A 72089-nucleotide genomic window follows, 5' to 3' on the forward strand; every position below is an offset into this window, starting at 1 on the left:
TCTCCTATATACCGGTCTCCAGCAGGTAGTGTCCTGTAGAGGTAGCAGTATACAGTGCAGTGTGTGGTAGTGTCTCCTGTATACCGGTCTCCAGCAGGTAGTGTCCTGTAGAGGTAGCAGTATACAGTGCAGTGTGTGGTAGTGTCTCCTGTATACCGGTCTCCAGCAGGTAGTGTCCTGTAGAGGCAGCAGTATACAGTGCAGTGTGTGGTAGTGTCTCCTGTATACCGGTCTCCAGCAGGTAGTGTCCTGTAGAGGCAGCAGTATACAGTACAGTGTGTGGTAGTGTCTCCTGTATACCGGTCTCCAGCAGGTAGTGTCCTGTAGAGGCAGCAGTATACAGTGTAGTGTGTGGTAGTGTCTCCTGTATACCGGTCTCCAGCAGGTAGTGTCCTGTAGAGGCAGCAGTATACAGTGTAGTGTGTGGTAGTGTCTCCTGTATACCGGTCTCCAGCAGGTAGTGTCCTGTAGAGGCAGCAGTATACAGTGTAGTGTGGTGTAGTCTCTCCTGTATACCGGTCTCCAGCAGGTAGTGTCCTGTAGAGGTAGCAATATACAGTGTAGTGTGTGGTAGTGTCTCCTGTATACCGGTCTCCAGCAGGTAGTGTCCTGTAGAGGCAGCAGTATACAGTGCAGTGTGTGGTAGTGTCTCCTGTATACCGGTCTCCAGCAGGTAGTGTCCTGTAGAGGTAGCAGTATACAGTGCAGTGTGTGGTAGTGTCTCCTGTATACCGGTCTCCAGCAGGTAGTGTCCTGTAGAGGTAGCAGTATACAGTGCAGTGTGTGGTAGTGTCTCCTGTATACCGGTCTCCAGCAGGTAGTGTCCTGTAGAGGCAGCAGTATACAGTGTAGTGTGTGGTAGTGTCTCCTGTATACCGGTCTCCAGCAGGTAGTGTCCTGTAGAGGTAGCAGTATACAGTGCAGTGTGTGGTAGTGTCTCCTGTATACCGGTCTCCAGCAGGTAGTGTCCTGTAGAGGCAGCAGTATACAGTGCAGTGTGTGGTAGTGTCTCCTGTATACCGGTCTCCAGCAGGTAGTGTCCTGTAGAGGCAGCAGTATACAGTGCAGTGTGTGGTAGTGTCCTGTATACCGGTCTCCAGCAGGTAGTGTCCTGTAGAGGTAGCAGTATACAGTGCAGTGTGTGGTAGTGTCTCCTGTATACCGGTCTCCAGCAGGTAGTGTCCTGTAGAGGCAGCAGTATACAGTGCAGTGTGTGGTAGTGTCTCCTGTATACCGGTCTCCAGCAGGTAGTGTCCTGTAGAGGTAGCAGTATACAGTGCAGTGTGTGGTAGTGTCTCCTGTATACCGGTCTCCAGCAGGTAGTGTCCTGTAGAGGCAGCAGTATACAGTGCAGTGTGTGGTAGTGTCTCCTGTATACCGGTCTCCAGCAGGTAGTGTCCTGTAGAGGTAGCAGTATACAGTGTAGTGTGTGGTAGTCTCTCCTGTATACCGGTCTCCAGCAGGTAGTGTCCTGTAGAGGTAGCAGTATACAGTGCAGTGTGTGGTAGTGTCTCCTGTATACCGGTCTCCAGCAGGTAGTGTCCTGTAGAGGTAGCAGTATACAGTGCAGTGTGTGGTAGTGTCTCCTGTATACCGGTCTCCAGCAGGTAGTGTCCTGTAGAGGTAGCAGTATACAGTGTAGTGTGTGGTAGTGTCTCCTGTATACCGGTCTCCAGGGACGGGCTCTCCCGTGTATACTGCTCTATTACAGACTGGAGGATATATAGGGTACTGCAGCCACAACACTATTAATAATACGCTGTTCTCATTACCTCCGGCAGCAGACACCCGGCTGTCTGACGAGGAACTGGAAGCAGCAAGGACAATCCACCAGTCACGTGACTGCAGCCAATCAACAAAGGACCACAACAAAATGGCCGCCTCGCCGCTGGTACGTGCGTTATGTTCGGTATATAAGGTTATATGAAGTGGTCATTAAAATGGCATTATCCCTTTTTACTTACCCAGCAGAAATAAGGGACGGTGATGCGGCCTATTGAGCACGTGAACATCTTCTGAAGGACCACAACATAACGGACACAGGTGATTACGTGATTAATAGGATCTAGACGAGGCGTGGACCGCAAAACCGGAAGTACTAATTAACGGCTTCCGGGTGACAGGGTGGAGACATTGAAGAGATTGGCAGCAGATCGCGTCATGTGCTCGGTAGATCTTCCCTCTAGAATCAGTAATGTTGACTATTCAGTGTAGAGCAGGATAAGACGGAGAGGGTGGAGGGAGGAACTGCCTAGTGCATGGGTGAAACTACAACTCCCAGCATGCCCTGACAGCCAAAACCTTTATTATTCCAGTCAAAGGCCGTCAAGGCATGCTGGGAGTTGTAGTTTCACGACAGCTGGAGTGCCTCAGGTTACTGATCAGTGGTTTCGTGAAGGAGGGGGCGTGTCTCAGACTACCCGACCACCCCGTGTATAGAGCAGTGTGAGAAGTGGTAGGAATAGGACAAACTGCGGAGGAAACAATGGAAGGCGGGCACCGGGTTTATACTATATATAATATTTAACTATATATCCCGCATGTATATTGACGCCTTAAAGAAGCACTCTAGCGGTTATTTATTTTTCTCCCATTCGGAAACATGATGTGGAGGGGACATTAACCCCTTCAGGACACAGCCTGTTTTGGCCTTGTGGACACAGATGATTTTTTCAAATCTGACGTGTTACCCTTTATGTGGTAATAACTCCGGAACGCTTTTACCGATCCAACCCATTCTGAGATTGTTTTCTCGTGACACATTGTACTTTATGTTAGTGAAAAAATTTGGTCGATAAATTCAATATTTATTTGTGAAAAACGTCCAATTTTAGCAAAAATTTGCAAAAATTAGCATTTTTCTAAATTTAAATGTGTTTGCTTGTAAAACAGATGGTAATACCACACAAAATAGTCACTAGTTCCCATCCCCCGCACGTCTACTTTATATTTGCAGCGGTTTTTCATGTACTTTTATATTTCTTGGACGTTACGAGGCTCAGAACTTTACCAGCAATTTCTCACATTTTCAAGAAAATTTCAATAGGCCATTTTTTCAGGGACAGTTCAGTTCTGAAGTGGCTTTGAGGTCCTTATATATTAGAAAGTCCCCATAAATCACCCCATTTTGAAACCTGCACCCCTCAAAGTATTCAAAACAGCATTCAGAAAGTGTTTTAACCCTTTAGGCGTTTCACAGGAATTACGGCAAAGTAGAAGTGAAATGTACAAATTTCATTTTTTTGGCTGAAATTCTTTTGTAATTAAAAAAAATCTGTAACACGGAAGGTTTTACCCGAGAAATGCAACTGAATATTTATTGCCCAGGTTCTGCAGATTTTAGAAATACCCCACATGTGGCCGTAGCGTGATAATGGACTGAAGCCCCGGCCTCAGAAGTAAAGGAGCCGCTGGTGGGGCCTCCTTATTAGAATAGATTTTAGGCCCCATGTCCGGTTTGGAGACGTCTTGTGGGGCCAAAACAGTGGAAACCCCCCAAAAGTGACCCTGTTTTGGAATCTACACCCCTCAAGGCATTTTTCTAGGGGTACAGTGAGCATTTTGGCCCCACAGGATCTTTAGAGCGAAGGTGACCAAAAAACAGCGATTTTGGGGCTTTCAATTCTTTGTTTCTTCCGGCGTTCACCGTGCGCAATAAATGACGTTTTCCTTTATTCTGCCGGTCGATACGATTACGCCGATACCAGATGTCTATAGTTTTTTTACGTTTTGCAGCGTTTGCGCAATAAATGACGTTTCTATAAAATAATGTCTTTTTTGTGTCACCGTATTCTGAGCCGTAACTTTTTTATTTTTTCGTCAAAAAAGCTGTGGGAGGTCTTGTTTTTTGCGGGCCGGGTTGTAGTTTTTATTGGTACTATTTTGGGCTCAATGCGACTTTTTGATCACTTTTTATTCTATATCTTGGGGTCGGTGACCAAACAATAGCGATGCTGACATAGTTTTCCGTTTATTTTGTTTGCGGCGTTCACCGTGCGGAAAAATTAACATTATAGTTTCATAGTTTGGGTCGTTACGAACGCGGTGATACCAAATATGTGCACTTTTTTTTTTAACGGCTTTATTTTTTACTTATAATAAAAGACTTGTAGGAAAACAAAACTTTACTTTTACACTTTTATAAAACATTTTTATTTACTTTCTTTTACTTTTGACACTTTCTCTTTTTGACCTGCGGCTCCGATCGCTGCTACAATACCTCGGCAGTGTAACGTATTCCAGCTGTCGGTGTCACAGTCACTCTGACAGTTGGTCTACGAGGATCAGCCGAAAGTTGGTCCTGATAGGCTTCCATCCATGGCAGACACGGAGGCCATTGTTTGGCTTCCGTTTGCCATACTAACTATCGGCAAACCCCACGATTTCGGACCGGGGTCTGCCGATATGTTAGTAACCCCCAAAATTCGACAATTGCAACCAATCGCCGAATTTAAGGGGTTAATTCGCCAAAATCAGCGGCATAGGACCGCTGTTCGGCAAGAGTGGAGTGTCAGCTGTCGGCGACAGTGTGCACCGGGAAAAACTCAGTAACTGTACGTCCTCGTGCGGGTAGGGGTTAAACTTCTAGGTTATTTAGAGTTTTTTCTCTTGGAGTCGACACAAACCAGATAGAAAAATTGGTGTCATGTTTGATCAGGTGACGCATCATAGAGATGTTGTTTCTGAATATCGCGAACGTACGGAAGCTGAACATGCGCCATACAGCGGAACACGGAGTCCCTGCAGCGCCGTAGTTATTGCCACAGACGGAGCCTCATCTTTCATATCTGATGTGTCACTTTATGTGGTAATAACTTGGGAATGCTTCTACTTATCCAAGAGATTCTCAGATTGTGCTGGTGTGACACATTGTACTTTATGTTAGTGGTAAAATTTGGTTGACACTTTCAGTATTTTTGAAAAAAACAAAAACTTTCATAAGGCTGTTTTTTTTAGGGATGAATTCAGTTCTGACTTGTCTTTTAGGGCCTTTTATATTAGCAACCCCCATAAATCGCCCCATTAAAAAAATGGCAGGAAGTTGGTTGTTTTTTTTAAACCCTTTAGGCGTCACTGGGTGAATAGTAATGTTAGACTACAGCGGTCCCATCGTGAGACCACGTCGGTCCCATTGGGAGACCACGGCGGACCCATCGGGAGACCACGGCGGACCCATCGTGAGACCACGGCGGACCCATCGGGAGACCACGGCGGTCCCATCGTGAGACTACAGCGGACCCATCGTGAGACCGCCTCTTTATGATAAGAGCTCCCGGGACCTTCGACTAACGGATTCTTGTGTCGGGGGAAGTTGCTGCTACGAGGGAAATGTAGTGTTAGAAGCATCTAAAAAAAGAAATGACAACAATATAGACAGTCCGGGACTGGCAAAGTGAAGGTTAGATAGTCCCTGTTAGAGCATGCCCGACGTACGCCCCAAACATCTGCCTGAGCACAGTCAATAACGCCCCGGAATTCATATATATTAATAATAAATACAACAGAAAAGTATAAAGTTTAAGAATAAAAAAAAACCACGAAAATGAAAGGAATAAACATCATTATTTGAAAGGAAAAGTTTTTATAAAAGAAAATAATAAAGAATAAGAAAATACATGGATGATAAATTCCTTTAACCCTTCAGGGGACAATGAAAAAGCAAATACAGCGGCAAAATAAACATTTTTCTTTAAAAAAAATAGATTAATACAAATTTTTAAAAAAACATTCTAAATGCAAAAAAGCAAAAGCTCTCAGGCAGAATGTGGGGAGGCCAAAACGTGTCCTCAAGGGGTTAAAGTGCAAATAGTAACCACAACTTGTATCTGCACTGTGATGGGGGCACCGAGGAGGAAACGCCCCTGCGGTCAGGGATTTTTGTTTTTTCACGGTCCTCCTACAGGATAAGTAGAATCCGGAAATCTGCCGCGCAGCCATTGACGCACACTAATGCCATATAAAAGAAGAATATTAATAGTGGCCACCAAGTTAAGCAGATGGATCAGCCTGTAATTCGTGGCCGCCCTTATGTAGTTAATGTGAAGTAATCGGCTTCTGGCAGGGGGGGGGGGGGTCTTGCTCTGCGTCCTCAGTGCACTCGGAAGGTCTTCTGACCCTTCCACTCAGACCGGGCCGAAGGTTCACCCTCCAAGACCATGACCCTGAGCACACAGCTGAGACCACACAGGAGAGGCGGGGGGACAACACAGGAGAGGGACAATACGGCAGAGGCGGGGGGACAACACAGCAGAGGGACAACACGGCAGAGGCGGGGGGACAACACGGCAGAGGGACAACACGGCAGAGGCGGGGGGACAACACGGCAGAGGCGGGGGCACAACACAGCAGAGGGACAACACGGCAGAGGCGGGGGGACAACACAGCAGAGGCGGGGGGACAACATGGCAGAGGCGGGGGGACAAAACGGCAGAGGGACAACACGGCAGAGGCGGGGGCACAACACAGCAGAGGCGGGGGGACAACACGGCAGAGGCGGGGGGACAAAACGGCAGAGGCGGGGGGACAACACGGCAGAGGTGGGGTTGACAACACGGCAGTGGCGGGGGGACAACACAGGAGAGGGACAACACGGCAGAGGCGGGAGGACAACACGGCAGAGGCGGGGGGACAACACGGCAGAGGCGGGGGCACAACACGGCAGAGGGACAACACGGCAGAGGCGGGGGGACAACACAGCAGAGGCGGGGGGACAACATGGCAGAGGCGGGGGGACAAAACGGCAGAGGGACAACACGGCAGAGGCGGGGGCACAACACAGCAGAGGCGGGGGGACAACACGGCAGAGGCGGGGGGACAAAACGGCAGAGGCGGGGGGACAACACGGCAGAGGTGGGGTTGACAACACGGCAGTGGCGGGGGGACAACACAGGAGAGGGACAACACGGCAGAGGCGGGAGGACAACACGGCAGAGGCGGGGGGGACAACACAGGAGAGGGACAACAAAGCAGAAGCGGGGGGACAACTCTGTGAATGTCCTTGAAGGGCCCGGCCAGAGCCCTGACTTGTACCCAATGAAACATTTCTGGAGACCTGAAAATGTCCGTCCACCGACGTCACCATCGGACCTGACAGGGCTGAGGAGAACGACAGAAAATTCCCAAATCCAGGTGTAAACCTTGTGGTATCAAACCCAAGAAGACTGGAGGATGTTATCCCTGCGAAAGGGGCTTCAGCCGAGTCCTGAGTTAAGGGGCTGAAACGTTATTTTTTTATTTTAGCACAAAGCCTCAACATAACAAAATGTGAAAAAATGAAAAGGGTCTGAAGACTTTTCAAAGGCATTTTAAGTTCAGGAAAGGATAGATCAATTTTTTTACTCAAACTCAGTGTATCCTATGTGATGCAGCTTCACACTACACTCCCTGCCTCCTGCTTGTGATAGATCAGTAACGTAGTACTTCTGTACTCACAGTGGAGAATCTCAGTGTATTCCTATGTGATGCAGCTTCACACTGCGCCTCCTGCTTGTGATAGATAAGTAACGTAGTCCAGGGGCGTAGCTAAAGGCTCAAGGGCCCCGATGAAAAAGTTCTTATCGGGCCAACCCCCGCAAACTTCTCATGGCCGACGGTCCGCAGCTTTCAGCTGCATCGCTGGGTCTCCTAAGTGACCCAACAATGCAGCACTAGCAGCCAGGGGCGTCACTAAGGACTTAAAATGTCAGGGGAAATAGCCTCAATACATATGTGTCCGCCCCAAAAAAAAATTATGTGTGTATATGAGACAGCATTGCATATCTATAGCACTACGACCCTATCAACTATAGATAGGATTAGATACAGTGGCTCAGCAGACAGTATCACACATGATAGGATTAGATACACAGCTCAGCAGACAGTATCACACATGATAGGATTAGATACACAGCTCAGCAGACAGTATCACACATGATAGGATTAGATACTGTGGCTCAGCAGACAGTATCACACATGATAGGATTAGATACACAGCTCAGCAGAGAGTATCACACATGATAGGATTAGATACACAGCTCAGCAGACAATATCACACATGATAGGATTAGATACATATCTCAGCAGACAGTATCACACATGATAGGATTAGATACACAGCTCAGCAGACAGTATCACACATGATGGGATTAGATACAGCGGCTCAGCAGACAGTATCACACATGATAGGATTAGATACACAGCTCAGCAGACAGTATCACACATGACAGGATTAGATACACAGCTCAGCAGACAGTATCACACATGATGGGATTAGATACAGGGCTCAGCAGACAGTATCACACATGATAGGATTAGATACAGGGCTCAGCAGACAGTATCACACATGATAGGATTAGATACACAGCTCAGCAGACAGTATCACACATGATAGGATTAGATACACGGCTCAGCAGACAGTATCACACATGATAGGATTAGATACACAGCTCAGCAGACAGTATCACACATGATAGGATTAGATACACAGCTCAGCAGACAGTATCACACATGATAGGATTAGATACACAGCTCAGCATCACACATGGAATATGGGGGAGAGATCCTCCAGCTCACCTGACACGTAGCTTGTGTGTCGTAGACGTCGCTCGGATCCTCGTGTCGGTGCACGATAAATGGAAGGCAAGGGTTTGAATCCAGCGCTGTAGAGGTTAAAACGGAATGTCGTTCCAAGTTTATTGGTATAAGATTAAAAAGGTCCAAAGGTATGGAGACCTAATGTGCAGGAAGGAATGTCAGTCCAGTCGTGGAGCCTACGCGTTTCAGACGTGTTAGACGTCCTTAATCATGGCTGTTTGGTGTTTAGAAACTGGGGCCCTGGTTTTATGTGTATAGGTTCCGGTCTGGCAGCGGAGTTCTGATTGCGTTCCAGGCGGAGGTGAGTCACCCGGAACGCAAGGCAGACCGAGAAGTATTCGGCATCATTTTAGATCTGAAATTGCGATTTCTGTAGTAGGAAATGAGCGTCAGGAGGAAGAAACACGATCTTTAGGATGAGTTACTTTCATATATTGCTAACATTGATACTGGAGACAAGGTGATTTGGGATGCTTCTAGTTGGATGTGTCAAATGTTTTACTTGCGTTCCAGGCCTCGATATCTTGCTGGAACGCAGGACAAGCCAATCAGAGGGGCGGTGTCCAACACACCCCCGACTGTCAGCTGCTGCCGTGGTCCGCTAGAGCATGTGGTAAGTACGTAGAAGTTCTTTCTTAAACAAATATTTGGTTAGATTGCTCATGATTGAGGTTTGTCCCTTCATTCAGATAACGATATATAGAAGTGGAGTTGTATTTTATTACTAACGTGTGACCGCTTGGAGATGTGAAATAAATCAATGTTGGCGTTTGTGTTAGTTTTCTTTCTCCTCTTCTATTCTCTTCTCTCTCTGATGTCTTGTTTGTGTTCCAGGTCTCCTATCTTTATTGGGACGCGGGGAGAACATCTGGTCCAGGGACAGCATTCAGCTGGGGTCGGCTGTTCTATGCCGTAAGTAGGTTAGCTTTACATCCATTGTAGAACGCACCATATTTAATTGTTCATAACGGAGATTTGTTTATGTGGTATTATAGAATATATGTGGCTTGTTATTGGGAACGTAACCTAGATCACTGTTGTATTTACAATATTGTTAGTAATTGTTTGTGTGTTGAGATCTTTGTGGGCCTTCAGTTTCTATGTTCTGGATTGATAAAGTCTGGAGTGAAGGGAAAAAGAAAAATGGAATATCATGAGGAAGGTGGCTAAAAGAAGTCAATGTCGAATATTGTTTGCATAACAAAAAGCACATGTTATGTATGCAAAAGAATGTATGACTTCACATGCAAATGAGAAGACAAAAATTGTTGGTTCGAGATTTAGATTCAATTATGCGGAAGCAGAAAATTGATTGCTAACGTATGTATTGGTCAATACTGGAACAGAAGTTCTTTCTTTAGGTTGAGTCCAAGTGGGAACCTTGTTTTTAGTCTGTGGATCCAGAAGGCTTCTCTCAGGTGGGTTTTAGGTTTGAGGTCGCCTCCTCTTTTAGAGAGATGGATTTTCTCAATGGCGTAGCATCGAAAAGTTTTCGTTGTTCGATTGTGATGATGTATGAAATGTTTGGATGCGCTAGAGATATTTGTAATGTTTGGATTTCTCACGTAACTGAGGTGCTCAAGGATCCTGGTTTTACATTTTCGGTTCGTGCAGCCTATATATTTTAATAGGCATTCTGTACATTCTATGACATCGATGACGGACTCAGTTGATGTAATTTTGGATAGTAAATGTGTCTGACTGGGTAGAGTCGCAGAAGGTTTTTGTGGGATGAGCATGGAGGCATACCTTGTAGGGGTGCTGTCCGCACCTGTAGAACCCTTTGGTTTCCAACCACGTTGTTTTAGTTTCTTGTGATATGAAAAGAGATGGAGAGAGAATGCTGCCTATTGATGGGGCTTTTCTGGCTATTATTCTGCAGCCTCCCTTCAGGATGGACCGCAATCCATCGTCTTCCATGAGAATCGCTAAGTACTTATTTACTATTTGTTTTATTTCCAAGAATTGGTTGCTTTGTTGTAGAATTAATGTTGGTTGGTTAGAGTCTGACTGGTTGGTTTTCTTGTGTGGTTCCAGAAGTTGGGCTCGAGATTTTTTAGTTGTGATATCCACCGCTCTGTTTAAGGACCATTGTGGGTAACCTCTGCTTTTCAGCCTTGTGGTAATTTGTTCTATGTTGAAATGGTTGGCTGAGCTACAATTCCTCTTTGCTCGGTGTAATTCTCCAACTGGAATAGCTTTAATTGTATGTTTGGAATGGTTGCTTTTGGCATGCAATATGGAGTTTGCGGAGGTCGGTTTTCGATGCGTTTGTGTTGAAATGACTTGGCCTGCTTTTCCTTCTAGTTCTAAGTCTAGGAAGATGATGGTTGTCTTGTCGTGATTGTATGTAAACTTCAGGTTAGAAGGATTGTGGTTGAGAAAGTCTACGAAGTTAGAAATGGTATCAATTGGTCCCTTCCATATCAGCAGAAGATCATCGATGTATCTTCCGTACCACTCGATGTCCTTACCAAAAGGGTTGTTGCTGGAGAAAACATGTGATTCCTCCCACCACGCCATGACTAAGTTGGCTATTGATGGAGAGAATTTAGCTCCCATAGAGACGCCTTTTAATTGAAGATAATATTTGAAAGAAATTATGACTCATCAGGAACATCAGTACATTTAAGATGTAGGTTTGAAAATTTCTGTCATAGGTACTGTGTGTCATCAGATGGCTTTCTAAGGCGGTATAGGCTACATGGTGGGGAATAGATGTGTAAAGGGAGACAATATCACATGTGAGCCAGGTATATTCATCGTTCCAGACTTTGTTGTTTAAAGAGGTCAGGACATTTTTTGTGTCTTTTAGGAACCCTGGAGTTTGCTGAGCCAGAGGTTGTAAAAGGGTGTCGAGCCATTCAGATAGTTTTTCAAGTACCGATCCTATCCCTGAGACTATGGGTCTCATCGGTGGGGGGTTGATTAGTTTGTGAGTTTTCGGTAGTGCGTGGATAATGGGAGTGATGGGTTGTTCAATGTACATGTAGTTGAACTGTTTTTGATTGATGAAGCCCCCTTGGAGACATGATAGGATTAGATACAATGGCTCAGCAGACAGTATCACACATGATAGGATTAGATACAGTGGTTTAGCAGACAGTATCACACATGATAGGATTAGATACAGGGCCCCAGCAGACAGTATCACACATGATAGGATTAGATACACAGCTCAGCAGACAGTATCACACATGATAGGATTAGATACAGTGGTTTAGCAGACAGTATCACACATGATAGGATTAGATACAGGGCCCCAGCAGACAGTATCACACATGATAGGATTAGATACACAGCTCAGCAGACAGTATCACACATGATAGGATTAGATACAGAGGCTCAGCAGACCGTATCACACATGATGGGATTAGATACACGGCTCAGCAGAGAGTATCACACATGATGGGATTAGATACACGGCTCAGCAGACAGTATCACACATGATAGGATTAGATACACAGCTCAGCAGACAATATCACACATGATCGGCTTAGATACACAGCTCAGCAGACAGTATCACACATGATAGGATTAGATACAGAGGCTCAGCAGACCGTATCACACATGATGGGATTAGATACACGGTTCAGCAGAGAGTATCACACATGATGGGATTAGATACACGGCTCAGCAGACAGTATCACACATGATAGGATTAGATACAGTGGCTCAGCAGACAGTATCACACATGATAGTATTAGATACAGTGGCTGCATCTCTTTAGGACGTGCCATCATCTGCTGCTTTTTGAGACCTTCTCGACAGCTTCACATTGCCAGACAGGTTCTATTTCGGTGGTGTAAAGGATTTGCCAGACACAGCTTCTGTGTCGACGCCCGTGGGCAATCAGTCTGGACCTGCTCCTATGTCTGTGAGACTGACTCCATCTTCCACCACTCAGGATGGCAGGCTTAGGAGTGGGAGAGCCTATTACAGCCTGGCCAGACGGAGTTAGCTCCCGCCCTCTGTCTATTTATACCTGCCTTTCCTGTTCCTCCTTTGCCTGTGATTCTTCTATGCTTGTTTCCTGGCTTGCTGCTGCTGCTTGTACTACTGATCCTCTGCTTGTTATTGACCTTGGCTTTCTGACCACTCTCCTGCTCAGCGTTTGGTACCTCGTTCTCTCCTGGTTTGACTCGGCTCGTTCACTACTCTTGTTGCTCACGGTGTCTCCGTGGGCAGCTGCCCCGTTTTCCTTAGCTTCTGTGTACCGCTTGCCGAATTCGAGACACCAGCAATCGTCTCCAACACCACAACTATGAGATTGCGCTCTCTTGCTGTGTTATGGCGGCATACGCTCAGTCCCCCGCGTGAAGTCCATATTAAGTCATGATTTAGTCCTATTTCACACGACCGTGGTCAACAACGAGCTCCCGGACATAGAATTAGCTCTGATCAGGACATGAAAATGGCTTCTCGCTCACACGGAAGACGATACTTGACCTTCCTCAATCTGTTTGAAAATCTTTCCCCGCACCTTGGACATGTAAACGGCCACTCGCCACGTGAACCGCCTGATGTTCAGAAAGAGCCGATTTCCGCGTAAAACACTTCCCACACTCAGAACACGCATAGGGCTTCTTCCCCGTGTGGCTTCTTTGATGATGAACGAGAGAAGACTTGTGATTAAAACATTTCCCACATAGGGAACACGGAAAAGGCCTCTCCCCTCGGTGGATGCCTTGATGTTCAAAAAGAATTGATTTCCGCGTAAAGCACTTTCCACACTCTGGACATGGGAAAGGCTTCTCCCCCGTGTGTCTCCTCCGATGGTTAATGAGTACCGACTTCTGGCTGAAACATTTCCCACACTCCAGACACGAAAATGGCCTCTCACCCGTGTGGACCCGTCGATGATTCTCAAGCTGCGATCTCAACGTAAAATGTTTGCCGCAGTCCGCACACGGAAAAATGTTCTCCCCAGTGTGGAGTCTCTGGTGGTTGACTAGATGGGATTTCTGGGTAAAACATTTTCCGCATTCTAAGCAGGGAAAGGCCTTTTCTCCTGTGTGGCTTCTGTGATGTTTAATGAGGTGGGATTTCTGGGTAAAACATCTTCCACATTCCAAACACTTAAAAGCATCAACGCCCGCGTGGAAGAGTTGGTGGTTCAGAAAGGTCGCCTTCATCGAAAAACATTTCCCGCATTGAGAACAGGTGTATGGCTTCTCCCCTGAGTGGATATTCTGATGGTCAAGAAATTGCTCGTGTGCGGAGAAACATTTCCCACATTCATAGCAAGTGAAGATGTTAAAGCCTTTCTTAGCAGGGTACGGGGTGTGAGACGTTTCCCGGTGACTGTAGGGTTTAGATGATCGCGGTGAGGATTCTAAAGTAAAGAGTTTTTCAAGTGGACGGTCTCGTAGGACGTTCTCTTGAGTTTCACAGATTGGTGAAAAACTTAGATGTTCCCCGAAACCTTTTGCGCTTGTGGGTCCATCTGATGGGAATACAACCAAAACCGTCCGTAAATATTAATGTATATAAACCCAAGGTCAAGAACATTCATTGTACTTAGCAACTCCAGTCAAATATAAAACCTCGCCCCCATGTTTACCTCCATTCTCGACCATTGGAGATGGTATTTTAGTTGTCAGCCCCTTTAACCCCGCAAGGATCCGGTCTACTCTAGGGCTTAAGGATGCAGCAATTTTTTTTTATAATTTACGCATTTCGAAAAGCTATTCTGAAAGCGTCGCAGGGGCGCCGATGGGTATGGCGTACAGTAGGTACTAGAAAGAGACCTTATTGCTAGCCAAAAGGTTGTCAAGTCTTGTGCAGCTGTTGAGTACGGTCAAGTTTATTACCGAGAAGACCATCTGAGCCGGTCATTTGTGCAAGAGCGGGGATGCAACTAGCTGGGCCCCATAGAAAACTTTAGGAACCCAGACTCCGAAATCAAACCCCAGAGCAGATCCCAAAATGAATCGAACCCTAGATCAGACTGAAAAAAATATACAGATATTTATTTACCTCTCCTCGCTTGTCTTCAGGGCCCGGCACACAGGGTCAGGACCCGGCACACAGGGTCAGGACCCGGCACACAGGGTCAGGACCCGGCACACAGGGTCAGGACCCGGCACACAGGGTCAGGACGCCAGCCATGGTCAGGACCCAGCACACGGGGTCAGGACCCAGCACACGGGGTCAGGACCCAGCACACGGGGTCAGGACCCAGCACACGGGGTCAGGACCCAGCACACGGGGTCAGGACCCAGCACACGGGGTCAGGACCCAGCACACGGGGTCAGGACACAGCACACGGGGTCAGGACGCCAGCCAGGGTCAGGGCCCGTCACACAGGGACAGGACGCCAGCCAGGGTTAGGCACCGCTGCACACAACGTCCTGCATCAGGAACTTGTGTGCCAGGCCCTAAAGGGCAGAGGGGCCAGTGGCCACCCTGGACTAGTGTGAATGGTAGCAAATACGACCCCTATAGTTAGGCCACTGTGCAAGAGGCCTTATCATAAGATGGGGACCGCAGCATCTGTTCCCAATAATGAGACGTTGACAAGGTCATAAAAACTTCTTAGTGGGTGAGAAAATGACTGAATTGGACCGTTCCCCCCACCCCATAATGCCATGTTGGAGGACTGTCCTCGGAAACTGAAGATTTTTTTGTAGTATCTTTTTTAAATCGAATGATCCAGCATTAAAATAATCTATGGTCAGCGGAACATATCACTGGTGAAAAACTGATCTGATGGGATAAAGTTACCCCTGGTGAGGCCTTCGTCTTCTACGTGACTACAGGCCATTATTAGGGAGCATCTCCTACGTGGTCACTCTTGAGATCTTAGAAAAAACATTGCCGCCTTCGTCTAGAAACAGCGCCACACCTGTCCATAGTATAACCGGCAATACAGAATATCTATGGGTCATTACCTGCGGTAACATTGCTAGAAAAGTCCTGTTCTAGGAGATGTCGCTCATCATTCCCATATGCCTCATTTTCTTCCGCTAGAACTTCAACTTTAATATTATCGAGGTGTTCACCCTAAGAAAACAAAATGTGAAGAACAACTCTCCATATTGTGTAAGGTGACTTTACTTCTTGGAGAAACCTCCATCTACCTGATCATCCTGATGGCCACTGAGATCTTCTGGACAGTCCTGGGAATACGGAGGACGGGGACATCTCTCTGGTGCATTTCTCTCCCTAGATCCATCTGTAGGACACACAGTGACTGAATATATTGTTATATGTGATGATGGGAGGATCTGGGTGACCCTCAAACTGCTCTCCTGAAACTCTCCTCTTACCCGGAGGTGTGCGGTTTCGGTGGTCCTCCATCATGACGTCCTTGTACAGATCCTTCTTACCCGGTGATGTGCGGTTCCGGTGGTCCTCCAGCATGACCTCCTTGTACAGATCCTTCTTACCCGGTGATGTGCGGTTCCGGTGGTCCTCCATCATGACCTCCTTGTACAGATCCCTCTTACCAGGTGATGTGCGGTTCCAGTGGTCTTCCAGCATGACCTCCTTGTACAGATCCCCCTTACCCGGTGATGTGCGTTTCCGGTGGTCCTCCATCATAATGTCCTTGTACAGATCCCTCTTACCCGGTGGTGTGCGGGGCCGGCGGTCCTCCATCATGACCTCCTTGTATAGATCCCTCTTACACGGTGATGTGCGGTTCCGGTGGTCCTCCATCATGACCTCCTTGTACAGATCCCTCTTTCCCGGTGGTGTGCGGTTCCGGTGGTCCTCCAGCATGACCTCCTTGTACAGATCCCTCTTTCCCGGTGGTGTGCGGTTCCGGTGGTCCTCCATCATGATGTCCTTGTACATAGCCCTCTTACCCGGTGATGTGCGGTTCCGCGGGTCCTCCATCATGACCTCCTTGTACAGATCCCTCTTACCCGGTGATGTGTGGTTTCGGTGGTCCTCCATCATGACCTCCTTGTACAGATCCCTCTTACCCGGTGATGTGCGGTTCCGGTTGTCCTCCATGATGTTCTTGTACAGATCCCTCTTACCCGGAGGTGTGCGGTTCCGGTGGTCCTCCATGATGTTCTTGTACAGATCCCTCTTACTCGGAGGTGTGCGGTTCCGCGGGTCCTCCATCATGACCTCCTTGTACAGATCCTTGTGGTCTTTTATATACTCCCACTCCTCCATGGAGAAATAGACGGCGACATCCTGACATCTTATAGGAACCTGACACACGATGATACAGTCATCACCCAGACACATTATACCTTGTGTTATTATATAATGTCCCAGCCTTCCCGGCAGTGTCACCTCTCCAGTCAGCAGCTCGATGATCTTGTGGGTGAGGTCCAGGATCTTCTCGTTGTTCCTCTCATGGATCAGTGAGTGAGGTGGAGGCTCCGTGATGGGGGTCTGGGTCCTGCTCCGTCCTCCGGACACATAGATACCGCCGGCTGTCAGGAGTTCCCCAGTGATCTTCTTCACCACCGCACATTCCTACATGTAAAAACAAGAATGAACACCGCGCCGCGCCCCTTCCTCGCCCGTTGGCTTTGCTCGGCTTCGTTCAGGAGACAGAGACTGTAAATCATTATAATGTCACATCTTCATCTCAGGAGGGGGGGGGGGGTAACGCTGTGATGAGGATCAGAAGGGATCGGCCCAGAATCTCTCACCTCTCCTGACAGCAGGTAGATCATCCTGAGGATGAGGGTTAATATCTCCTCCGACAAGCGGCTCCGATCCTTCTCCATCATGACTTAGAGGTTTATATAGAAATGAAGAACGTTTACAAAGGAACCAGAGAGCAAAACATTATTTCATGACACACCACAGTCTACTCTACCTGTATTCTAATAACCAGACATAGACGGGACACCACAGTCTACTCTACCTGTATTCTAATAACCAGACATAGACGGGACACCACAGTCTACTCTACCTGTATTCTAATAACCAGACATAGACGGGACACCACAGTCTACTCTACCTGTATTCTAATAACCAGACATAGACGGGACACCACAGTCTACTCTACCTGTATTCTAATAACCAGACATAGACAGGACACCACAGTCTACTCTACCTGTATTCTAATAACCAGACATAGACGGGACACCACAGTCTACTCTACCTGTATTCTATTAACCAGACATAGACGGGACACCACAGTCTACTCTACCTGTATTCTAATAACCAGACATAGACGGGACACCACAGTCTACTCTACCTGTATTCTAATAACCAGACATAGACGGGACACCACAGTCTGCTCTACCTGTATTCTAATAACCAGACATAGACGGGACACCACAGTCTACTCTACCTGTATTCTAATAACCAGACATAGACGGGACACCACAGTCTACTCTACCTGTATTCTAATAACCAGACATAGACAGGACACCACAGCCTACTCTACCTGTATTCTAATAACCAGACATAGACGGGACACCACAGTCTACTCTACCTGTATTCTATTAACCAGACATAGACGGGACACCACAGTCTACTCTACCTGTATTCTAATAACCAGACATAGACGGGACACCACAGTCTACTCTACCTGTATTCTAATAACCGATAGGACACTAGCGTCTGCTCCTCCTGTATAACAGACAGGACACAAGGGTCTGCTCCTCCTGTATAACAGACAGGACAATAGAGTCTGCTCCTCCTGTATAACAGACAGGACACTAGAGTCTGCTCTTTTTCTAGAACAGACAGGACACTAAAGTCTGCTCCTCCTGTATAACAGACCGAACACTAGAGTCTGCTGCTCCTGTATAACAGACAATACACCAGGGTCTGCTCCTCCTGTATAACAGACAGGACACTAAAGTCTGCTGCTCCTGTATAACAGACAGGACGCTAGAGTCTGCTCCTCCTGTATAACAGACAGTACACTAGAGTCTGCTCCTCCTGTATAACAGACAGGACACTAGAGTCTGCTCCTCTTCTATAAAAGACAGGACACTAAAGTCTGCTCCTCCTGTAATATAATAACAGACAGGACACTAGAGTCTGCTCCTCCTGTATAACAGACAGGACACTAGAGTCTGCTCCTCCTGTATAACAGACAGGACACTAAAGTCTGCTCCTCCTGAATAACAGACAGGACACTAAAGTCTGCTCCTCCTGTAATATAACAGACAGGACACTAGAGTCTGCTCCTCCTGTAATATAATAACAGGCAAGACACTAGAGTCTGCTCCTCCTGTAATATAATAACAGACAGGACACTACAGTCTGCTCCTCCTGTAATATAATAACAGGCAGGACACTAGAGTCTGCTCCTCCTGTAATATAATAACAAGCAGGACACTAGAGTCTGCTCCTCCTGTATAACAGACAGGACACTAAAGTCTGCTCCTCCTGTATAACAGGCAGGACACTACAGTCTGCTCCTCCTGTAATATAACAGACAGGACACTACAGTCTGCTCCTCCTGTAATATAACAGACATGACACTAGAGTCTGCTCCTCCTGTAATATAACAGACAGGACACTAGAGTCTGCTCCTCCTGTATAACAGACAGGACGCTAAAGTCTGCTGCTCCTGTATAACAGACAGGACACTAGAGTCTGCTCCTCCTGTATAACAGACAGGACACTAGAGTCTGCTCCTCTTCTATAAAAGACAGGACACTAAAGTCTGCTCCTCCTGTAATATAATAACAGACAGGACACTAGAGTCTGCTCCTCCTGTTATATAATAACAGACAGGACACTAGAGTCTGCTCCTCCTGTAATATAACAGACAGGACACTAGAGTCTGCTCCTCCTGTATAACAGACAGGACACTAGAGTCTGCTCCTCCTGTAATATAACAGACAGGACACTAGAGTCTGCTCCTCCTGTATAACAGACAGGACACTAGAGTCTGCTCCTCCTGTAATATAACAGACAGGACACTAGAGTCTGCTCCTCCTGTATAACAGACAGGACGCTAAAGTCTGCTGCTCCTGTATAACAGACAGGACACTAGAGTCTGCTGCTCCTGTAATATAATAACAGGCAGGACACTAGAGTCTGCTCCTCCTGTAATATAACATACAGGACACTAGAGTCTGCTCCTCCTGTAATATAACAGACAGGACACTACAGTCTGCTCCTCCTGTAATATAATAACAGGGAGGACACTAGACTCTGCTCCTCCTGTAATATAACACAGGACACTACAGTCTGCTCCTCCTGTAATATAACAGGCAGGGCACTAGAGTCTGCTCCTCCTGTAATATAACATACAGGACACTAGAGTCTGCTCCTCCTGTAATATAACAGACAGGACACTACAGTCTGCTCCTCCTGTAATATAATAACAGGGAGGACACTAGACTCTGCTCCTCCTGTATAACAGACAGGACACTAAAGTCTGCTCCTCCTGTATAACAGACAGGACACTAAAGTCTGCTCCTCCTGTAATATAACAGACAGGACACTAAAGTCTGCTCCTCCTGTAATATAACAGACATGACACTAGAGTCTGCTCCTCCTGTAATATAACAGGACACTAGAGTCTGCTCCTCCTGTAATATAACAGACAGGACACTAGAGTCTGCTCCTCCTGTAATATAACAGACAGGACACTAGAGTCTGCTCCTCCTGTAATATAACAGACAGGACACCAGGGTCTGCTCCTCCTGTAATATAACAGACATGACACTAGAGTCTGCTCCTCCTGTAATATAACAGACAGGACACTAGAGTCTGCTCCTCCTGTAATATAATAACAGACAGGACACTAGAGTCTGCTCCTCCTGTAATATAACAGACAGGACACCAGGGTCTGCTCCTCCTGTAATATAACAGACATGACACTAGAGTCTGCTCCTCCTGTAATATAACAGACAGGACACTAGAGTCTGCTCCTCCTGTAATATAACAGACAGGACACCAGGGTCTGCTCCTCCTGTAATATAACAGACATGACACTAGAGTCTGCTCCTCCTGTAATATAACAGACAGGACACCAGGGTCTGCTCCTCCTGTAATATAACAGACATGACACTAGAGTCTACTCCTCCTGTAATATAACAGACAGGACACTACAGTCTGCTCCTCCTGTAATATAACAGACATGACACTAGAGTCTGCTCCTCCTGTAATATAACAGACAGGACACTAGAGTCTGCTCCTCCTGTAATATAACAGACAGGACACCAGGGTCTGCTCCTCCTGTAATATAACAGACATGACACTAGAGTCTGCTCCTCCTGTAATATAACAGACAGGACACTACAGTCTGCTCCTCCTGTAATATAACAGACAGGACACCAGGGTCTGCTCCTCCTGTAATATAACAGACATGACACTAGAGTCTGCTCCTCCTGTAATATAACAGACAGGACACTAGAGTCTGCTCTTCCTGCGGCAGATACATCACATAATACATACAATTCTCTGCTGCTGCCAGTGATGGCAATGTCGCCTCTCGGCTTCCTTCTTCGACCCTCTCACCCGGAAGATATCACAGCCACTTCCGGTTTCTGCGGTCCAGGACATTCCTAATACATGCGTTTCATAGACCGGAACTTCCTGTAGACTAAGAAAGAAGAGAGGAGACAGCTCATGTTATCGAATGCCTCGTTATTATAGTACAGGAGGAGCAGACTGTGGTGTCCTGCCTGGTATTATAATACAGGAGGAGCAGACTCTGGTGTCCTGACTGACTATTATAATACAGGAGGAGCAGACTCTGGTGTCCTGACTGACTATTATAATACAGGAGGAGCAGACTCTGGTGTCCTGACTGACTATTATAATACAGGAGGAGCAGACTCTGGTGTCCTGCCTCGTTATTATAGTACAGGAGGAGCAGACTGTGGTGTCCTGCCTGGTATTATATTACAGGAGGAGCAGACTGTAGTGTCCTGCCTGTCTATTATATTACAGGAGGAGCAGACTGTGGTGTCCTGTCTGTTATTATATTACAGGAGGGGCAGACTGTAGTGTCCTGCCTGTTATTATATTACAGGAGGAGCAGACTGTGGTGTCCTGCCTGGTATTATAATACAGGAGGAGCAGACTGTGGTGTCCTGCCTGGTATTATAATACAGGAGGAGCAGACTGTGGTGTCCTGCCTGGTATTATAATACAGGAGGAGCAGACTCTGGTGTCCTGCCTGGTATTATAATACAGGAGGAGCAGACTGTGGTGTCCTGTCTAGTATTATAATACAGGAGGAGCAGACTCTGGTGTCCTGCCTGTTATTATATTACAGGAGGAGCAGACTGTGGTGTCCTGCCTGGTATTATAATACAGGAGGAGCAGACTCTGGTGTCCTGACTGACTATTATAATACAGGAGGAGCAGACTCTGGTGTCCTGACTGACTATTATAATACAGGAGGAGCAGACTCTGGTGTCCTGACTGACTATTATAATACAGGAGGAGCAGACTCTGGTGTCCTGCCTCGTTATTATAGTACAGGAGGAGCAGACTGTGGTGTCCTGCCTGGTATTATAATACAGGAGGAGCAGACTCTGGTGTCCTGCCTGGTATTATAATACAGGAGGAGCAGACTGTGGTGTCCTGTCTAGTATTATAATACAGGAGGAGCAGACTCTGGTGTCCTGCCTGTTATTATATTACAGGAGGAGCAGACTGTGGTGTCCTGCCTGGTATTATAATACAGGAGGAGCAGACTCTGGTGTCCTGACTGTCTATTATACAGGAGGAGCAGACTGTGGTGTCCTGCCTGGTATTATAATACAGGAGGAGCAGACTGTGGTGTCCTGCCTGGTATTATAATACAGGAGGAGCAGACTGTGGTGTCCTGCCTGGTATAATACAGGAGGAGCAGACTGTAGTGTCCTGTCTGTCTATTGTAATACAGGAGGAGCAGACTGTGGTGTCCTGTCTAGTATTATAATACAGGAGGAGCAGACTGTGGTGTCCTGCCTGGTATTATAATACAGGAGGAGCAGACTGTGGTGTCCTGCCTGGTATTATAATACAGGAGGAGCAGACTCTGGTGTCCTGACTGTCTATTATACAGGAGGAGCAGACTGTGGTGTCCTGCCTGGTATTATAATACAGGAGGAGCAGACTCTGGTGTCCTGTCTAGTATTATAATACAGGAGGAGCAGACTGTGGTGTCCTGCCTGGTATTATAATACAGGAGGAGCAGACTCTGGTGTCCTGTCTAGTATTATAATACAGGAGGAGCAGACTGTAGTGTCCTGTCTGTCTATTGTAATACAGGAGGAGCAGACTGTGGTGTCCTGTCTAGTATTATAATACAGGAGGAGCAGACTGTGGTGTCCTGTCTAGTATTATAATACAGGAGGAGCAGACTGTGGTGTCCTGCCTGGTATTATAATACAGGAGGAGCAGACTCTGGTGTCCTGCCTGGTATTATAATACAGGAGGAGCAGACTCTGGTGTCCTGTCTAGTATTATAATACAGGAGGAGCAGACTGTAGTGTCCTGTCTGTCTATTGTAATACAGGAGGAGCAGACTGTGGTGTCCTGTCTAGTATTATAATACAGGAGGAGCAGACTGTGGTGTCCTGCCTGGTATTATAATACAGGAGGAGCAGACTCTGGTGTCCTGTCTAGTATTATAATACAGGAGGAGCAGACTGTAGTGTCCTGTCTGTCTATTGTAATACAGGAGGAGCAGACTGTGGTGTCCTGTCTAGTATTATAATGCAGGAGGAGCAGACTCTGGTGTCCTGTCTAGTATTATAATACAGGAGGAGCAGACTGTGGTGTCCTGCCTGGTATTATAATACAGGAGGAGCAGACTCTGGTGTCCTGTCTAGTATTATAATACAGGAGGAGCAGACTGTGGTGTCCTGCCTGGTATTATAATACAGGAGGAGCAGACTCTGGTGTCCTGTCTAGTATTATAATACAGGAGGAGCAGACTGTGGTGTCCTGTCTAGTATTATAATACAGGAGGAGCAGACTGTGGTGTCCTGCCTGGTATTATAATACAGGAGGAGCAGACTGTGGTGTCCTGCCTGGTATTATAATACAAGAGGAGCAGACTGTGGTGTCCTGCCTGGTATAATACAGGAGGAGCAGACTGTAGTGTCCTGTCTGTCTATTGTAATACAGGAGGAGCAGACTGTGGTGTCCTGTCTAGTATTATAATACAGGAGGAGCAGACTGTGGTGTCCTGACTGTCTATTATAATACAGGAGGAGCAGACTGTGGTGTCCTGCCTGGTATTATTATACAGGAGGAGTAGACTGTGGTGTCCTGCCTGGTATTATAATACAGGAGGAGCAGACTCTGGTGTCCTGCCTAGTATTATAATACAGGAGGAGCAGACTGTGGTGTCCTGCCTGGTATTATAATACAGGAGGAGCAGACTCTGGTGTCCTGTCTAGTATTATAATACAGGAGGAGCAGACTGTGGTGTCCTGTCTAGTATTATAATACAGGAGGAGCAGACTGTGGTGTCCTGCCTGGTATTATAATACAGGAGGAGCAGACTGTGGTGTCCTGCCTGGTATTATAATACAGGAGGAGCAGACTGTGGTGTCCTGCCTGGTATAATACAGGAGGAGCAGACTGTAGTGTCCTGTCTGTCTATTGTAATACAGGAGGAGCAGACTGTGGTGTCCTGTCTAGTATTATAATACAGGAGGAGCAGACTGTGGTGTCCTGACTGTCTATTATAATACAGGAGGAGCAGACTGTGGTGTCCTGCCTGGTATTATAATACAGGATGAGCAGACTGTGGTGTCCTGCCTAGTATTATAATACAGGAGGAGCAGACTGTGGTGTCCTGCCTGGTATTATAATACAGGAGGAGCAGACTGTGGTGTCCTGCCTGGTATTATAATACAGGAGGAGCAGACTGTGGTGTCCTGCCTGGTATTATAATACAGGAGGAGCAGACTCTGGTGTCCTGCCTGGTATTATAATACAGGAGGAGCAGACTGTGGTGTCCTGCCTGGTATTATTATACAGGAGGAGCAGACTGTGGTGTCCTGACTGTCTATTATAATACAGGAGGAGCAGACTGTGGTGTCCTGCCTGGTATTATAATACAGGAGGAGCAGACTGTGGTGTCCTGCCTGGTATTATAATACAGGAGGAGCAGACTGTGGTGTCCTGCCTGGTATTATTATACAGGAGGAGCAGACTCTGGTGTCCTGTCTAGTATTATAATACAGGAGGAGCAGACTCTGGTGTCCTGCCTGGTATTATAATACAGGAGGAGCAGACTCTGGTGTCCTGACTGTCTATTATAATACAGGAGGAGCAGACTCTGGTGTCCTGCCTGGTATTATAATACAGGAGGAGCAGACTGTGGTGTCCTGTCTAGTATTATAATACAGGAGGAGCAGACTGTGGTGTCCTGCCTGGTATTATTATACAGGAGGAGCAGACTGTGGTGTCCTGCCTGGTATTATAATACAGGAGGAGCAGACTGTGGTGTCCTGCCTGGTATTATAATACAGGAGGAGCAGACTGTGGTGTCCTGCCTGGTATTATAATACAGGAGGAGCAGACTCTGGTGTCCTGTCTAGTGTTATAATACAGGAGGAGTAGACTGTGGTGTCCTGCCTGGTATTATTATACAGGAGGAGCAGACTGTGGTGTCCTGCCTGGTATTATAATACAGGAGGAGCAGACTGTGGTGTCCTGCCTGGTATTATAATGCAGGAGGAGCAGACTGTGGTGTCCTGCCTGGTATTATTATACAGGAGGAGCAGACTGTGGTGTCCTGCCTGGTATTATTATACAGGAGGAGCAGACTGTGGTGTCCTGCCTGGTATTATAATACAGGAGGAGCAGACTCTGGTGTCCTGCCTGGTATTATAATACAGGAGGAGCAGACTGTGGTGTCCTGACTGTCTATTATAATACAGGAGGAGCAGACTGTGGTGTCCTGCCTGGTATTATTATACAGGAGGAGCAGACTGTGGTGTCCTGCCTGGTATTATAATACAGGAGGAGCAGACTGTGGTGTCCTGCCTGGTATTATAATACAGGAGGAGCAGACTCTGGTGTCCTGCCTGGTATTATAATACAGGAGGAGCAGACTGTGGTGTCCTGCCTGGTATTATAATACAGGAGGAGCAGACTCTGGTGTCCTGCCTGGTATTATAATACAGGAGGAGCAGACTCTGGTGTCCTGCCTGGTATTATAATACAGGAGGAGCAGACTCTGGTGTCCTGCCTGGTATTATAATACAGGAGGAGCAGACTGTGGTGTCCTGCCTGGTATTATAATACAGGAGGAGCAGACTGTGGTGTCCTGCCTGTTATTATTATACAGGAGGAGCAGACTGTGGTGTCCTGTCCTTATATAATACAGGAGGATCAGACTCTGGTGTCCTGTCTGGTATTATAATACAGGAGGAGCAGACTGTGGTGTCCTGCCTGGTATTATAATACAGGAGGAGCAGACTCTGGTGTCCTGTCTAGTATTATAATACAGGAGGAGCAGACTGTGGTGTCCTGCCTGGTATTATAATACAGGAGGAGCAGACTGTGGTGTCCTGTCTGGTATTATAATACAGGATGAGCAGACTGTGGTGTCCTGCCTAGTATTATAATACAGGAGGAGCAGACTGTGGTGTCCTGCCTGGTATTATAATACAGGAGGAGCAGACTGTGGTGTCCTGCCTGGTATTATAATACAGGATGAGCAGACTGTGGTGTCCTGCCTAGTATTATAATACAGGAGGAGCAGACTGTGGTGTCCTGCCTGGTATTATAATACAGGAGGAGCAGACTCTGGTGTCTTGACTGTCTATTATAATACAGGAGGAGCAGACTGTGGTGTCCTGCCTGGTATTATTATACAGGAGGAGCAGACTGTGGTGTCCTGCCTGGTATTATAATACAGGAGGAGCAGACTCTGGTGTCCTGACTGTCTATTATAATACAGGAGGAGCAGACTGTGGTGTCCTGCCTGGTATTATAATACAGGAGGAGCAGACTGTGGTGTCCTGCCTGGTATTATAATACAGGAGGAGCAGACTCTGGTGTCCTGCCTGGTATTATAATACAGGTGGAGCAGACTGTGGTGTCCTGCCTGGTATTATAATACAGGAGGAGTAGACTGTGGTGTCCTGACTGTCTATTATAATACAGGAGGAGCAGACTGTGGTGTCCTGTCTGGTATTATTATACAGGAGGAGCAGACTGTGGTGTCCTGCCTGGTATTATAATACAGGAGGAGCAGACTCTGGTGTCCTGACTGTCTATTATACAGGAGGAGCAGACTGTGGTGTCCTGCCTGGTATTATAATACAGGAGGAGCAGACTGTGGTGTCCTGTCTGGTGGTTATTATACAGGAGGAGCAGACTGTGGTGTCCTGTCTAGTATTATAATACAGGAGGAGCAGACTGTGGTGTCCTGCCTGGTATTATAATACAGGAGGAGCAGACTCTGGTGTCCTGTCTAGTATTATAATACAGGAGGAGCAGACTGTAGTGTCCTGTCTGTCTATTGTAATACAGGAGGAGCAGACTGTGGTGTCCTGTCTAGTATTATAATACAGGAGGAGCAGACTGTGGTGTCCTGTCTAGTATTATAATACAGGAGGAGCAGACTGTGGTGTCCTGCCTGGTATTATAATACAGGAGGAGCAGACTCTGGTGTCCTGTCTAGTATTATAATACAGGAGGAGCAGACTGTGGTGTCCTGCCTGGTATTATAATACAGGAGGAGCAGACTGTGGTGTCCTGCCTGGTATTATAATACAGGAGGAGCAGACTCTGGTGTCCTGTCTAGTATTATAATACAGGAGGAGCAGACTGTAGTGTCCTGTCTGTCTATTGTAATACAGGAGGAGCAGACTGTGGTGTCCTGTCTAGTATTATAATGCAGGAGGAGCAGACTCTGGTGTCCTGTCTAGTATTATAATACAGGAGGAGCAGACTCTGGTGTCCTGCCTGGTATTATAATACAGGAGGAGCAGACTCTGGTGTCCTGCCTGGTATTATAATACAGGAGGAGCAGACTGTGGTGTCCTGCCTGGTATTATAATACAGGAGGAGCAGACTGTGGTGTCCTGACTGTCTATTATAATACAGGAGGAGCAGACTGTGGTGTCCTGCCTGGTATTATAATACAGGAGGAGCAGACTCTGGTGTCCTGTCTAGTATTATAATACAGGAGGAGCAGACTGTGGTGTCCTGCCTGGTATTATAATACAGGAGGAGCAGACTCTGGTGTCCTGTCTAGTATTATAATACAGGAGGAGCAGACTGTGGTGTCCTGTCTAGTATTATAATACAGGAGGAGCAGACTCTGGTGTCCTGTCTAGTATTATAATACAGGAGGAGCAGACTGTGGTGTCCTGTCTGGTATTATAATACAGGAGGAGCAGACTGTGGTGTCCTGTCTAGTATTATAATACAGGAGGAGTAGACTGTGGTGTCCTGCCTGGTATTATAATACAGGAGGAGCAGACTGTGGTGTCCTGTCCATATATAATACAGGAGGAGCAGACTGTGGTGTCCTGCCTGGTATTATAATACAGGAGGAGCAGACTGTAGTGTCCTGTCTGTCTATTGTAATACAGGAGGAGCAGACTGTGGTGTCCTGTCTAGTATTATAATACAGGAGGAGCAGACTGTGGTGTCCTGACTGTCTATTATAATACAGGAGGAGCAGACTGTGGTGTCCTGCCTGGTATTATTATACAGGAGGAGTAGACTGTGGTGTCCTGCCTGGTATTATAATACAGGAGGAGCAGACTGTGGTGTCCTGCCTGGTATTATAATACAGGAGGAGCAGACTGTGGTGTCCTGCCTGGTATTATAATACAGGAGGAGCAGACTCTGGTGTCCTGCCTGGTATTATAATACAGGAGGAGCAGACTGTGGTGTCCTGCCTGGTATTATAATACAGGAGGAGCAGACTGTGGTGTCCTGCCTGGTATTATAATACAGGAGGAGCAGACTGTGGTGTCCTGTCTAGTACTATAATACAGGAGGAGCAGACTGTGGTGTCCTGTCTGGTATTATTATACAGGAGGAGCAGACTCTGGTGTCCTGACTGTCTATTATAATACAGGAGGAGCAGACTGTGGTGTCCTGCCTGGTATTATAATACAGGAGGAGCAGACTCTGGTGTCCTGACTGTCTATTATAATACAGGAGGAGAAGACTGTGGTGTCCTGACTGTCTATTATAATACAGGAGGAGCAGACTGTGGTGTCCTGCCTGGTATTATTATATTACAGGAGGAGCAGACTGTGGTGTCCTGCCTGGTATTATAATACAGGAGGAGCAGACTGTGGTGTCCTGCCTGGTATTATAATACAGGAGGAGCAGACTGTGGTGTCCTGCCTGGTATTATAATACAGGAGGAGCAGACTCTGGTGTCCTGCCTGGTATTATTATACAGGAGGAGCAGACTCTAGTGTCCTGTCTGTTATATTACAGGAGGAGCAGACTGTAGTGTCCTGCCTGTTCTTATATTACAGGAGGAGCAGACTGTGGTGTCCTGCCTGGTATTATTATACAGGAGGAGCAGACTCTGGTGTCCTGTCTAGTATTATAATACAGGAGGAGCAGACTCTGGTGTCCTGCCTGGTATTATAATACAGGAGGAGCAGACTCTGGTGTCCTGACTGTCTATTATAATACAGGAGGAGCAGACTGTGGTGTCCTGCCTGGTATTATAATACAGGAGGAGCAGACTGTGGTGTCCTGCCTGGTATTATAATACAGGAGGAGCAGACTGTGGTGTCCTGCCTGGTATTATAATACAGGAGGAGCAGACTGTGGTGTCCTGTCTAGTATTATAATACAGGAGGAGCAGACTCTAGTGTCCTGTCTGTTATATTACAGGAGGAGCAGACTGTAGTGTCCTGCCTGTTCTTATATTACAGGAGGAGCAGACTGTGGTGTCCTGCCTGGTATTATTATACAGGAGGAGCAGACTGTGGTGTCCTGCCTGGTATTATAATACAGGAGGAGCAGACTGTGGTGTCCTGCCTGGTATTATAATACAGGAGGAGCAGACTGTGGTGTCCTGCCTGGTATTATAATACAGGAGGAGCAGACTGTGGTGTCCTGTCTGGTATTATAATACAGGATGAGCAGACTGTGGTGTCCTGTCTGGTATTATAATACAGGAGGAGCAGACTCTGGTGTCCTGTCTAGTATTATAATACAGGAGGAGCAGACTGTGGTGTCCTGCCTGGTATTATAATACAGGAGGAGCAGACTGTGGTGTCCTGCCTGGTATTATAATACAGGAGGAGCAGACTGTGGTGTCCTGCCTGGTATTATAATACAGGAGGAGCAGACTCTGGTGTCCTGCCTGGTATTATAATACAGGAGGAGCAGACTCTGGTGTCCTGACTGTCTATTATAATACAGGAGGAGCAGACTGTGGTGTCCTGCCTGGTATTATAATACAGGAGGAGCAGACTCTGGTGTCCTGACTGTCTATTATAATACAGGAGGAGAAGACTGTGGTGTCCTGACTGTCTATTATAATACAGGAGGAGCAGACTGTGGTGTCCTGCCTGGTATTATAATACAGGAGGAGCAGACTGTGGTGTCCTGCCTGGTATTATAATACAGGAGGAGCAGACTCTGGTGTCCTGCCTGGTATTATAATACAGGTGGAGCAGACTGTGGTGTCCTGCCTGGTATTATAATACAGGAGGAGCAGACTGTGGTGTCCTGCCTGGTATTATAATACAGGAGGAGCAGACTGTGGTGTCCTGCCTGGTATTATAATACAGGAGGAGCAGACTGTGGTGTCCTGCCTGGTATTATAATACAGGAGGAGCAGACTGTGGTGTCCTGACTGGCTATTATAATGCAGGAGGAGCAGACTGTGGTGTCCTGCCTGGTATTATAATACAGGAGGAGCAGACTGTGGTGTCCTGACTGTCTATTATAATACAGGAGGAGCAGACTGTGGTGTCCTGACTGTCTATTATAATACAGGAGGAGCAGACTGTGGTGTCCTGACTGTCTATTGTAATACAGGAGGAGCAGACTGTGGTGTCCTGACTGTCTATTATAATACAGGAGGAGCAGACTGTGGTGTCCTGCCTGTTATTATAGTACAGGAGGAGCAGACTGTGGTGTCCTGCCTGGTATTATAATACAGGAGGAGCAGACTGTGGTGTCCTGCCTGGTATTATAATACAGGAGGAGCAGACTGTGGTGTCCTGCCTGGTATTATTATACTGGAGGAGCAGACTCTGGTGTCCTGACTGTCTATTATAATACAGGAGGAGCAGACTGTGGTGTCCTGTCTAGTGTTATAATACAGGAGGAGCAGACTCTGGTGTCCTGTCTAGTATTATAATACAGGAGGAGCAGACTGTGGTGTCCTGTCTAGTATTATAATACAGGAGGAGCAGACTCTGGTGTCCTGTCTAGTATTATAATACAGGAGGAGCAGACTCTGGTGTCCTGCCTGTTATTATAATACAGGAGGAGTAGACTCTGGTGTCCTGCCTGGTATTATTATATAGGAGGAGTAGACTGTGGTGTCCTGCCTGGTATTATAATACAGGAGGAGCAGACTGTGGTGTCCTGCCTGGTATTATAATACAGGAGGAGCAGACTGTGGTGTCCTGCCTGGTATAATACAGGAGGAGCAGACTGTAGTGTCCTGTCTGTCTATTGTAATACAGGAGGAGCAGACTGTGGTGTCCTGTCTAGTATTATAATACAGGAGGAGTAGACTCTGGTGTCCTGACTGTCTATTGTAATACAGGAGGAGCAGACTCTGGTGTCCTGACTGTCTATTATAATACAGGAGGAGCAGACTGTGGTGTCCTGTCTAGTATTATAATACAGGAGGAGCAGACTCTGGTGTCCTGTCTAGTATTATAATACAGGAGGAGCAGACTGTGGTGTCCTGTCTAGTATTATAATACAGGAGGAGCAGACTCTGGTGTCCTGTCTAGTATTATAATACAGGAGGAGCAGACTCTGGTGTCCTGCCTGTTATTATAATACAGGAGGAGTAGACTCTGGTGTCCTGCCTGGTATTATTATATAGGAGGAGTAGACTGTGGTGTCCTGCCTGGTATTATAATACAGGAGGAGCAGACTGTGGTGTCCTGCCTGGTATTATAATACAGGAGGAGCAGACTGTGGTGTCCTGCCTGGTATAATACAGGAGGAGCAGACTGTAGTGTCCTGTCTGTCTATTGTAATACAGGAGGAGCAGACTGTGGTGTCCTGTCTAGTATTATAATACAGGAGGAGTAGACTCTGGTGTCCTGACTGTCTATTGTAATACAGGAGGAGCAGACTCTGGTGTCCTGACTGTCTATTATAATACAGGAGGAGCAGACTGTGGTGTCCTGTCTAGTATTATAATACAGGAGGAGCAGACTCTGGTGTCCTGTCTAGTATTATAATACAGGAGGAGCAGACTGTGGTGTCCTGTCTAGTATTATAATACAGGAGGAGCAGACTCTGGTGTCCTGTCTAGTATTATAATACAGGAGGAGCAGACTCTGGTGTCCTGCCTGTTATTATAATACAGGAGGAGTAGACTCTGGTGTCCTGCCTGGTATTATTATACAGGAGGAGCAGACTGTGGTGTCCTGCCTGGTATTATTATATAGGAGGAGTAGACTGTGGTGTCCTGCCTGGTATTATAATACAGGAGGAGCAGACTGTGGTGTCCTGCCTGGTATTATAATACAGGAGGAGCAGACTGTGGTGTCCTGCCTGGTATAATACAGGAGGAGCAGACTGTAGTGTCCTGTCTGTCTATTGTAATACAGGAGGAGCAGACTGTGGTGTCCTGTCTAGTATTATAATACAGGAGGAGTAGACTCTGGTGTCCTGACTGTCTATTGTAATACAGGAGGAGCAGACTCTGGTGTCCTGACTGGTATTATAATACAGGAGGAGCAGACTGTGGTGTCCTGACTGTCTATTATAATACAGGAGGAGCAGACTCTGGTGTCCTGACTGTCTATTATAATACAGGAGGAGCAGACTGTGGTGTCCTGCCTGTTATTATAATACAGGAGGAGCAGACTGTGGTGTCCTGACTATTATAATACTGGAGGAGCAGACTCTGGTGTCCTGACTATTATAATACAGAAGGAGCAGACTCTGGTGTCCTGACTATTATAATACAGAAGGAGCAGACTCTGGTGTCCTGACTATTATAATACAGAAGGAGCAGACTCTGGTGTCCTGACTATTATAATACAGAAGGAGCAGACTCTGGTGTCCTGACTATTATAATACAGAAGGAGCAGACTCTGGTGTCCTGACTATTATAATACAGAAGGAGCAGACTCACGGGTCAAAGGTCGTTCATGATGTCCGGTACGCGCGCTGCCCCTTTAAGAGCGGGGACGAGCTTGCACGTGCACCCTGCGGGCTCCGGTGGAGGTGAGTGGATTGAAGCGCTGGCGTCTCCTGAGGAGGAGGCTGGGGCCAGCGCTTGCCGACTCGTGGCTGCGGCTGTTAGCGGGAGGCTGGAGCTGACAGCCCGCAGCCACGGACATTACAGCTGCTTCCCCTTCATTTCACTACTCACTCACACTGTGAATCACCGACACCGATTCACAGTGTGACCGGAATGAAGTGACCGGAATGAAGGGGAAGCAGCTCTCGTACGAGTGCTGCGGCCCCTTGAAAACAGCTGATTGGCGGGTCCCGGGAGTCGGACCCCGCCAGTCAGGGCTATTAAGCTTACCTTCCTCTTCAGCTGCGGGGGAAGTTCTGTCCTCTCGATGTTGTGCGCTGCGCACAGCGCTTGACGTCAGGACCTCCACTGCGATCCGGAACCAGGAAGGTAAGTACAGTCTGTTACTATAGTAACAGGGGTCCATGGCCAGAGTTACTATAGTAACTTTTTATTGATGTGGTGCGGGGGACCGTGGGCCCCCCTGGCTTCGGGGCCTGGTCGCAGTTGCGACCGCTGCGACCCCTATAGCTACGCCACTGACGTAGACCTTCTGTACTTTAAGTGGAGAATCTCTGTGTACTCCTATGTGATGCAGCTTCAGCCTGTCTCATTGTGTCACACAGGGGACAGTGAGAAGCAGCATCTCATAGAAATACACTGGACACTCCCTACTCCTCCCCTGGACCCATAACCCTGACTTCCAAAATGCCAATCCCCATGTGGTCTTTCGTGGATGGGCTCGGAGGGGGTTGACATGTATTAGTCAGATAATTAACCTGCTCACTCGCCGTCCCTATTCATTTAATGAACTACGTATTCAATTAGATTTTTTGGGCCGACACCCCTTTTAGTACATGCGGGCCTGTAGCTATGCTCACAAGGTCATTAGACAGACACAAGATCAGGACTGGGATGACTTCTTCTGTCACTTAACTCCATCTCACCAACACCGAAAGAGACTAATCACTACATACTATAACGTTCTAAGACGGCCCCTGGACTACGCTAAATCACGATCGGGTGTATCTTACTGTGGTGACCACCTAGATGACATCACTCATGACGATATCCTATCAACTGTAACCACGGCCGCCAAATACCTCCCATCAGCCATGTACTGGGTGACCACTTAGATGACATCACTCATGACGATATCCTATCATCTGTAACCACGGCCGCCAAATACCTCCCGTCAGCCATGTACTGGGAGATGTCTTATAAGATAGCACATAGGGCTTACGTGTCCCCTTACAGGGGCTTCCTCATGGGTAACTCCTCTGACATTCGTGTATAAAGTGTGGAGCACGGCACGCAGACCTGTTACATCGCCTCTGGTCATGCCCAACTATTGTTGAGTTTTGGCGTAAGATTCAATGTTTTGTCCATACAATGCCCCTCAACCCAATCGTGGGGTCTCTTTGGGATCCTGGCACCTTCCATGCTCCTTATCCCGAACCATCACAAAAACCTGCTGTACTCTGTCTCTGCGGCTGCCAGGAAGGCGATCCTCCAGGTCTGGATAACGAACACCCCCCCCCCCCCCCCCCACACATGGTATCTTCCTGGAGAAACTATCTTACCTTTTCCGCATGGATTGGGTGGAAACCTCCCTCCGGAAAGAGCACAAAACTGAGGGGTTTAAGCTGTGGGAGAATTTTATTCCTCTCTTATCACTTCACATGAAACAGAAGCTGATTGCATGTTCTGGCTCCTCCACCTGGTACCTGGAGCGTCCGTTGTCTGGTGTGACACCAATCATGATATGAATCCTGTACATCAGTGTGGCCTTGTGGTACTGCGGGGGGTACACGTGTCCACCCCCCTCCCCCTCCCCCTTCTTTATGTGTTACACGTCCTATGAACATTGATACTCTTTTCTTCTCCTTGTTTTTGGGGTAAAATCTCTCGCACCGCTCTAACGAGGATCCTCTGTAATAATTTATATGACTTGTAGGATATATTTTCTACAATGTATGGATATCAGTGTGGCCTTGTGGTACTGCGGGGGGTACACGTGTCAATCACCCCCCCTCCCCCTCCCTCTTCTCTCCCCCTCCCCCTTCTTTATGTGTTACACGTCCTATGAACATTGATACTCTTTCTTTTTTCTCCTTGTTTTTGGGGTAAAATCTCTCGCACCGCTCTAACGAGGATCCTCTGTAATAATTTATATGACTTGTAGGATATATTTTCTACAATGTATGGATATCAGTGTGGCCTTGTGGTACTGCGGGGGGTACACGTGTCCACCCCCCTCCCCCTCCCTCTTCTCTCCCCCTTCTTTATGTGTTACACGTCCTATGAACATTGATACTCTTTCTTTTTCTCCTTGTTTTTGGGGTAAAATCTCTCGTACCGCTCTAACGAGGATCCTCTGTAATAATTTATATGACTTGTAGGATATATTTTCTACAATGTATGGATATCAGTGTGGCCTTGTGGTACTGCGGGGGGTACACGTGTCCACCCCCCTCCCCCTCCCTCCCCCTCCCCCTTCTTTATGTGTTACACGTCCTATGAACATTGATACTCTTTCTTCTTCTCCTTGTTTTTGGGGTAAAATCTCTCGCACCGCTCTAACGAGGATCCTCTGTAATAATTTATATGACTTGTAGGATATATTTTCTACAATGTATGGACATCAGTGTGGCCTTGTGGTACTGCGGGGGGTACACGTGTCCACCCCCCCTCCCCCTCCCTCTTCCCTCCTCCTCCCCCTTCTTTATGTGTTACACGTCCTATGAACATTGATACTCTTTCTTTTTCTCCTTGTTTTTGGGGTAAAATCTCTCGCACCGCTCTAACGAGGATCCTCTGTAATAATTTATATGACTTGTAGGATATATTTTCTACAATGTATGGATATCAGTGTGGCCTTGTGGTACTGCGGGGGGTACACGTGTCAATCACCCCCCCTCCCCCTCCCTCTTCTCTCCCCCTCCCCCTTCTTTATGTGTTACACGTCCTATGAACATTGATACTCTTTCTTCTTCTCCTTGTTTTTGGGGTAAAATCTCTCGTACCGCTCTAACGAGGATCCTCTGTAATAATTTATATGACTTGTAGGATATATTTTCTACAATGTATGGATATCAGTGTGGCCTTGTGGTACTGCGGGGGGTACACGTGTCCACCCCCCCTCCCCCTCCCTCTTCTCTCCCCCTCCCCCTTCTTTATGTGTTACACGTCCTATGAACATTGATACTCTTTCTTTTCTTCTCCTTGTTTTTGGGGTAAAATCTCTCGTACCGCTCTAACGAGGATCCTCTGTAATAATTTATATGACTTGTAGGATATATTTTCTACAATGTATGGATATCAGTGTGGCCTTGTGGTACTGCGGGGGGTACACGTGTCCACCCCCCCTCCCCCTCCCTCTTCTCTCCCCCTCCCCCTTCTTTATGTGTTACACGTCCTATGAACATTGATACTCTTTCTTTTCTTCTCCTTGTTTTTGGGGTAAAATCTCTCGTACCGCTCTAACGAGGATCCTCTGTAATAATTTATATGACTTGTAGGATATATTTTCTACAATGTATGGATATCAGTGTGGCCTTGTGGTACTGCGGGGGGTACACGTGTCCACCCCCCCTCCCCCTCCCTCTTCTCTCCCCCTCCCCCTTCTTTATGTGTTACACGTCCTATGAACATTGATACTCTTTCTTCTTCTCCTTGTTTTTGGGGTAAAATCTCTCGCACCGCTCTAACGAGGATCCTCTGTAATAATTTATATGACTTGTAGGATATATTTTCTACAATGTATGGATATCAGTGTGGCCTTGTGGTACTGCGGGGGGTACACGTGTCCATCCCCCCTCTCCCTCCCTCTTCTCTCCCCCTCCCCCTTCTTTGTGTGTTACACGTCCTATGAACATTGATACTCTTTCTTTTTTCTCCTTGTTTTTGGGGTAAAATCTCTCGCACCGCTCTAACGAGGATCCTCTGTAATAATTTATATGACTTGTAGGATATATTTTCTACAATGTATGGATATCAGTGTGGCCTTGTGGTACTGCGGGGGGTACACGTGTCCACCCCCCTCCCCCTCCCCCTCCCTCCCCCTCCCCCTTCTTTATGTGTTACACGTCCTATGAACATTGATACTCTTTCTTCTTCTCCTTGTTTTTGGGGTAAAATCTCTCGTACCGCTCTAACGAGGATCCTCTGTAATAATTTATATGACTTGTAGGATATATTTTCTACAATGTATGGATATCAGTGTGGCCTTGTGGTACTGCGGGGGGTACACGTGTCCACCCTTCCCCTCCCTCTTCTCTCCCCCTCCCCCTTCTTTATGTGTTACACGTCCTATGAACATTGATACTCTTTCTTTTTTCTCCTTGTTTTTGGGGTAAAATCTCTCGCACCGCTCTAACGAGGATCCTCTGTAATAATTTATATGACTTGTAGGATATATTTTCTACAATGTATGGACATCAGTGTGGCCTTGTGGTACTGCGGGGGGTACACGTGTCCACCCCCCCTCCCCCTCCCTCTTCTCTCCCCCTCCCCCTTCTTTATGTGTTACACGTCCTATGAACATTGATACTCTTTCTTTTTCTCCTTGTTTTTGGGGTAAAATCTCTCGCACCGCTCTAACGAGGATCCTCTGTAATAATTTATATGACTTGTAGGATATATTTTCTACAATGTATGGATATCAGTGTGGCCTTGTGGTACTGCGGGGGGTACACGTGTCCATCCCCCTCCCCCTCCCTCTTCCCTCCCCCTTCTTTATGTGTTACACGTCCTATGAACATTGATACTCTTTCTTTCTTCTCCTTGTTTTTGGGGTAAAATCTCTCGTACCGCTCTAACGAGGATCCTCTGTAATAATTTATATGACTTGTAGGATATATTTTCTACAATGTATGGACATCAGTGTGGCCTTGTGGTACTGCGGGGGGTACACGTGTCCATCCCCCCTCCCCCTCCCTCTTCCCTCCCCCTCCCCCTTTATGTGTTACACGTCCTATGAACATTGATACTCTTTCTTTTTTCTCCTTGTTTTTGGGGTAAAATCTCTCGTACCGCTCTAACGAGGATCCTCTGTAATAATTTATATGACTTGTAGGATATATTTTCTACAATGTATGGATATCAGTGTGGCCTTGTGGTACTGCGGGGGGTACACGTGTCCACCCCCCTCCCCCTCCCTCTTCCCTCCCCCTCCTTTATGTGTTACACGTCCTATGAACATTGATACTCTTTCTTCTTCTCCTTGTTTTTGGGGTAAAATCTCTCGTACCGCTCTAACGAGGATCCTCTGTAATAATTTATATGACTTGTAGGATATATTTTATACAATGTATGGATATCAGTGTGGCCTTGTGGTACTGCGGGGGGTACACGTGTCCACCCCCCTCCCCCTCCCTCTTCCCTCCCCCTCCCCCTCCCTCTTCTCTCCCCCTCCCCCTTCTTTATGTGTTACACGTCCTATGAACATTGATACTCTTTCTTTTCTTCTCCTTGTTTTTGGGGTAAAATCTCTCGTACCGCTCTAACGAGGATCCTCTGTAATAATTTATATGACTTGTAGGATATATTTTCTACAATGTATGGATATCAGTGTGGCCTTGTGGTACTGCGGGGGGTACACGTGTCCACCCCCCCTCCCCCTCCCTCTTCCCTCCCCCTCCCCCTTCTTTATGTGTTACACGTCCTATGAACATTGATACTCTTTCTTCTTCTCCTTGTTTTTGGGGTAAAATCTCTCGTACCGCTCTAACGAGGATCCTCTGTAATAATTTATATGACTTGTAGGATGTATTTTCTACAATGTATGGATATCAGTGTTCAGAGATGTTATTGCCATGGGACATGCTGTTGAATTTTTGAATATTTGTTTATTTGTCTGGAATTGTTGGAAAATAAAAAATACATACTTTAAAAAAAAAAAAGACAATCGAACCTTGCAACCAATCAAGGCCATGACGAGCCAGACAAGCCAAGTTGTAACTACGAAGATCTGGAATATTTACCCCCCCCCCCCTCCAAATCATAGATTAACTTTTATTTTATTTTTTATGGGGGGGAATAGGAGAAAAGAAGGAGTTTTTCCGTTGATGTTTGCGTTGTTTTTAGACGCCGTCCATCCGGTGGTTTAATTTAATCAGTGTTAATCGCTGTCCCTCAGAGGTTTGGAGGTGCAGCAGAGATGATATGTTTAGAACCAGTCTGCCCTCCTCCCCACTGATGGGAAGGGCTGGTGTAGAGTGGCACCTAAGTGGCATCTGCCCCCTTTTCTGTAGCTTAGAGGGGTTTTCCCATCAGGGACATTTATGGCATATCCACGGGAGATGCCATAAATGTCAGATAGATGCAGGTCCCACCTCTGGCATTCACACCTGTCTCCAGAACGGGGTCCCCTAAACCCCGTTCTACCTTTCTCTGCTCCGTGTGCGCCGCCCGAGTCCCGTCCGTGATCCGTGGAAAGATAGGACATGTTATATTTTTTTCACGGATCGGAGAGTCGGGTCCGATTCACCCACTGAAGTGAATGGATCCGTGAAAACTATCAGGTGCCACTGGGATGCCGTGAAAAATGTCCCGAGTGGCACTTGGTCGTGGGCAAGAGGGTTATGTCCTGGGTGTTCGGAGAACAGAACCAGGTGCCCCCTTTCTGATTGTTACCTTGGTGTCTGGATGCTGCAGGAGCTGCTGCGCGCATTTTTTTCACGCTTTCCATCAGTGATGGATCCTTCAGATCTAGGCGGTAAGTGCACTGGCTTATGCTGGGTTAACATCCTTTTTACTAGTACCCAGTATACATGTCTAAATCCCCTTATTGGCTGCCCATACACCTTTTCACGGCACTGTGGCATGTGCCTGACACGGTCTAAACACAGCTGGGCTCCTGCTCTAACGTATGAGATCCGAGTTACTTCAGATCTAAGTGGTTTCACAGGGAGGGAGCTCCTTCTCTAACCCCATTGGCACCCGATGGTTTCCATGGCAGCCGGGTCCCTCAGAAAGGCCCCAAGGTCTGCCATCAGTGTATGCCTCTGGTAATAGAATGGCAGTCAGTTTGCGAGATCTGTAACAGGGGCCTGTCACGGCTGTGGCGCATGTGGACTCTCTAGGCCGCTCCACCGTAGCGGAGAAGCAGCTGGATAAACAGTCAATAACAGTCTCTCGGATATGGGTACCTCGGTAGAAGATCAGGCAGATACTCGGAGTAGCAGACATGTGGTGATGCAGATACAGATGAGGCTCGGTGTAGCAGATGACACCAGATGTGGCAGATGACATCAGATGTGGCAGATGACACCAGACGTGGCAGATGAGGCACACGCGACTCCCACAATAGGCTTAGGAACAAACACAGGAACAGGATACAGGAACACTGGGAGCAGGGTACAACTAAAGGACCATTTGCATAGATGAGCGCAGGAAGACAACAACGCTCAGGCAAGGAGAGGAAGGGCAGAGCCCTTTTTAAAGTCCAGGGTGTTACTGGGTTGATAAAGGGCCAGTCTAAAATCTCTTAAAGGCCAGGAGTGAGTGCGCGCGCGCACCCTACAGGACACAGGGGAGCACTGGAGCCGTGTGTGTCGGTGTCTCTGAGGAGGGAGATGCCGGTAAGTGGGACGTGTCGGCAGTCAGCGACCGCGGGCATAACAGGGCCCCTGAGCGTGACATGTCATTTAGGTGCTGCTGTCCTCCTATCTAGCAGTGGAGATGTCGGGCCCAGTTGCGGCTGTAACCTCTGCACCGCTGGTACGTACCTGGCAGGAGAGATACCATGATCACTAAGGTGAGGATGGTACTTTCTGGCCAGGTTCTTGCTCCTCTATCTTTTGGCTGGGATCGTGTGCAGTAGGGCTCACATCTGAGGCTACTCATTTATTATTAGGGTGGTGGGAAGATACTTTTTACTGATGATTTGCTATTTTTGACATCTCATATTCTTTTTTGGGGCAGATATATTGATGATATTCTTATCTTTTGGGACGGTAATAAGAACCTTTTCTCTGATTTCATGGATATTCTTAATACCAACAACATCGGGATGAAATTCACCTTGGAAATATACGAAAAGGAAATTAATTTCCTTGACCTCAAAATCTCTCTGGATTCTGGTGGCAGTGTCCATACAAATATATTTCGGAAATCGACTGCTACTAATAGATTTTTGCACTGGGAGAGCGTTCACTCCCCTGCTCTCAAAAAGGGCAATCCCATCGGACAATACCTTAGAGCTAGAAGGAATTGTTCAGAGGATAGCGCCTTTCAACGGGAATGCCATACTTTATACCATAAATTCCTAGCACGAGGCTATCCCAAAAAGGTCCTGCATAGGGCGTATGCAAGAGCCAAGGCGACCATTAGCGGGGCCTTCTATATGGTGCCAGTAGGAAATCAATCAAATCATCGACCACTGTTAGATGTGAACTGTTAAGGAATTTTGATGTCTGTTCTTCACAAGTTCACAGCATCCTACATAAACATTGGGCTATCCTACAAGCCGATTCGGATCTTAGAGAGGCTACTTCAAACTCTCCCATATTACTTAGCGTTGAGGCAGGAATCTCCCAGAGTGTTTGGTCCGCAGCCATTACTCCACACCTTCCATCCCACGAATGAGTTGGCTTTCTTCTGCCACAGTAGGCTCTCACCCATGTGGGCGATGTTCATTCTGCCCCTTCATGCCCACTATGAAGAGTTTCTGTAATCCGTTTGATGGAAAATCTTTTGACATAAGAGAATTTATCAACTGCCAGAGCAGTGGAGTAAAATATGCTGCCAAATGTCCATGCCCAAAACGATATGTTGGGAAGACCGTTCAACAATTAAGAAGAAGGATTTTGAAGCATCTAATACCATCAATAACAAAGAGGACACTCCTCTCTCTGGGCATACTCGATCCTTCCACAATGCTATCACTACTTCCCTACAGTTCTGGGGCATCACTCCACTCAAATGGGGTCCGAGAGCTGGTGACCTGGATAAAAAACGTTTACAGGAAGTGAGATGGATAAGGGCCTGTTCACATCAGCGTTTGATATCAATGATGACGGAAACATTGCTAATGGTTTCCGTTCCTCACCATTCCGGCAGGTTTCCGTTTTAACGACGGAATCAATAGCGCAGTCCACTGTGAACAGGCCCTAACATAGATTAAAATCTTGGACCCCGACTGGACTTAATGAGGGCTTGACCTTCACCGCCTTCCTTTAACCGGATTTTATTAGACCTTTCCAACCCTCCGTTATTAGTCCTCGCCAATTTCATCGTTAATACTCTGGCTTCCCTTTCGGCAATGATATGCCTTTCTGGAACAGCCATGTCTTTTGGTCCCTATATTTTCATTATTATGGTCCTTGGTATTTATACTCTCGAATATAAGAACTCTAACATTGACATTTGTCATGTCTATCATGAGGAGGGATCATGGGGAGGGATCATGAGGAGGGATCATGGGGAGGGATCATGAGGAGGGATCATGGGGAGGGATCATGAGGAGGGATCATGAGGAGGGATCATGGGGAGGGATCATGAGGAGGGATCATGAGAAGGGATCATGAGGGATCATGGGGAGGGATCAAGCGGAGGGATCATGAGGAGGGATCATGGGGAGGGATCATGAGATGGGATCATGAGGAGGGATCATGGGGAGGGATCATGAGAAGGGATCATGGGGAGGGATCATGAGGAGGGATCATGGGGAGGAATCAAGCGGAGGGATCATGGGGAGGGATCATGAGAAGGGATCATGAGGGATCATGAGGGATCAAGCGGAGGGATCATGGGGAGGGATCATGAGGAGGGATCATGGGGAGGGATCATGGGGAGGGATCATGAGAAGGGATCATGAGGAGGGATCATGGGGAGGTATCATGAGGAGGGATCATGGGGAGGGATTATGAGGAGGGATCATGGGGAGGGATCATGGGGAGGGATCATGAGGAGGGATCATGGGGAGGGATCATGAGGAGGGATCATGGGGAGGGATCATGAGGAGGGATCATGGGGAGGGATCATGAGAAGGGATCATGGGGAGGGATCATGGGGAGGGATCATGGGGAGGGATCAAGCGGAGGGATCATGAGGAGGGATCATGGGGAGGGATCATGAGGAGGGATCATGGGGAGGGATCATGAGGAGGAATCATGGGGAGGGATTATGAGAATGGATCATGAGGGATCATGGGGAGGGATCATGAGGAGGGACCATGAGGAGGGATCATGGGGAGGGATCATGGGGAGGGATCATGGGGAGGGATCATGAGGAGGGATCATGGGGAGGGATCATGAGAAGGGATCATGAGGAGGGATCATGGAGAGGTATCATGAGGAGGGATCATGGGGAGGGATCATGAGGAGGGATCATGGGGAGGGATCATGAGGGATCATGAGGAGGGATCATGGGGAGGGATCATGGGGAGGGATCATGAGAAGGGATCATGGGGAGGGATCATGAGGAGGGATCATGAGGAGGGATCATGGGGAGGGATCAAGCGGAGGGATCATGGGGAGGGATCATGAGGAGGGATCATGAGGAGGGATCATGAGAAGGGATCATGGGGAGGGATCATGAGGAGGGATCATGGGGAGGGATCAAGCGGAGGGATCATGAGGAGGGATCATGAGGAGGGATCATGGGGAGGGATCATGAGGAGGGATCATGGGGAGGGATCATGAGGAGGGATCATGGGGAGGGATCATGAGGAGGGATCATGAGGAGGCATCATGGGGAGGGATCATTAGAAGGGATCATGAGGGATCATGGGGAGGGATCATGAGGAGGGATCATGGGGAGGGATCATGGGGAGGGATCATGGGGAGGGATCATGGGGAGGGATCATGGGGAGGGATCATGAGGAGGGATCATGAGGAGGGATCATGAGGAGGGATCATGGGGAGGGATCATGAGGAGGATCATGGGGAGGGATCATGAGGAGGGATCATGAGGAGGGATCATGGAGAGGGATCAAGCGGAGGGATCATGAGGAGGGATCATGGGGAGGGATCAAGCGGAGGGATCATGGGGAGGGATCATGAGGAGGGATCAAGCGGAGGGATCATGAGGAGGGATCATGGGGAGGGATCATGAGGAGGGATCATGAGGAGGGATCATGGGGAGGGATCATGAGGAGGGATCATGGGGAGGGATCATGAGGAGGGATCATGAGGAGGGATCATGGGGAGGGATCATGGGGAGGGATCATGAGGAGGGATCATGAGGAGGGATCATGGGGAGGGATCATGGGGAGGGATCATGGGGAGGTATCATGAGGAGGGATCATGGGGAGGGATCATGAGGAGGGATCATGGGGAGGGTTCATGAGGAGGGATCATGGGGAGGGATCATGAGGAGGGATCATGGGGAGGGATCATGAGGAGGGATCATGGGGAGGGATCATGAGGAGGTATCATGAGGAGGGATCATGGGGAGGGATCATGGGGAGGGATCATGAGGAGGGATCATGGGGAGGGTTCATGAGGAGGGATCATGGGGAGGGATCATGGGGAGGGATCATGAGGAGGGATCATGGGGAGGGATCATGAGGAGGGATCATGGGGAGGGATCATGAGGAGGGATCATGAGGAGGGTTCATGAGGAGGGATCATGGGGAGGGTTCATGAGGAGGGATCATGGGGAGGGATCATGAGGAGGGATCATGGGGAGGGATCATGAGGGATCATGGGGAGGGATCATGGGGAGGGATCATGAGGAGGGATCATGAGGAGGGATCATGGGGAGGGATCATGGGGAGGGATCATGAGGAGGTATCATGAGGAGGGATCATGGGGAGGGATCATGGGGAGGGTTCATGGGGAGGGATCATGGGGAGGGATCATGGGGAGGGATCATGAGGAGGGATCATGAGGAGGGATCATGGGGAGGGATCATGAGGAGGGATCATGGGGAGGGATCATGGGGAGGGATCATGAGGAGGGATCATGGGGAGGGATCATGAGGGATCATGGGGAGGGATCATGGGGAGGGATCATGAGGAGGGATCATGGGGAGGGATCATGAGGAGGTATCATGAGGAGGGATCATGAGGAGGGATCATGGGGAGGGTTCATGAGGAGGGATCATGGGGAGGGATCATGGGGAGGGATCATGGGGAGGGATCATGAGGAGGGATCATGAGGAGGGATCATGGGGAGGGATCATGAGGAGGGATCATGGGGAGGGATCATGAGGAGGGATCATGGGGAGGGTTCATGAGGAGGGTTCATGGGGAGGGATCATGGGGAGGGATCATGAGGAGGGATCATGGGGAGGGATCATGAGGGATCATGGGGAGGGATCACGAGGAGGGATCACGGGGAGGGATCACGGGGAGGGATCACGGGGAGGGATCACGAGGAGGGATCATGGGGAGGGTTCCCATTATGGGAAATGAACGTTTGGTTCTTCTCAATATGACATTATATTCCCTCTAACGGCTGATCGTTCTATTGAGATGTCTTTCCGGTCTACGGCACGGCATGGCATTCTGTACTATAATGGTAAGTCACTTATGGTTGCTATTTCTAGACGTCCATGGCGAGATGTAGCTGTTATCAGCATATACGTGACCTTTCTATAGGATAAGCGGCATTGCTTCCAGTTATTGGCCCCTCAGGCCTCCAGTAGTGATGTCCCTGTTCAGTGTCGCGCGCACACGCTTCTCTCTTCATTCCTTCTGACAGCCGCTGTTTGCGTGGTGCGCGCGCAATATCTGAGCACTTTCATTGGCTACGAGTCTCGTACTCTTATTGGACGGCACTCACGTCAACGTTAGGCCAGCCATCACACTGTCACTGTCAGCGGCAGAGCGGACGACCGGTCAGGCCAAAACAGCTCCTGATTTTTAGACGTTTTTGTAGCAACTCGCGGTTTTCGCAGCGTATTTTACGGCAGTTTTTGGAGCTGTTTGGCAATGGAGTCGATGAAAAATGGCTCCCAAAACGTCCCAAGAAGTGTCCTGCATGTAATGTATATAAATGTCCTGCACTTCTTTTGACGAGCCGTCATTTTACGCTCCGTATTTTGACAGCGACGCGTAAAATAAAGGCTCGTGGGAACAGAAGACCGTAATTCCCATTGAAAGCCGCGGGCAGATGTTTGTAGGCGGATTAGGGGAGTTTTTTTCAGCCGTAATTCGAGGCGTAAAACGCCGGAAACCACTGCGTGTGAACACCGCCTGACAATTGCTGGTCTACTCGGGCCTGACACTTGCTGGTCTACTCGGGCCTGACACTTGCTGGTCTACTCGGGCCTGACACTTGCTGGTCTACTCGGGCCTGACACTTGCTGGTCTACTCGGGCCTGACACTTGCTGGTCTACTCGGGCCTGACACTTGCTGGTCTACTCGGGCCTGACACTGGCTGGTCTACTCGGGCCTGACACTTGCTGGTCTACTCGGGCCTGACACTTGCTGGTCTACTCGGGCCTGACACTTGCTGGTCTACTCGGGCTGCCCGTCAGCTCTTGATTCTCCTCGTATCCTCGCTAGGGTGTCTGGGAAAGCTGGGTATTTGGCGCGTTTCTGCGCATTTGTTTTTCATGTTAATAAATGTCACGTTAACTCTTCTACGGCCGGTCCAAATACGGCGACACCAAGGTCATATCGTTGTTTTATGTGTTAGCGCTTCTGCAGAATAAGAGCGAGTATTAATGTGTTGTTACCATGGCGGCGGCGCCTTTCATATATGTTATTGTCTGACGTGGCATAGAGAGAAGGGCGTGGCATAGAGAAAAGGGCGTGACGTAGAGAGAAGGGCGTGGCATCGAGAGAAGGGAGTGGTATAGAGAGAAGGGCGTGGCATAGAGAGAAGGGCGTGGCATAGAGAAAAGGGCGTGACGTAGAGAGAAGGGCGTGGCATCGAGAGAAGGGAGTGGTATAGAGAGAAGGGCGTGACATAGAGAGAAGGGCGTGGCATAGAGAAAAGGGCGTGACGTAGAGAGAAGGGCGTGGCATAGAGAGAAGGGCGTGGCATAGAGAGAAGGGCGTGCCATAGAGAAAAGGGCGTGGCGTAGAGAGAAGGGCGTGACATAGAGAGAAGGGCGTGGCATAGAGAGAAGGGTGTGGCATAGATAGAAGGGCGTGGCATCGTGAAAGGGGTGTTGTTTAAAATTTGCCGACATGATCCAAAATTTGTTGCAAAAAACATGGCGTAAAATAAGCGAAACCACAGGCAACGTATTAGGCCATGCCTCTTAGTTATGCCCACGGTTGCCATGGTAACCCATCGGCTGCTGATGGGCAGAGGGAAACTTTTTTAGTTGTCGTGGTGACTATTGACGGCCATTATGGGTTAGCCCCCCTATATTATCAACCAACATACTAGATATTAATATGAGGCCCCGGTCTACGCGGGTTTATGCTTGTCCACAATGTCCAAAACTCAGATGCAGAACCCCAACAGGAACCACGTCTGGTTTTCACAGGGGTCTTCTTTTAGGACTACAAGAAAATGGCCGTCGCCCTCCCATACCATAGTTTTAAAACTGTGCACCCCAACTGTTTATTCTGTGGGCAGCAGGGGGCTCATGGTGCAGAAAAGACACCCTATCTGTCCACTGAAGCCGTGAACGGTTGTTGGATATCTCCTTTTATGCCCCGGCGTAACGGACGACATTCACACACAATTCACACCTAGGCAGCCTGCGCTCTATCGTCCAGTACAGATCTAGCGGTAGAGACAGGCCGCCCCACATCGACCAATCCGAGAGAAGGGGCGGGGCTGACCGTGCTACTCCAAACGCCAGCTGGAACGCATATACCGGAAGTGGGTTGCAATAGCTTCCGGGTCAGGAGGCGGAAAGACAGAGGGGACATTAATGTGACTGGCAGAAGGTAATGGCAATTCTGTGAAGCGCTTACGCCGGTGCGTTGTGATATGTTGGCAGTGGAAGGTTTTATATGACTGTATATGTGTGTTTTATTATAAAATATAGAATGCATGTCCATAGGCATGGTGGGCATATCATGCCACCTGGACAATGGTTGGAGATGTCATGGTCAGATGGTATGGTCCATGACCACCATCTGCTTCACACGCCTTGGCATACGACTGAGGATAATATATATAATGTCCGCAATGATGATATATAATGAGCCTCATTCAGCTAAACTGTCCAGGAGTAAAGCCGGCGTTGTTGCCCATAGCAACCAATCAGAGCTCAGCTTTAGTTTCTCAAACTGATCTGCCAAAATGAAAGCTGCGCTGTGGTTGGTTACGAGGGGCAACAACGCCGGTCTTACTGTTAGACATTTTTAATAGATGAATCCCCACGTCTCTCGGGTCTGGTCCTCGACCCCCGCGTTGTGGTTTCCTGAGGTAGACATGGCTGGTTGCTATGGAAGGGGCGAGAGGGGTTAACATGTCAGGCGGGATTTGGTCGCAGATCCCCCTATTAAAGGCTTCTATGGTGTCATGAGATTTTTGCGGGACGAGTCGTAGTTTTTCACGCCACCGTTTATTGTACCCTATAATGTAATGTGGAAAAAAAAATGAATACTTACCCCCCAGGAATGGCTAGGTGTCCCTCTGGTCTGAGTCCAGCCCCGCCTCCTGTGATGACGCTGCAGCCCATGTGACCGCTGTAGACTGTGATTGGCTGCAGCAGTCACAGGGGGATCATCCCAGGACTCCGAACAGAGGGACCCGTCACCATGACAACGCCTGGGGGTAAGTATTAACTTTTTTTATTATTTCTTTGCTGTCGCTCTCGCTGTTTGTCCCCATTGGATGATTCTGCAGCATAAATTGACATGTAGATTAAAAAACGCCGCACAAGTCAATTTATGAGTATTTTCCTGCAGAAATTCTGGGAAGCCGGCGCTAGAGATGGTCCTAACCGATAACTGCGTCCAGCGCCATGCGTGGAGGAGACCCGAGGCCCGCGTGGTGTTCTAGTAGATATGTGGACCGGAGCTGGACTCCGCGTGGTCTCAGACGTCCCATCATCCCGTTTCTTCTAGGCAGAGCTATGAAGTCACGTGAACACTACACCTTGTTGTCGGAGAGCGGCTCTTATATACGTGATCCCCCAGAAGAACCAAGAACGGACAATGGACAGAGTCACATGACGGAGCGGATATTAAAGCTCACCCTGGAGATCGTCTACCTGCTGACCGGAGAGGTGAGGATTCTGGGAATGATGTGTTACGTGACCTCGTTCTATAAGACTGGACAGGTGAAGGAGTTGGGGTTACATGAAGTTATTCACTCAGTGACTGTTCCCATACACAGGACTGCACAGTGGTGAAGAAAAGCACGGGTGAGTGTGTGACACCGAGCAACCAACACTATGCCACCGCAGGACGGAGCGGGACCCAGACCCCCATCACGGAGCCTCCACCTCACTCACTGACCCATGAGAGGAACAACCAGAAGATCCTGGACCTCACCCACAAGATCATCGAGCTGCTGACGGGGGAGATGACGCTGCCGGGACATTATTGTGACGATCTAGGGGTATGTGGACCCATAGCAGAGTGGCAGCTGGCCATATCACAGTCCATACAAAGTCCTTAGCAAAAGGGTACCTGGAAGAGTCCAGACAGTAGCAGGGGCTTTGGCACAGATGGAGCTTGTCGTGGCGGATGATACCAGGAGTAGCAGATGACACAACGCAACTCCAACACTAGAAAGGCTCAGGAACAAACACAGCACGGGATACAGGGAGCAGGGCACGGGATACGGGTAGCAGGGCACGGGATACGGGTAGCAGGGCACGGGATACAGGTAGCAGGGCACAGGAACACTGGGAGCAGGGCACGGGATACAGGGAGCAGGGCACGGGATACAGGGAGCAGGGCACGGGATACAGGGAGCAGGTTACGGGGAGCAAGGCACGGGGAGCGGGGCACGGTAACGCTGGGAGCGGGGCACGGTAACGCTGGGAGCGGGGCACGGTAACGCTGGGAGCGGGGCACGGTAACGCTGGGAGCGGGGCACGGTAACGCTGGGAGCGGGGCACGGGAATACGGCACGGGATACAGGGAGCAGGGCACGGCAACGCAGGGAGCAGGGCACGGCAACGCAGGGAGCAGGGCACGGCAACGCAGGGAGCAGGGCACGGCAACGCAGGGCACGGCAACGCAGGGAGCAGGGCACGGCAACGCAGGGAGCAGGGCACGGCAACGCAGGGAGCAGGGCACGGCAACGCAGGGAGCAGGGCACGGCAACGCAGGGAGCAGGGCACGGGAACGCAGGTAGCAGGGCACGGGATGCAGGTAGCAGGGCACGGGAATAAAGGGAGCAGGGCACGGGATACAGGGAGCAGGGCACAGGATACAGGGAGCAGGGCACGGGAACACTGGGAGCAGGGCACTGGATACAGGGAGCAGGGCACTGGATACAGGGAGCAGGGCACGGGATACAGGGAGCAGAGCACGGGATGCAGGGCACGGGATACAGGGAGCAGGGCACGGAAACACTGGGAGCAGGGCACGGGAACACTGGGAGCAGGGCACTGGATACAGGGAGCAGGGCACTGGATACAGGGAGAAGGGCACGGGATGCAGGGCACGGGATACAGGGAGCAGGGCACGGGAACACTGGGAGCAGGGCACGGGATACAGGTAGCAGGGCACGGGAACACTGGGAGCAGGGCACGGGAACACTGGGAGCAGGGCACGGGAACACTGGGAGCAGGGCACGGGAACACGAAGCAGGGCACGGGATACAGGTAGCAGGGCACGGGAACACTGGGAGCAGGATACAATTAAGGGACCATTTGCAATACGAACATGGGAAGATAACAACGCTCAGGCAAGGAATGAAAGGGCAGGGCACGGTATACAGGTAGCAGGGCACGGGATACAGGTAGCAGGGCACGGGATACAGGTAGCAGGGCACGGGCTACAGGGAGCAGGGCACGGGCTACAGGGAGCAGGGCACGGGAACACTGGGAGCAGGATACAACTAAGGGACCATTTGCAGTACGAACATGGGAAGACAACAACGCTCAGGCAAGGAATGAAAGGGCAGGGCACGGAAACGCAGGGAGCAGGGCACGGAAACGCAGGGAGCAGGGCACGGGAACGCAGGGAGCAGGGCACGGGAACGCAGGGAGCAGGGCACGGGATACAGGTAGCAGGACACGGGATACTGGGAGCAGGGCACGGAAACACTGGGAGCAGGGCACGGGAACACTGGGAGCAAGGCACTGGATACAGGGAGCAGGGCACTGGATACATGGAGCAGGGCACTGGATACATGGAGCAGGGCACTGGATACATGGAGCAGGGCACTGGATACATGGAGCAGGGCACTGGATACATGGAGCAGGGCACTGGATACATGGAGCAGGGCACTGGATACATGGAGCAGGGCACTGGATACATGGAGCAGGGCACTGGATACAGGGAGCAGGGCACTGGATACAGGGAGCAGGGCACTGGATACAGGGAGCAGGGCACGGGATACAGGGAGCAGGGCACGGGAACACCGGAAGCAGGGCACGGGATACAGGTAGCAGGGCACGGGAACACTGGGAGCAGGGCACGGGAACACTGGGAGCAGGATACAACTAAGGGACCATTTGCAGTACGAACATGGGAAGACAACACTCAGGCAAGGAATGAAAGGGCACGGCTATTTTTATAGTCCAGGGTGATCCGGGAATATAATTAATTAATTACATGTGGGGATAGGTCAGGGAACTTTTAACATGTGTGCACGCTGGCCCTTTAAAGCCAGGACCGAGCGCGTGCGCTCACCCTAACGTTCAGAGGAGAGCCGTACGGCCGTGAGTGCTGGCATCTCCTAGGAGGAAGACGCTGGCAGGATGCCAAAGGTCTGGTCGCGGCCTTTGCAAGTTCAGGAACGGTGGCGGTCTGTGACAAATATATAATAACACGGTATAATGTGTCTGGGTGATGACTGTATCATTGTGTGTCAGGTTCCTATAAGGTGTCAGGATGTCGCCGTCTATTTCTCCATGGAGGAGTGGGAGTATATAGAAGAACACAAGGATCTGTACAAGGAGGTCATGATGGAGGACCACCGGGACCGCACACCATCGGGTAAGAGGGATCTGTACAAGGACATCATGATGGAGGACCACCGGGACCACACACCTCGGAGTAAGAGGGATCTGTACAAGGAGGTCATGATGGAGGACCACCGGGACCGTACACCACCGGGTAAGAGGGATCTGTTCAAGGACGTCATGATGGAGGACCCGCGGAACCGCACATCACCGGGTAAGAAGGATCTGTACAAGGACGTCATGATGGAGGACCCACGGAACCGCACATCACCGGGTAAGAAGGATCTGTACAAGGACGTCATGATGGAGGACCACCGGAACCACACACCACCGGGTACCAGGGATCTGTACAAGGGCGCTATGATGGAGGACCACCGGCCCCTCACATCACCATGTAAGAGGGATCTCCACAAGGAGGTCCTGCTGGAGGACCACCGGAACCGCACATCACCGGGTGAGAGGAGATCCAGTAAGCGAGATGGACGAGAGAGATGTCCCCTGTATTCCCAGGATGATCCAGAGGAAGATCTCGATGTCCCGCTGACTTTTCAGGTATTTACTGCAGACCGGTCACTCGTGTTCAGTAGAGGAGGTGTATGGATTTTTCTCATTGGCCTTCTTCTCGTAGGGTGAAGATCTGATTGATAGAATTGAAGTTCTAGATGAAGAAGAAGATGAGACGATTGTGGAGAGTGATCAGAACTTTACAGAGGTGGAAATTTTTACAGATATCAGCCCAGGTAAATGTCTCCTCTCACTACGCCGGTCTCATAGTCTAAACTCTTCTCTGTCAGTACAAATCAATGAAAGTCTAATGTAAATCCTATAGATGCCACTAGAAGTGATCAGTGACTGACCCAGGGACGCGGAGTCTGACGGACTTCCGATATTCACCAGGGACCTCCATGAGGAGGTATGGACTTCGCCATGTTCTCTGGGCAGTCTTTCTAGGTGGTGCAGATATACCAAGACCAGGTACAAAGACAATCCAAAGAATTTTCAGGCAAGCAGAGGTCGGGTATCGGGTAACATAGCAAGGTCAAATACAATCCAAGGTAAAGGCCTCAAGAATAACAGCGAGGTCAAACAACCCGCACCAGCAACGGGAAATAGAACTAGAGCAAGGTAATAAGGCAAGGGCATCGGTGCCGGCAACAGGGGGAAAGACCCCATTGTTCAATGAGACTGATATTGCTTTATATAGGGCGGTGAGTGATGACGTCATAGAGGGAGCGTCAGGGGTGTGACTGACCACAGAGACGTGATTGGGACAGGAAGTGAGCAGTCTCTTACATAGCAAAAACAGTTAAGACCTAGTACACACCACATTTTGCGTGGACGTCGAAAAGCTCCTGACGTCCATGCTAAACATTTCTATAGGGCCCCATTATCCCAACGGAGGTCCAAAAAGCGCGCTATTCCTTCCTGAGGGATCATGCGTAAATAAAAGTGTATTTCGTGGTATACGGTTTTTTTTAACATGGGATGGCACTTTATGGCATCCGTCGCAGGTATGGTTAAACCTATATGTACAGGGCTGGAGTCTCCAGAAAGAGCATCATATAGCGCAATGCTCACAAATTCAGGCCCGGGGAAGTTCCTGAACTCCACCCATATATGGACAGTGACATCAGGAGCGTTCCCAGGGCCGGAGTGCAGGGGCAGAGCGCTTCCGATGCGCTGCTCGGCGACTCTAGAATTGTAATGCTCCTCCGATACCGTCCATACATGAAATAGTAATGTCAGGAGCTTCCCTGGGCACAGCACTGCGCTGGGTGGTTCGGGCGATGTATCCCACTGTATGCCTATGCGGTGGGATACGTTGCAGCCTTACGGCAGGAGTCCTCCCAGTGTATACCGCCGCGTGATGTTTGTCTGTTACAGACAGTCGTTGCTGTGCGGTGAGTGGTTTCCTCCCTGTGTCAGGCCGTTTTGGTGCTGACCTTTTCCTGTAACGAGGTGACAGAAACCAGTTTTTAGCCTGGAGCTTTACTCCTGTCATAGACTGATGATTGAATTAAACGCAGCGACTGATCGATAAGGGAAACTGCGCTGAGAAACTCATGACTGTTCCTGTGTCTGTTATTTACATTCTTGATTCCCCTCAGATGGAAGCCGAAGCTGGAACATATCCGAGAGACCGCTCATTGTAGCTCAGGATGGCAGGACAGAAAATAACACGGTCACACAAGACTGTTCAGGAGACGTGCCTGTTCCGTCAGCCGCGGCCCTCCTCCTCCTTCACAGTACAGATCCATCCACTTATCCCGAATCCTCCACCACTTCTAAATCGCCTTCTGTTACTGCTCGCACTGGGGGTAAAATACATTATTGTTCTGAATGCGGAAAGTATTTCACCCGGAGGTCAAATCTCCTGGCACATCAGAGATATCACAGCGGAGAGAGGCCCTTCCCATGTTTGGAATGCGGGAAACGGTTTTCGAGAAAGGACAGACTTCTCGCACATCAGAGAATTCACACTGGGGAGAAGCCATTTGTTTGCCTGGTATGCGGGAGATGTTACACCCGTAACGAGTCCCTTATCGAACACCAGAAAAGTCACGCTCGCCAGAAGCGATTTTCATGTTCCGAATGTGGCCAAGCGTTTAAATATAAGAGCAGTCTCCTGGACCACCACAGAACGCACATGGAGCAGACGTTCTCATGCCCCGAGTGTGGAAGCTGCTTCTCCCAACAGTCCGACCTTCACATTCACCTCATCAGCCACACCATTGAAATGCGTTTCGCCTGTTCTCAGTGTGGAGTTTTTTTTGGAAGCCAGTCTGATCTCCATGAACACGTGAAGAGTCACAGCTCCGTCAAGCAGTTTTCTTGTTTTAAATGTGGAAAGTTTTTCACCAGACTTGCTACACATCAGCGCGGTCACCCGGGGGAGAAGCCATATTCGTGTCCAGAGTGCGAAAAATATTTTACACGGAAATCTGTGCTGGTGAAGCATAAGCGTACTCGCATCGGGGAGAAGCCATACACGTGTTCTGAATGCGGGAAGTGCTTTGCGCAAAAATCTGTTCTTATTCAACATCAGAGAACACACACGGGGGAGAAGCCATTTGCCTGCTCTGATTGTGGCAAATGTTTTGCCAAGAAATCGAACTTGATCCCACACAAGAGGACTCACAACGGCGAGAGACCGTTCCCATGTCTTCAATGTGGTAAATCCTTTACCAGGAACGATCGGCTCTTGGCTCATCAGAGAACCCACACGGTTGAGAAGGCGTTTCCGTGTTTGGAGTGTGGGAAATCCTTTGCCTACGAGTCGGATCTCATCATGCACAAGAAAAGTCACGTAGACGTGAAGCCGTTCCTCTGCGCAGAGTGCGGACAGTGTTTTACAGAGATCTCCGATCTTCTCAAACACAAGGCGGTTCACCTGGGCCAGATGATGTTTGACTTCTAGGAATGACACGTGGAAAGGTTTTATATTTAAATTGCATGTTTGACAATTTTTTGGATTAATGCAAGAGATTTATTTGTCGGCTTATTCGTGCCACAGTTTGAACATTTTTAATACAGTCTTCGTGTTTAAGGAAAAAATCAAAAACAAACGAAAAAGTTTTAATGTTGACAATTTTGGTTGAGCATCTATAACAAGGGGGCTACCGCGTGGCTCGGGGGCTACCGCGTGGCTCGGGGGCTACGTGAAGGTCATTGGACTCTCCTCGATATTGGGTGAACTTCCTGGCACTGTCTGTAAATGTCATTTATCAGTCCTGATGGAAGAAATGACGATCGCTTCTGCTCGAAGATACCGGACTGCGATTGGCACAGGAATAGAACGCTGCATTTGATTGGTTGCTGGTTGGCACTGTGGGATGGCTATGAGGTGGAGTAGGAAATATGTGGCATCCCTAGCCCGGGCGCCCACAATACACGCTGAATACAAGCGGGCTGGATTTATAGGTGTGATCACCTGGAGGATAAATGTGGCTACAGTCGTGTTCCTGTGGGAAAGTTTTGCTGAATAAATAAACAGTTTGTACCGGTGTTACGAGTTATTTCATACTATACCAAACCCCAATATTCATGTACCAGGAAATTAACTGTTGTATAAATCAAACCCAATGTTTAACATAGTAAAAACAAAGGATTTGTATGACTATCTGACTACGACTACAGGGGCCGTTACATCTATGAATCTATGAAGGTGAGTGGAACGTTCAGAAAATAAAGCCGGCGGGACCGGCTGACCATCTAATGTGAATGGCAGCGTCCCGACACCCCCCCCCCCCCGACTGAAGGTGTCCGAGAAGAGCAGGGATCGGCATATTGATTTTTTTGGGTGTACGTACGACTTCATCACTTTCTTCCTGTCAATTGTGTTTTTGTTTTTCCTTCTTTTCACAGCATTTACCGCACAGGGTAAATCACATTATCTTGTGATAGTTTTTGATCATTACAGACGCGTCTATACCAATTATATATTTTTTTTTATTGATTCATTTTTTTCCTAACTTAAGGTATTTATTTTTTATTTTTTTCTATATATTAACTTTATTAAACTACTTTTTACAATTTTTTTTTTTTAGTTCCCCTAGGACACTTGAATATGCGGTTGTTGGATTGCTGCAGGATACATTGCAATACGTGTTTTTTGCGTTGTACGGCAGATCTGGGAGCCTTCATAAGGACCCCGGCTGCCAACACCCACCAAAATCCCCTGATCACATTGTGAATGACGGCTCTATTGTTCTCTTGATGGATCAGACAAACATGGCCTAGACAGACCAGGGAAAAAATCATCAAAAGACCTGCTACGCCCCTCGCAGATTCCGTCACGTTTGATGGAAATATTAGCGCTACACGCAGTGTATTCGAGAAAAATGACGGGCAACATTATAAGTCAATGGGGTCTGTAGAGCGGCGGTGGTGTCCGTCATTCAACGTGCCCAGCACTGTATTGTGCGCTTAAATTTTGGTGAAAAACATGAGGTAGATGTGTAAGGAGCCTGGATTATTGCTTGTAGGGTATAGTAAATGCACTGGGTACCCTGCCAAATTGCTTATAATTGCAGTACATGACCTGGGCACGTGGATTGTAATAGAAACACCGGTGTACTTGTGCGAGTGAACTGGGTGCACTATCCTGATGCCATCAGTTTAAATGAACTGGTGTTGTGTCCACGGTCGCTGACCGCCGGCACACCATACTTACTCTGTGACACTAGGAGCTTGTCGGTGTCTTCCTCCTAGGAGACGCTAACTCGCGCGGCTGCTTCCCCCCGCATCTAGGGTGGGCCCTTTTTAAGGCTGGGGACCAGTGCGCGCACCAACCAAAATGTTCCCTAACCAATCCCCTTTCTTCCTGGACTATATAAAGGGCTCTGCCCTTCTACTCCTTGCCTGAGCGTTGTTGTGTATTCCCATGTTAGGCTGGCAAATTGTCCCTTCCGCTGAGGGGTTTAGTCTGAGGTTTCCGTCGGGTTAACCCCTCAGCAGAAAGGCAAACGGAAACTTCCGTTTCCCTCACCATTGATATCAATTGTTCTTGACGCATAGCGCAGTCAACTGCGCTATTGATTCCATCAAAACGATGGAACCATGTCAGAACGGTGACAGATGGAAACCATTAGCTAAGTTTCCATCACCATTGATATCAATAGTGAGGGAAACGGATGCTGAGGTTTGCCTTTCCGCTGAGGAGTTAACCCGATGGAAAATGCCGAAGGAACCCCTCAACGCAACCCATCCCGTAAATGTGCTTGTTCCTTAGCTGCATTTAGTGTTGGAGTTGTGTTGTCATTTTCCACGTTCCGTGTCATCCGCTGCGCCTGGTATCTGCCATGCCAAGCATCACCTGTGCCACGTGTCTGCTACTCCTAGCATCTGCCTGAACATCCTCCCAGGTACTCTTATCCTAGAGATTGTTATTAACTATAGTTGGCCAGCTGATACTCCGCTAGAGCGGAGCAACCTAGTGGGTCCACATACCCCAGGATCATGACATTCAAAAACAGTATGGGGGTATTATTCAGTCACTATGTGGTTATGGTGTGGAGGTATTAGTCAGTAACAGTATGGGGGTATTATTCAGTCACTATGTGGTTATAGTGTGGTGGTATTATTCAGTAACAGTATGGGGGTATTATTCAGTCACTATGTGGTTATGGTGTGGTGGTATTAGTCAGTAACAGTATGGGGGTATTATTCAGTCACTATGTGATTATGGTGTGGTGGTATTATTCAGTAACAGTATGGTGGTATTAGTCAGTCACTATGTGGTTATGGTGTGGAGGTATTATTCAGTAACAGTATGGAGGTATTAGTCAGTCACTATGTGGTTATGGTGTGGTGGTATTAGTCAGTAACAGTATGGGGGTATTATTCAGTCACTGTGGTTATGGTGTGGAGGTATTATTCAGTAACAGTATGGCGTATTATTCAGTCACTATGTGGTTATGGTGTGGAGGTATTATTCAGTAACAGTATGGGGGTATTATTCAGTCACTATGTGGTTATGGTGTGGTGGTATTATTCAGTAACAGTATGGGGTATTATTCAGTCACTATGTGGTTATGGTGTGGAGGTATTATTCAGTAACAGTATGGGGGTATTATTCAGTCACTATGTGGTTATGGTGTGGTGGTATTAGTCAGTAACAGTATGGGGGTATTATTCAGTCACTATGTGATTATGGTGTGGTGGTATTATTCAGTAACAGTATGGGGGTATTATTCAGTCACTATGTGGTTATGGTGTGGTGGTATTAGTCAGTAACAGTATGGGGGTATTATTCAGTCACTATGTGATTATGGTGTGGTGGTATTATTCAGTAACAGTATGGTGGTATTAGTCAGTCACTATGTGGTTATGGTGTGGAGGTATTATTCAGTAACAGTATGGAGGTATTAGTCAGTCACTATGTGGTTATGGTGTGGTGGTATTAGTCAGTAACAGTATGGGGGTATTATTCAGTCACTGTGGTTATGGTGTGGAGGTATTAGTCAGTAACAGTATGGGGGTATTATTCAGTCACTATGTGGTTATGGTGTGGTGGTATTATTCAGTAACAGTATGAGGGTATTCAGTCACTGTGGTTATGGTGTGGTGATATTATTCAGTAACAGTATGGGGGTATTATTCAGTCACTATGTGGTTATGGTGTGGAGGTATTATTCAGTAACAGTATGAGGGTATTCAGTCACTATGTGGTTATGGTGTGGTGGTATTAGTCAGTAACAGTATGGTGGTATTATTCAGTCACTGTGGTTATGGTGTGGAGGTATTAGTCAGTAACAGTATGGGGGTATTATTCAGTCACTATGTGGTTATGGTGTGGTGGTATTAGTCAGTAACAGTATGGGGGTATTAGTCAGTCACTATGTGGTTATGGTGTGGTGATATTATTCAGTAACAGTATGGGGGTATTATTCAGTCACTATATGGTTATGGTGTGGAGGTATTATTCAGTAACAGTATGGGGGTATTAGTCAGTCACTATGTGGTTATGGTGTGGAGGTATTATTCAGTAACAGTATGGAGGTATTAGTCAGTCACTATGTGGTTATGGTGTGGTGGTATTAGTCAGTAACAGTATGGGGGTATTATTCAGTCACTATGTGGTTATGGTGTGGAGGTATTAGTCAGTAACAGTATGGGGGTATTAGTCAGTCACTATGTGGTTATGGTGTGGTGGTATTATTCAGTAACAGTATGGGGGTATTATACAGTTACTATGTGGTTATGGTGTGGAGGTATTATTCAGTAACAGTATGGGGTATTATTCAGTCACTATGTGGTTATGGTGTGGTGGTATTAGTCAGTAACACTATGGGGGTATTATTCAGTCACTATGTGGTTATGGTGTGGAGGTATTAGTCAGTAACAGTATGGAGGTATTATTCAGTCACTATGTGGTTATGGTGTGGTGGTATTATTCAGTACCAGTATGGGGGTGTTATTCAGTCACTATGTGGTTATGATGTGGGGGTATTATTCAGTAACAGTATGGTGGTATTAGTCAGTCACTATGTGGTTATGGTGTGGTGGTATTAGTCAGTAACAGTATGGGGGTATTATTCAGTCACTATGTGGTTATGGTGTGGTGGTATTATTCAGTAACAGTATGGTGGTATTAGTCAGTCACTATGTGGTTATGGTGTGGAGGTATTATTCAGTAACAGTATGGAGGTATTAGTCAGTCACTATGTGGTTATGGTGTGGTGGTATTAGTCAGTAACAGTATGGGGGTATTATTCAGTCACTGTGGTTATGGTGTGGAGGTATTATTCAGTAACAGTATGGTGTATTATTCAGTCACTATGTGGTTATGGTGTGGAGGTATTATTCAGTAACAGTATGGGGGTATTAGTCAGTCACTATGTGGTTATGGTGTGGGGGTATTATTCAGTAACAGTATGGGGGTATTAGTCAGTCACTATGTGGTTATGGTGTGGTGGTATTAGTCAGTAACAGTATGGGGGTATTATTCAGTCACTATGTGATTATGGTGTGGTGGTATTATTCAGTAACAGTATGGGGGTATTAGTCAGTCACTATGTGGTTATGGTGTGGTGGTATTATTCAGTAACAGTATGGGGTATTATTCAGTCACTATGTGGTTATGGTGTGGAGGTATTATTCAGTAACAGTATGGGGGTATTATTCAGTCACTATGTGGTTATGGTGTGGAGGTATTATTCAGTAACAGTATGGGGGTATTATTCAGTCACTATGTGGTTATGGTGTGGAGGTATTATTCAGTCACTATGTGGTTATGGTGTGGAGGTATTATTCAGTCACTATGTGGTTATGGTGTGGTGGTATTAGTCAGTAACAGTATGGGGTATTATTCAGTCACTATGTGGTTATGGTGTGGTGGTATTATTCAGTAACAGTATGGGGGTATTATTCAGTCACTATGTGGTTATGGTGTGGAGCTATTATTCAGTCACTATGTGGTTATGGTGTGGAGGTATTAGTCAGTAACAGTATGGGGGTATTATTCGGTCACTGTGGTTATGGTGTGGTGGTATTATTCAGTAACAGTATGCGGGTATTAGTCAGTCACTGTGGTTATGGTGTGGTGGTATTATTCAGTAACAGTATGGGGGTATTATTCAGTCACTATGTGGTTATGGTGTGGTGGTATTATTCAGTAACAGTATGAGGGTATTATTCAGTCACTATGTGGTTATGGTGTGGCGGTATTATTCAGTAACAGTATGGGGGTATTATTCAGTCACTATGTGGTTATGGTGTGGAGGTATTATTCAGTAACAGTATGGGGGTATTATTCAGTCACTATGTGGTTATGGTGTGGTGGTATTACTCAGTAACAGTATGGGGGTATTATTCAGTCACTATGTGGTTATGGTGTGATGGTATTATTCAGTAACAGTATGGGGGTATTATTCAGTCACTATGTGGTTATGGTGTGGTGGTATTATTCAGTAACAGTATGGGGGTATTATTCAGTCACTATGTGGTTATGGTGTGGGGGTATTATTCAGTAACAGTATGGGGGTATTATTCAGTCACTATGTGGTTATGGTGTGGGGGTATTATTCAGTAACAGTATGGGGGTATTATTCAGTCACTATGTGGTTATGGTGTGGTGGTATTATTCAGTAACAGTATGGGGGTATTAGTCAGTCACTATGTGGTTATGGTGTGGTGGTATTATTCAGTAACAGTATGGGGGTATTATTCAGTCACTATGTGGTTATGGTGTGGGGGTATTATTCAGTAACAGTATGGGGGTATTAGTCAGTCACTATGTGGTTATGGTGTGGGGGTATTATTCAGTAACAGTATGGGGGTATTATTCAGTTACTATGTGGTTATGGTGTGATGGTATTATTCAGTAACAGTATGGGGGTATTATTCAGTAACAGTATGGGGGTATTATTCAGTCACTATGTGGTTATGGTGTGGTGGTGTTATTCAGTAACAGTATGGGGGTATTATTCAGTCACTATGTGGTTTTGGTGTGGAGGTATTATTCAGTAACAGTATGGGGGTATTATTCAGTCACTATGTGGTTTTGGTGTGGAGGTATTATTCAGTAACAGTATGGGGGTATTATTCAGTCACTATGTGGTTATGGTGTGGAGGTATTATTCAGTAACAGTATGGGGTATTATTCAGTCACTATGTGGTTATGGTGTGGAGGTATTATTCCGTAACAGTATGGGGGTATTATTCAGTCACTATATGGTTATGGTGTGGAGGTATTATTCAGTAACAGTATGGGGGTATTAGTCCGTCACTATGTGGTTATGGTGTGGAGGTATTAGTCAGTAACAGTATGGGGGTATTAGTCAGTCACTATGTGGTTATGGTGTGGGGGTATTATTCAGTAACAGTATGGAGGTATTATTCAGTCACTATGTGGTTATGGTGTGGTGGTATTATTCAGTAACAGTATGGGGGTATTATTCAGTCACTGTGGTTATGGTGTGGTGGTATTAGTCACTAACAGTATGGCTGTATTATTCAGTCACTATGTGGTTATGGTGTGGAGGTATTATTCAGTAACAGTATGGGGGTATTATTCAGTCACTATGTGGTTATGGTGTGGAGGTATTAGTCAGTAACAGTATGGGGGTATTATTCAGTCACTATGTGGTTATGGTGTGGTGGTATTATTCAGTAACAGTATGGTGGTATTATTCAGTCACTATGTGGTTATGGTGTGGAGGTATTATTCAGTAACAGTATGGGGGTATTATTCAGTCACTATGTGGTTATGGTGTGGAGGTATTAGTCAGTAACAGTATGGGGGTATTATTCAGTCACTATGTGGTTATGGTGTGGTGGTATTATTCAGTAACAGTATGGGGGTATTATTCAGTCACTGGTTATGGTGTGGGGGTATTATTCAGTAACAGTATGGGGGTATTATTCAGTCACTATGTGGTTATGGTGTGGTGGTATTATTCAGTAACAGTATGAGGGTATTATTCAGTCACTATGTGGTTATGGTGTGGTGGTATTAGTCAGTAACAGTATGGGGGTATTATTCAGTCACTATGTGGTTATGGTGTGGTGGTATTATTCAGTAACAGTATGGGGGTATTATTCAGTCACTATATGGTTATCTTGTGGTGGTATTATTCAGTAACAGTATGGGGGTATTAGTCAGTCACTATGTGGGTATGGTGTGGGGGTATTAGTCAGTAACAGTATGGGGGTATTATTCAGTCACTATGTGGTTATGGTGTGGAGGTATTAGTCAGTAACAGTATGGGGGTATTATTCAGTCACTATGTGGTTATGGTGTGGAGGTATTATTCAGTAACAGTATGGGGGTATTATTCAGTCACTGTGGTTATGGTGTGGGGGTATTATTCAGTAACAGTATGGGGGTATTATTCAGTCACTATGTGGTTATGGTGTGGAGGTATTATTCAGTAACAGTATGGGGGTATTATTCAGTCACTATGTGGTTATGGTGTGGTGGTATTATTCAGTAACAGTATGGTGGTATTATTCAGTCACTATGTGGTTATGGTGTGGTGGTATTATTCAGTAACAGTATGGTGGTATTATTCAGTCACTATGTGGTTATGGTGTGGAGGTATTATTCAGTAACAGTATGGGGGTATTATTCAGTCACTATGTGGTTATGGTGTGGAGGTATTATTCAGTAACAGTATGGGGGTATTATTCAGTCACTATGTGGTTATGGTGTGGTGGTATTATTCAGTAACAGTATGGAGGTATTAGTCAGTCACTATGTGGTTATGGTGTGGAGGTATTATTCAGTAACAGTATGGGGGTATTATTCAGTCACTATGTGGTTATGGTGTGGTGGTATTATTCAGTCACTATGTGGTTATGGTGTGGTGGTATTAGTCAGTCACTATGTGGTTATGGTGTGGAGGTATTATTCAGTAACAGTATGGGGTATTATTCAGTCACTGTGTGGTTATGGTGTGGTGGTATTATTCAGTAACAGTATGGAGGTATTATTCAGTCACTATGTGGTTATGGTGTGGAGGTATTATTCAGTAACAGTATGGAGGTATTAGTCAGTCACTATGTGGTTATGGTGTGGTGGTATTATTCAGTAACAGTATGGTGGTATTAGTCAGTCACTATGTGGTTATGGTGTGGAGGTATTATTCAGTAACAGTATGGGGGTATTATTCAGTCACTATGTGGTTATGGTGTGGTGGTATTATTCAGTAACAGTATGGGGGTATTATTCAGTTACTATGTGGTTATGGTGTGGTATTATTCTGTATCAGTATGGGGGTATTATTCAGTCACTATGTGGTTATGGTTTGGTGGTATTATTCAGTAACAGTATGGGGGTATTATTCAGTCACTATGTGGTTATGGTGTGGTGGTATTATTCAGTAACAGTATGGTGGTATTATTCAGTCACTATGTGGTTATGGTGTGGTGGAATTATTCAGTAACAGTATGGGGGTATTATTCAGTCACTATGTGGTTATGGTGTGGAGGTATTATTCAGTAACAGTATGAGGGTATTAGTCAGTCACTATGTGGTTATGGTGTGGAGGTATTATTCAGTAACAGTATGGTGGTATTATTCAGTCACTATGTGGTTATGGTGTGGTGGTATTATTCAGTAACAGTATGGTGGTATTATTCAGTCACTATGTGGTTATGGTTTGGTGTTATTATTCAGTAACAGTATGGGGGTATTATTCAGTCACTATGTGGTTATGGTGTGGTGGTATTATTCAGTAACAGTATGGGGGTATTATTCAGTCACTATGTGGTTATGGTGTGGTGGAATTATTCAGTAACAGTATGGGGGTATTATTCAGTCACTATGTGGTTATGGTGTGGTGGTATTATTCAGTAACAGTATGGTGGTATTATTCAGTCACTATGTGGTTATGGTGTGGAGGTATTATTCAGTAACAGTATGGTGGTATTATTCAGTCACTATGTGGTTATGGTGTGGGGGTATTCAGTAACAGTATGGGGGTATTATTCAGTCACTATGTGGTTATGGTGTGGTGGTATTATTCAGTAACAGTATGGGGTATTATTCAGTCACTATGTGGTTATGGTGTGGTGGTATTATTCAGTAACAGTATGTGGGTATTAGTCAGTCACTATGTGGTTATGGTGTGGGGGTATTATTCAGTAACAGTATGGGGGTATTATTCAGTCACTATGTGGTTATGGTGTGGCGGTATTATTCAGTAACAGTATGGGGGTATTATTCAGTCACTATGTGGTTATGGTGTGGTGGTATTATTCAGTAGCAGTATGGGGGTATTATTCAGTCACTATGTGGTTATGGTGTGGTGGTATTATTCAGTAACAGTATGGGGGTATTATTCAGTCACTATGTGGTTATGGTGTGGAGGTATTATTCAGTAACAGTATGGGGGTATTCAGTCACTATGTGATTATGGTGTGGTGGTATTAGTCAGTAACAGTATGGGGGTATTATTCAGTCACTATGTGGTTATGGTGTGGTGGTATTAGTCAGTAACAGTATGGTGGTATTATTCAGTCACTATGTGGTTATGGTGTGGAGGTATTATTCAGTAACATTATGGGGGTATTATTCAGTCACTATGTGGTTATGGTGTGGTGGTATTATTCAGTGACAGTATGGGGGTATTATTCAGTCACTATGTGGTTATGGTGTGGAGGTATTAGTCAGTAACAGTATGGTGATATTATTCAGTCACTATGTGGTTATGGTGTGGAGGTATTAGTCAGTAACAGTATGGGTGTATTATTCAGTCACTATGTGGTTATGGTGTGGTATTATTCAGTAACAGTATGGGGGTATTAGTCAGTCACTATGTGGTTATGGTGTGGAGATATTATTCAGTAACAGTATGGGGGTATTATTCAGTCACTATGTGGTTATGGTGTGGTGGTATTAGTCAGTAACAGTATGGGGTTATTATTCAGTCACTATGTGGTTATGGTGTGGTGGTATTATTCAGCAACAGTATGGGGGTATTATTCAGTCACTATGTGGTTATGGTGTGGAGGTATTCAGTAACAGTATGGAGGTATTAGTCAGTCACTATGTGGTTATGGTGTGGAGGTATTATTCAGTAACAGTATCGGGGTATTATTCAGTCACTATGTGGTTATGGTGTGGTGGTATTATTCAGTAACAGTATGGGGGTATTATTCAGTCACTATGAGGTTATCGTGTGGTGGTATTATTCAGTAACAGTATGGGGGTATTATTCAGTCACTATGTGGTTATCGTGTGGTGGTATTATTCAGTAACAGTATGGGGGTATTATTCAGTCACTATGTGGTTATGGTGTGGAAGTATTATTCAGTAACAGTATGGGGGTATTAGTCAGTCACTATGATGTTATGGTGTGGAGGTATTAGTCAGTAACAGTATGGTGGTATTATTCAGTAACAGTATGGGAGTATTAGTCAGTCACTATGTGGTTATGGTGTGGTGGTATTAGTCAGTAACAGTATGGGGGTATTAGTCAGTCACTATGTGGTTATGGTGTGGTGGTATTATTCAGTAACAGTATGGGGGTATTATTCAGTCACTATGTGGTTATGGTGTGGGGGTATTATTCAGTAACAGTATGGGGGTATTATTCAGTCACTATGTGGTTATAGTGTGGTGGTATTATTCAGTAACAGTATGGGGGTATTATTCAGTCACTGTGGTTATGGTGTGGGGGTATTATTCAGTAACAGTATGTGGATATTAGTCAGTCACTATGTGGTTATGGTGTGGTGGTATTATTCAGTAACAGTATGGTGGTATTATTCAGTCACTATGTGGTTATGATGTGGTGGTATTATTCAGTAACAGTATGGGGGTATTATTCAGTCACTATGTGGTTATGGTGTGGTGGTATTATTCAGTAACAGTATGGGGGTATTAGTCAGTCACTATGTGGTTATGGTGTGGAGGTATTATTCAGTAACAGTATGGTGGTATTATTCAGTCACTATGTGGTTATGGTGTGGTGGTATTATTCAGTAACAGTATGGGAGTATTATTCAGTCACTATGTGGTTATGGTGTGGTGGTATTAGTCAGTAACAGTATGGGGGTATTATTCAGTCACTATGTGGTTATGGTGTGGTGGTATTATTCAGTAACAGTATGGTGGTATTATTCAGTCACTATGTGGTTATGGTGTGGTGGTATTATTCAGTAACAGTATGGGGGTATTATTCAGTCACTATGTGGTTATGGTGTGGGGGTATTATTCAGTAACAGTATGGTGGTATTATTCAGTCACTATGTGGTTATGATGTGGTGGTATTATTCAGTAACAGTATGGGGGTATTATTCAGTCACTATGTGGTTATGGTGTGGTGGTATTACTCAGTAACAGTATGGGGGTATTAGTCAGTCACTATGTGGTTATGGTGTGGAGGTATTATTCAGTAACAGTATGGGGGTATTCAGTCACTATGTAGTTATGGTGTGGTGGTATTATTCAGTAACAGTATGGTGGTATTATTCAGTCACTATGTGGTTATGGTGTGGTGGTATTATTCAGTAACAGTATGGGGGTATTATTCAGTCACTATGTGGTTATAGTGTGGGAGTATTAGTCAGTAACAGTATGGTGGTATTATTCAGTCACTATGTGGTTATGGTGTGGTGGTATTATTCAGTAACAGTATGGTGGTATTATTCAGTCACTATGTGGTTATGGTGTGGTGGTATTATTCAGTAACAGTATGGTGGTATTATTCAGTCACTATGTGGTTATGGTGTGGCGGTATTATTCAGTAACAGTATGGGAGTATTAGTCAGTAACAGTATGGTGGTATTATTCAGTCACTATGTGGTTATGGTGTGGTGGTATTATTCAGTACCAGTATGGGGGTATTATTCAGTCACTATGTGGTTATGGTGTGGTGGTATTATTCAGTAACAGTATGGTGGTATTATTCAGTCACTATGTGGTTATGATGTGGTGGTATTATTCAGTAACAGTATGGGGGTATTATTCAGTCACTATGTAGTTATGGTGTGGTGGTATTATTCAGTAACAGTATGGTGGTATTATTCAGTCACTATGTGGTTATGGTGTGGAGGTATTATTCAGTAACAGTATGGTGGTATTATTCAGTCACTATGTGGTTATAGTGTGGGAGTATTAGTCAGTAACAGTATGGGGGTATTATTCAGTCACTATGTGGTTATGGTGTGGAGGTAGTATTCAGTAACAGTATGGGGGTATTAGTCAGTCACTATGTGGTTATGGTGTGGTGGTATTATTCAGTAACAGTATGGGGGTATTATTCAGTCACTATGTGGTTATGGTGTGGTGGTGTTATTCAGTAACAGTATGGGGGTATTAGTCAGTCACTATGTGGTTATGGTGTGGTGGTATTATTCAGTAACAGTATGGGGGTATTCAGTCACTATGTGGTTATGGTGTGGTGGTATTATTCAGTAACAGTATGGTGGTATTATTCAGTCACTATGTGGTTATGGTGTGGAGGTATTATTCAGTAACAGTATGGGGGTATTAGTCAGTCACTATGTGGTTATGACTACTGGGGTATGATTGGGGGGCTGCTATAACTACTGGGAGATGATGGGAAGGAGGGACTTGCTGTGACTACTGGGGCTATGATTGGAGTGCTGCTTTAATTACTGGGAGATGATGGGAAAGAGGGACTTGCTGTGACTACTAGGGGTAGGATTGGAGTGCTTCTATAACTACTGGGAGATGATGGGAAGGAGGGACTTGCTGTGAATACTGGGGTATGATTGGAGTGCTGCTTTAATGACTGGTAGATGATGGGAAGGAGGGGCTTGCTGTGACTACTGGGGGTATGATTGGCTTGCTGCTATAACTACTGGGAGATGATGGGAAGGAGGGACTTGCTGTGACTACTGGTGGTATGATTGGAGTGCTGCTTTAATTACTAGGAGATGATGGGAAGGAGGGACCTGCTGTGACTATTGGGGGGCTGCTATAACTACTGGGAGATGATAGGAAGGAGGGTCTTGCTGTGACTACTGGGGGTATGATTGGGAGGCTGCTATAGCTACTGGGAGATGATGGGAAGGAGGAGCTTGCTGTGACTACTGGGGGTATGATTGGAGGGATGCTATAACTACTGGGAGATAATGGGAAGGAGGGTCTTGCTGTGACTACTGGTGGTATGATCGGAGTGCTGCTTTAATTACTAGGAGATGATGGGAAGGAGGGACCAGCTGTGACTATTTGGGGGCTGCTATAACTACTGGGAGATGATTGGAAGGAGGGACTTGCTGTGACTACTGGGGTATGATTGGGGGGGCTGCTATAACTACTGGGAAATGATGAGAAGGAGGGGCTTGCTGTGACTACTGGGAGTATGATTGGAGTGCTGCTTTAAGTACTGGGAGATGATGGGTAGGAGGGGCTTACTGTGACTACTGGGGGTATGATTGGGGGGCTGCTATAACTACTGGGAGATGATCGGAAAGAGGCACTTGCTGTGACTACTAGGGGTAGGATTGGAGTGCTGCTATAACTACTGGGAGATGATGGGAAGTACGGACTTGCTGTGACTACTGGTGGTATGATCGGAGTGCTGCTTTAATTACTAGGAGATGATGGGAAGGAGGGACCTGCTGTGACTATTGGGGGGCTGCTATAACTACTGGGATATGATAGGAAGGAGGGACTTGCTGTGACTACTGGTGGTATGATCGGAGTGCTGCTTTAATTACTAGGAGATGATGGGAAGGAGGGACCTGCTGTGACTACTGGGGGTATGATTGGGGGGCTGCTATAACTACTGGGAGATGATGGGAAGTAGGGTTTTGCTGTGACTACTGGGGGTATGATTGGGGGGCTGCTATAACTACTGGGAGATGATGGGAAGGAGGGACTTGCTGTGAATACTGGGGTGATTGGAGTGCTGCTTTAATTACTGGGTGATGATGGGAAGGAGGGGCTTGTTGTGACTACTGGGGGTATGATTGGGGGACTGCTATAACTACTGGGAAATGATGGGAAGGAGGGGCTTGCTGTGACTACTGGGGGTATGATTGGAGGGCTGCTATAACTACTGGGAGATGATGGGAAGTAGGGTTTTGCTGTGAATACTGGGGTGATTGGAGTGCTGCTTTAATTACTGGGTGATAATGGGAAGGAGGGGCTTGTTGTGACTACTGGGGGTATGATTGGAGTGCTGCTATAACTACTGGGAGATTATGGGAAGGAGGGGCTTGCTGTGACTACTGGGGTATGATTGGAGTGCTGCTATAACTACTGGGAGTTGATGAGAAGTAGGGGCTTGCTGTGACTACTGGGGGTATAGTTGAGGGGCCTGCTATAACTACTGGGAGATGATGGGAAGGAGGGCCTTGCTGTGACTACTGGGGGTATGATTAGGGGGCTGCTATAACTACTTGGAGATGATGGGAAGGAGGGTCTTGCTGTGACTACTGGGGGTATGATTGGGGGCTGCTATAACTACTGGGAGATGATGGGAAGGAGGGTCTTGCTGTGACTACTGGGGGTATGATTGGAGTGCTGCTATAACTACTGGGAGATGATGGGAAGTAGGGGCTTGCTGTGACTACTGGGGATATAGTTGGGGGGCCTGCTATAACTACTGGGAGATGATGGGAAGGAGGGGCTTGCGGTGACTACTGGGGGTATGATTGGGGGGCTGCTATAACTACTGGGAGATGATGGGAAGGAGGGGTTTGCGGTGACTACTGGGGGTATGATTGGAGTGCTGCTATAACTACTGGGATATAATGGGAAGTAGGGGCTTGCTGTGACTACTGGGGTATGATTGGGGGGCTGCTATAACTACTGGGAGATGATGGGAAGTAGGGGCTTGCGGTGACTACTGGGGGTATGATTGGGGGGCTGCTAGAACTACTGGAATATGATGGGAAGGAGGGATTTGCTTTGAATACTGGGGTATGATTGGGGGGTTGCTTTAATTACTGGGAGATGATGGGAAGGAGGGGCTTGCTGTAACTACTGGGGGTATTATTGGGGGGCTGCTATGGCTACTGGGAGATGATGGGAAGGAGGGGCTTGCGGTGACTACTGGGGGTATGATTGGGGGCTGCTATAACTACTGGGAGATGATGGGAAGTAGGGGCTTCCGGTGACTACTGGGGGTATGATTGGGGGGCTGCTAGAACTACTGGAATATGATGGGAAGTAGGGGCTTCCGGTGACAACTGGGGGTATGATTGGGGGGCTGCTAGAACTACTGGAATATGATGGGAAGGAGGGATTTGCTTTGAATACTGGGGTATGATTGGGGGGCTGCTTTAATTACTGGGAGATGATGGGAAGGAGGGGCTTGCTGTGACTACTGGGGGTATGATTGGGGATGCTATAACTACTGGGAAATGATGGGAAGGAGGGACCTGCTGTGACTACTGGGGGTATGATTGGGGGGCTGCTAGAACTACTGGGTGATGATGGGAAGGAGGGACCTGCTGTGACTACTGGGGGCATGTTTTTTTGGGGGGGCTGCTTTAATTACAGTGAGATGATGGGAGGGCTTGCTGTATACTGTGTCGTGTCTCGTGTGAACGCCGCCCTGCGATGCTTGTACACTCAGTAACGGGAGTAGCACACGTGGCCGCCGTACATATCCGCTCTCTCCTCCCCTCTGTATTCAAACCTCCCGCTGCCATAGACGGTCACATGGTACAGGCATTTGTCACATGACCATGACGTCACAAAGGTCCTCGCGAGGGGGGTCTCTACTAAACTCGGTCATGTGACCGTGACGTCATCCGGGTCCTAGCACGGAGCCGCCGCCACAGGAAGTGACTTCATCTCCTTGTTAGTAACTTCCTGGCGACGGCTGAGAAGGGAAAACGGAGAGAAGACATTAATGAGACGGGTAATGTCCTACAGCTGGAGCAGACCTCATTATAATACAGCTGGAGCAGACCTCATTATAATACAGCTGGAGCAGACCTCATTATAATACAGCTGGAGCAGACCTCATTATAATGCAGCTGGAGCAGACCTCATTATAATGCAGCTGGAGCAGACCTCATTATAATACAGCTGGAGCAGACCTCATTATAATGCAGCTGGAGCAGACCTCATTATAATGCAGCTGGAGCAGACCTCATTATAATACAGCTGGAGCAGACTGCTGCTTATTATTACACTGGAGGAGTAGACTCTGGTGTCCTACAGCTGGAGCAGACTGCTGCTTATTATTACACTGGAGGAGTGGACTCTGGTGTCCTCCTACAGCTGGAGCAGACTGCTGCTTATTATTACACTGGAGGAGTAGACTCTGGTGTCCTCCTACAGCTGGAGCAGACTGCTGCTTATTATTACACTGGAGGAGTAGACTCTGGTGTCCTCCTACAGCTGGAGCAGACTGCTGCCTATTATTACAC

General features: G+C 47.2%; 3 protein-coding genes across 10 annotated transcripts in view; 2 read left to right on the forward strand and 1 right to left on the reverse strand.

Annotated features, from left to right (window-relative positions):
* The first annotated feature begins 2129 nt into the window (after positions 1–2129).
* Positions 2130–55811, forward strand: LOC142663485 (uncharacterized). Of its 6 annotated transcripts, XM_075842157.1 has the most exons (8): positions 2130–2169; positions 9085–9184; positions 9406–9483; positions 48772–48932; positions 49043–49267; positions 51699–52340; positions 52417–52528; positions 53897–55811. In XM_075842157.1, exons 1-8 carry the CDS (start codon positions 2161–2163, stop codon positions 55204–55206), a joined length of 2637 nt encoding a protein of 878 aa, XP_075698272.1. In that variant the 5' UTR covers positions 2130–2160; the 3' UTR covers positions 55207–55811. The 6 variants fall into 6 exon arrangements, with proteins under 6 accessions (XP_075698272.1, XP_075698276.1, XP_075698274.1 ...); XM_075842161.1 differs by lacking the exons at positions 2130–2169; positions 9085–9184 and having other exon boundaries at positions 9413–9487; XM_075842159.1 differs by lacking the exons at positions 2130–2169; positions 9085–9184 and having other exon boundaries at positions 9414–9483; positions 48613–48932.
* On the reverse strand, positions 5624–17793 carry LOC142663489 (uncharacterized). 2 transcript variants are annotated; one of them, XR_012851100.1, is made up of 6 exons: positions 17190–17793; positions 15843–17010; positions 15654–15748; positions 15465–15576; positions 8551–14017; positions 5624–5946 (listed from the first exon to the last, which is right to left on the reverse strand). XR_012851100.1 is itself a non-coding variant. In XM_075842172.1 (5 exons), exons 1-5 carry the CDS (start codon positions 17268–17270, stop codon positions 13026–13028), a joined length of 2448 nt encoding a protein of 815 aa, XP_075698287.1. In that variant the 5' UTR covers positions 17271–17793; the 3' UTR covers positions 8376–13025. The 2 variants fall into 2 exon arrangements, 1 of the variants encoding a protein (XP_075698287.1); XM_075842172.1 differs by lacking the exon at positions 5624–5946 and having other exon boundaries at positions 8376–14017.
* Positions 55812–71468: 15657 nt separating the features above from the next.
* LOC142663516 (uncharacterized) overlaps positions 71469–72089 on the forward strand; it is a 23701-nt gene continuing 23080 nt past the window's right edge. For both annotated transcript variants that reach the window (XM_075842238.1, XM_075842239.1), the window contains exon 1: positions 71469–71575. The gene's annotated coding sequence lies outside the window, so the exon portion shown is untranslated. The remainder of the gene's footprint in view (positions 71576–72089) is intronic.

The sequence above is a fragment of the Rhinoderma darwinii genome, chromosome 11 (assembly GCF_050947455.1).
Source record: "Rhinoderma darwinii isolate aRhiDar2 chromosome 11, aRhiDar2.hap1, whole genome shotgun sequence".
NCBI lineage: Eukaryota > Metazoa > Chordata > Amphibia > Anura > Rhinodermatidae > Rhinoderma > Rhinoderma darwinii.

What these genes read in the sequence shown, in the direction of transcription:
- LOC142663485 (XM_075842157.1), top strand. An exon ending in TCTACCTGCTGACCGGAGAG is followed by an intron (nt 48,933 to 49,042) that starts GTGAGGATTCTG and finishes TCCCATACACAG; the next exon opens with GACTGCACAGTGGTGAAGAA. An exon ending in ATGTCCCGCTGACTTTTCAG is followed by an intron (nt 52,341 to 52,416) that starts GTATTTACTGCA and finishes TTCTTCTCGTAG; the next exon opens with GGTGAAGATCTGATTGATAG.
- LOC142663489 (XM_075842172.1), bottom strand. Translation starts at nt 17,270, where the DNA reads ATGATGGAGAAGGATCGGAGCCGCTTGTCGGAGGAGATATTAACCCTC. An exon ending in CCGAAACCGCACACCTCCGG is followed by an intron (nt 15,749 to 15,842) that starts GTAAGAGGAGAG and finishes TGTGTCCTACAG; the next exon opens with ATGGATCTAGGGAGAGAAAT. An exon ending in TTCTAGCAATGTTACCGCAG is followed by an intron (nt 14,018 to 15,464) that starts GTAATGACCCAT and finishes TATTCCCATCAG; the next exon opens with ATGGACCCACAAGCGCAAAA.